This window comes from Ambystoma mexicanum, chromosome 1p (genome assembly GCF_040938575.1).
Source record: "Ambystoma mexicanum isolate Mex_15411 chromosome 1p, UKY_AmexF1_1, whole genome shotgun sequence".
NCBI lineage: Eukaryota > Metazoa > Chordata > Amphibia > Caudata > Ambystomatidae > Ambystoma > Ambystoma mexicanum.
Genome location: NC_090921.1, coordinates 1,364,175,785 through 1,364,247,873, shown reverse-complemented (window position 1 = coordinate 1,364,247,873; position 72,089 = coordinate 1,364,175,785).

The following is a 72,089-nucleotide window of genomic DNA, read 5'->3' as shown; positions in this document are numbered from 1 at the left end:
ATACAAGTTAAAGCTAGCGAACATTGCATGGTTCGAATGTTTGTTTGTTTGTTTGTTTGTTTGTTTTATTATTTATAATGCGCAGATGTACCCAAGGGTATCAGAGCGCAGCATTTACAAGAATATGCAAAGCTTAGTTACAGCTACAAATAGTACAAGTAGACAATGGGGACATATACAGGCAATATATACAATATATACAGGAGTACAAGTGGACACACGTAGTTACAATGGGAGCTGATGGCATGAAGGGATAGCCTTGAGACTTAGCTATCCCGGTGGTCCTTGGATTTCAACCATGAGACTACCTTGGAACGGAAATTCAGGTATGGCATATCTACTCTGAGGTTGGGCGGCAAGGAATTCTATAGTTTGGCTGCTTTTACTGAGAAGCTGTTGCCTCCTATGGTGGCAAGTTTGAAGTTTGGGACAGAGAGGCAGTTTTTGTATGCCGTTCTGAGGGGTCTCGAAGAAGCTTGTCTATGGAATCTGTTAATCAGGTAGATCGGGGGGGCATTGTTAAGAGATTTGTAGGTAAGTGATGCCGTTTTAAGTAGGATTTTATCTCTGGTAGAGAGCCAGTTGTTCTGTTGGCTAAAACCTGAGATGTGCTTGCTTCTAGAGATGCCTAGGGCTGCTCTCAGGGCATTATTCTGGAGGGTTTGTAGTTTTCTGGTGGTGGCCTTAGAAGTTCCCAGGTAAAGGGTGTTACAATAATCAAGGCGAAATAATATAAGGGCTCTAGCAAGTGTGAGGCAACTAATGTCTGACAGAAAAGGTTTGACTGTGCGGATTAATTTGCACGTGAATGCAGATGAGGATGCCAAGGAGCTCAGTTGTCTTTTGAAGGAGAAGTTAGAATCCAAATAGAATCCCAGTGTTTTGACCTCCTGTCCAACTTTGATGTTGTTCCCATCTATCATGAAGGAGTTGTAGGCCGGGCTGAGTTTCATTAAACTGGATGTGGTACCCAGGATGATGATCTCCGTTTTCTCATCATTCAGGCATAGTCTGTGAGTGGCCATCCATGCCTGAATGATGATATATACCCTATTTAACAAGGCCAAATCCTTTCCATAATCTCCAGAAAGCGAAAGGAGGACCTGGGTATCATCTGCGTAATTAGTGTAGGTGATACCGAGATGATCCAAATCATCGAAAAGGGGCTTGGTAAATATGTTGTACCGTGTGGGGGAGATGCAGGAGCCCTGTGGGACACCACAAGTGATGGGTATGGGGTCTGCAGCAGCAGTAGGCGAAAAGACCCTCATAGTTCTTCCGTTGAGGAATGAGGTAATCCAGGTAATGACTTATGGAGAGAAATGAGCTGCTGTGTGGAGGTGTGAGCATAAGTTGGAATGGTCGACCAAATCAAAGGCTGCCGATAAGCCAAGGAGGAGGAGTAGGGCAGCTTGCCCCTTGTCCCTAAGTGTATCAATCTGGGCTTTCAGGTCAATGAGTGCAGTTTCAGTCCCGTGTTGAGGATGGAACCCTGATTATCTGGATCCTAAGAGGTGGTGTTCTTCCAGGTGCTTCTGTATTTGTACATAAGCAACCTTGTCTAGGATTTTTAGTAGGAAGGGAACAGTTGTTATGGGTCGGTAATTTGTAGGTATGGCTGGGTGGAGAGTTGTTTTTTTTAGTAATGGAAGTACCCAGGACTGTTTTAGGTTGGTGGGGATGGAGCCGGTGGTGAAGGAGGCATTGATCAGTTTAGTGATGAAACGGCAGAGGTCACGAGCGGCATCTTTAATGATCTGTGCTGTGCATAGATCTCCCTGGCAATTGGATGGTTTCAAGGACAGGATAATTTTTCCTACATCAAGAGTATTGACTTTAGAGAATTTGAAACGTATGGGATCTTTGGCCGTGAACTTGTCCGGGGTTTTGGAGGGGGGAGTGTCTATTAATGTAGCCTTTTTGCTAGAGATTTTGCTTTGAAGGGTCACAATCTTATTTGCCAAGGCATTTTGAATGTCTGAGCACCAGTTTTTATCTTTGGTGCAGTTATCAGGCGGTAGTATGGGGGTTTCTACTTCTTTAAGTATAGAGAAGAGTTCTTTCATATTAGATTTAGCTTGGGATATGCGAGAGTCAAAGGAGGTTCGTTTGGCCAGGTAGATTTCTTTTTTGTACAGTGCAGCTAGTTTGGAGAGTTTAAGTTTGTTTGCGGCTGAAGGGGATTTTTTCCAGGTGGCCTCGCAGTTTCTTTTTTGCTGCCTTATGTTTTTGAGGAATGGTGTGTACCATTTGTTAAGGTGCGTTTTAGGTTTGCTAGGTCTGAGTTTAAGTGGGGCGATGAGGTCCAACGAGGTAGTCATGACCTTGTTATATTCTTCAACCAGGATCTCTAGTTCCAGGTTATCGGGGAGTGAGTTGAGTGTGGGGAGTAGATTCGGGATGAGTCTTTCTAGTGTAATGTTCTTCTTGTTTCTGGTGAGAGTAGGAGGGGTCATAGTGATGGGCAAGGGTGGGGGTCTGTCAGTAGACAACAAGAATGATACCAGGGAGTGGTCGGTCCAGACTAGTGGTGAAATATTTGTGATATTCGCTCGGCAATCATGGTCGGCCACCCAGTCAAGTATTCTACCTTTCGAGTGAGTGGGTGCCATACTTCTTTGCGCAAAGCCTAGTTCAGTGAGGGTGTTAACTATGGTGCTGGCTGTTTGATCTGCCGGGTCATTGTAGCCCAAGTTAAAGTCTCCCAGGGTGAGAACTTGGGATGAGCTTTTGAGATTGCTGGATAGAATGGCGTTGAGGTCTTCATCAAAAGTGCCAATGGGGCCTGGCAGGCGGTAGATCAAGTGGATATTGAGGGTTTAGATATTAGTGAGTGGGACTTTAACTGATAGTGTTTCGCATGAGAGGACATTAGTGGAAATTGCTAGTCTCATGGACAGACTACATTTGTGTATGATGGCGACACCCCCTCCTCTGGAATTGGGGCGATCTTGCCTCAGGATAGAGTAGTTATCTGCGACTGCTAGCTTTTTCTTTATAACTTCCTCATGATACACTGATTGCGACAATGATCGATTAATACCAGTACTCCAATTCTTGTGTTTCCTTATGTTACACCAGCAAAACTTTCTAATGACACACGAAGTGTTATTTTGGTGAGAAGATATGCATTCTTTGCACTTTCAAGCACAATGATTTTGCTTCAGCATGTTGTTACATTGTGAACGCTGATGGGATGCTCCTTATTAATGGTACCGCCAAAGTGCAGATTGGTCCCTGTCGGTCGTCCAACATAACAGTTCTACAGTAAGCACCATTTATACGTATTGGCCAATGTTGACTGAAGAATCCATTTCGACGGTAGCTGGAAACGATGGCACAGGCAGAAGGGTACAATATATCTGTGTAGAAAACAGAATATAAATATATTTTAGTAGCTGTTCTCTAATCGAATATAACAAGTTACTGTATAATTCAGAACCAGATGAAACCTAATCATAAACACAAACCACACATAATGAACACACACATGAGAACATGGGGGAGTATTTAAGACCATGACGTGCATGAACGGTTAGCGCTGTGAAGTAGCTATAGCTCCAAATGGGACGGAGGCCCAGATGCAGAAAATAAGGGCAAAGATAGTAACATTTTATTTTGAACCACAGACAGATGGCATTATAATGGAACTGGGAAGATTATTGATTGAAAAGCAAACCAACTGCCAAAGGAGAAGGTCCAGCCACAACCCTCCCCCCGGCTCCTACTTTATGGTGCACAAGGATGCAACAGTGACAGCACACCAGGTATTCCATGGGACAAAGCGGTTTAGATACCACTAGGCTGCTTACAGGTTGTGATTGCAGGTCGTCGATGAATAATCAAACCTCTATTCACTCCTCTTTAAACTATACACAAATATCAATCATTACTAGACAGATAAACAAACCACGAGTTATGCACTTGGCTTTTTATAGTGCGCGGTATACATATAATTCAACATAACATAACGTACTGTGGCCATTATTTTGGTCATATCGCACATTTGCACGTCGCTGAATTAGTTATTGTGCATACAGCACACATGCCATTTTTTATGGCACAAATTTTATGTATAGTTAAACTTAGATAATGTCAGGAAGTTGCATTTATTTATTTTCATTTATTACATTTAATTACACGGCCAAACCCATTGGTATCACTGCGTACAAGCATCTTATCAATGGATATTACATCTTGGGTTGCAAGAATTAGGTTACATATAGTCATGCTTCTCTTACATCTTATTCATACATCTTGATCTTAGGTTACAGGCAAAGTGGTTCTATTACATAGTACAATCAAAATAGTTGGATTTTGCTAGTTTAGTATTTGATAAATAGCCAGGGTTTTAGTTGTTTCTTAAACTTCTGGAAGGAGCTTTCATTGGTAAGGTGGTTGGGGAGCGAGTTCCAGATGCTTGGGGCTGCTATGGGAAGCTAGTGTTGCCTGCTCTAGTAGTGGTGAAGCGTGGTATGTGAAGAAGTACATTGTCTCTTGATCCGAGGAGGGAACTAGTTGTAATTTTGCGGGAAATGCTGTGATTGAGGTAGGTAAGGGCTGTGTTGGAGATGCATTTGTGGGTGATAGTGAGTGTTTTGTGTATGATTCTTGCTTGTACTGGTAGCCAATGGGCATCTCTTCTGTGTTGAGAGATATGGTGAGGTGGTTAAGACAAATTAATTGATTGGAATATATAATATTCAGAACCTGTCTAATTCTTTGGTATAATTTGTGGTATATCTCTTGAGAGTGGCGATCAAGGCGGTACGTGTGTGACCTCTGCCGTGTTTTTCCACAACAGATAGTCCAGAGTGATAGATTCTGATCACAGTGTGTATTTCAAATATGGAGGCAATATCTGAACGGGCTACTGGGGCATTTAGCCGCACCTACCCTTGTGAATGGGACGCAATGAGGTCCTATCAGCTCGGCCCTGTCACGCTGAATTCAATTTTACGTGAATATCACGTGACCGCATGTGAGATCACGTGGTCCATATATCCATGGAACCAATTCTTCCACAGAGGCTTGTTTAATCATTGCCGTGGGTGATGAACGCTACGCACTGGACACGGCGGTAAGCAGGGTTCATTGGTTTCCCATTTTGAGGGCTGCCTTAGCCGTACTCGGAATTGGTAATCTGATTGAAACGGGGAGGGCTGTTGTGAGTAACTAAGCATCGCCGCTTGATGCTCATTTAACTACAGAAACGCTTGTATGTGTTAACACGGCGAACGCCTTATATTATGGGATAGTGACCAAGCCCTTGTTGTTTCGCTGTGTACAATATAGATATCTGATGTCGCAAGAGACAGATTGAATTACAAGTGGTCGTGACCTCTGGTCCCCCATTGAGACGTGAAAGAACTTGACACAGTCTCATTACACTTCCCGCCATGGATGTGGTGTGTCGACCTGGATTAGGCCAGTCTTTTTAAAGCTTACATCATAGTTATCCTTTTCAATTGTGCACAGAGTGTATTGGTTATAGTCACGTGCTTATTGGGGTACGTGATGATGATGTTTTTTTCCCTCTCTTCTTCTTGTCTTGCCTGGGTGCCGGTCCATTCGGGATCGATAGCCTGATAAAACGGGCTGTATACTGCGTGGGGATTGACAGAGACCACTTGACACTTTCATCAAATTTTTCAAGTGTGACCATCCTCTACTAAGAAGAAATGTGCTGTTGTTGACTGGAAACATTGGCGAGTTGTGAGTTTTTATACAATCTATGTACCTACTGTATATCGCCCGTGTTGAGGGGTAAATGCACTAGCCTTTGGTATCACTTAGTGCCTGTCTCCCTGCTACATGTGGTTGTGTATCTATACAACCGCACTCCATTGGAGTATCCGCGGGGTGCGGATGTATTTCAGATACTGCATTTGACCACGGGTTAATTGTCACCACGACTAAATGATACCCATGACTGCACCTTTTTGTGACCCTTGCAGAGATGCTGTTCTCTGAATTGCTATGCCATGATATTTTTTCACGGTGGAACAATCTTGACCCTGGATGTCCTGATATGTCACGCGGTGTCTGTGGTGGTGGTGTCTTGTTAGGATTGAACCAATTCACATGGTCTCCTAGTCATTGTACCGGTTCAGTATAAGTGATTCCTCTGGTGGTGAAGGAGGTAACGGGGTATTGATTGTCCCCTCTCTGCATACCGCTCATTAATGGTGCAGTGGTAGCATAGATCAATCGGTAGACTTGTGCATTTAGCCCGATTGATTGTGTTTTTGTGTTCATATTTATAGGTGAGTTCCTGATGTTGTCTACATGCCTATACTCCCACTCATATTCCCTTGAAAACGCCAGACCTACTTGCCCTTGAAGAATTTCTGCTGAGTGATATTAGCACAGAAAGAAACATGTTGGGTTGGTGAATCTGATGCGGTCTTTGGCAGCTTTGTTAATCACTGTATTGAGCATTATTAGTATCATATTACACATTTTGTGGTCGCTTATCTGTGAGGATCTTGCTGTTCTTATTTGTAATGAACAGATATTGTATTTTAGAATGTTGTTTTGTATTTGAGATATAGATGTTATAAGTGAATTAAATCATTTGTGATGTTAGGTTGTCTGATTGAGTGTGAATGAGGTATGTCTGGCGTATGGTTTTACGTGGGATAATATGATAATACTGTGTCAAATCAGCTAAGTCATTTATTCCTCTAACCGGTTTAGAAGGGTACTGATATTGGCACAGTTGATGATTTTTAGAAAAATTAGATCATTTTATTGTGATGCTTTTTCTATATTTGAATACAAATGTTTAATTATTTCAATGTGTCCAGTGATTTGAATGGAATGCTTTCACCTCACTGATTTGTTATATATGGACACCTGACTCCTCATTGTGAGATGCTATGAGATAATGGCTGTATAGATGCATGTACTGTGTTAGAGCTTTCCACACAGAACCACTTGTTCTATGATCTCTGATGTTGAAGTAAATATAACGGTTCTGTCCAGGTTAGATCATACAACTGAGGTAAGCCTGGTATTCCCTGTAACTCCTGTTTGTTGTTGTTTTTGCACGGCTGTTGTCAGTGGGATTTTATTGTCGTCCTTTCCACTGAGGGACATCACGTTCAGTTGACACTGTGTTACATTTTGTGGACATCCTCAGGCTGGTTGGTGTTTGTGGTTGAACACCACAATAGTTTTTTAACAGTGTACTCTTCACCGGTGAAATCATGGCTGCTGGTAAAACCCGCAGCTATGATGAGAAATATGTGGCGGAATTACTTGCCAAGTCTTCACTGTTTTCCAATGATGGGGAAAGTTCCCCTTTGACTAACATTAGTGACTGGTATGAACTATTCCACCTTCGAAAGAGATCAATCCGTACCGAACTTCAAGGTACCATAATGTTGGAATATTCACACAATGGTGTTCTACCTCAAGGTCTAGTGGTCTGGAACGAACCGAGATTATTGCTGGACAATAAAGATTTTATTATTAGGTGGAGCTACATTGCCATCAAATGTGGAAGGGATTGGCTCATTCTCATAATGGACACAGCCAAGGAAATGTCAGTTAAACAACTTGAAGAATTAACGAAGTTGGAAGATGCCATCAAGAAACTCGTCCCCTTAGAAGTATATACTAAGAGATTGGATGAAATCACTAGGGATATGATTGATTTAAGGAATCCACTGTACGTGATCGCATTAGACGTTTGAAGACTGATATCACTGATTTCACTCACGAAAAAGCCTTCCGGCATACCCAGGAAGGGTATGTACCCGACCAACATTATGACGGGGCACACAAAACACAGCAGAAAAAGAATGTGAGATTTACTAATACATCGTACAGCTCACACAGTTCTGACGATGATACTTCGGCCCATAAACTAAGTGGAAGACAACAGAGATGGGGTCATGGCCGAGGTCGTGGCAATTCAAATAGACGCAGGTCTCAGAATTCCCGTCCGTTTCGAAGAGGCAGAGGACCCTATGCCGGTTTTTTAGATCCGGACCTGCACAATTGGGTCTATGAACCCCTAGTGACCAAATTGTCCACCTATAGGCCGTCAGACGTTGAGATGACAGTCCTAGAAAAAGGGTTTGGATTCGTTCGCACTGTTGCCTATGATCGGTTCATTTCGAGGGTTGAAATAGAAGGACTATTCAGGAAAATACACATGAGACCGTTTTTTTATGACAACCCATTTGACTCTGAAGAATCGAATAGTGGCCTCCACAATCAATCTTCTTTTTGTCCTCCGGGCACGAGCCATAGCCCTGAGTCCATTGTGTTTGAAAGACGGGTGTTGGCTGATTTGGAAGAATTAGAACGGACCCACTCTTCTCATGCATGTCAGGACTGTTCTGCTGCACAGATGAAAGCCTTCGAATCGCTTAAAAACAACAAATCAATAGTGATCTGAAGTGCTGACAAAGGTGGTGCGATCGTTCTTTTGAATCATGGAGACTATGTTAGTGAATGTCTAAGACAACTTTCAGACACCACATTTTAGAAACCCGTGGAGCAAGATCCCACGGCACGGCTCAAAAGCTTGATATCTCACAAAGTCGAGAAAGCTAAAGACAGACGCTGGATAACTCGGAAGGAAGCAGAGTATATAGTGAAACAGGACCCCTTTGTTTTACATTTTGCCCAAAGTCCATAAGACCTTAACGAATCCCCCTCGGAGACCGATAGTTTCGGGTATCAACTCTGTGTTGGAACCATTAGCCAAATTCGCCGACTCCTTCCTAAAAGGGTTTGTAAGCAAGATGACCTCTACATCCAAAATTTGATGGCCATTATCAATCTGATTGAGAATTTCCATTTCAATCCATGTGAAGATATCCTAGTTACTATGGATATTGTTTCAGTATATACTAAGATCCCCCAAACTGCTACTCTGGATGTTATAGAGGAACTGCTACTCACCAAGCGCGTTTCCGGCATGACACCTAATTCTTTCTTTCTATGGTATACCATGCTTTCTCTCACTGAGAATGACTTCCAGTTTGATGGAAGATTTTACCAACAGGTCCATGGGACCGCCATGGGGTCAGCTGTGGCTCCTTCACTGGCGAATCTATATGTAGACTTTGTTGAGCATATGATTGTCTATAGTGAAAATAACATCTTCAAACAACACATTACGGTGTAGAGGAGGTACATCGATGACATGCTACTGGTGTGGCACGGTGATGAAATAACTCTATTGGCCTTTTTTCAATGGCTGAATGGGGTTAATCCCTTTCTCAAATTCACAATGAACTACCACAGGGATCAGATAGATTTTTTAGATCTCACGATCATCTCTAATCCGTCCACTAACCGACTTGAGCTAAAACCATTCCATAAGGCCACTGACCGCAATTTGCTTCTCAGGTATAACAGTTTTCATCCCAAGGCTCTGAGAGACAATTTATCGTTTGGCCAATTTTTGAGGCTTAAATGGAATAGTAGCAATAAAGATGTTTTTGTGTCTGAGGCATCCACATTAAGTCACAATTTGATCCAACAAGGCTATCCAAATAAGATCGTTAGAAGATCTTTGAAGAGAGCATCTAATAATCACTGCGAAGCCTTGTTAGAATATAGGCCGAAATCCATTCCAGGCAGATATGACTCACTGATTTTTGTCAGCACTTTTAACCATCTATCTAATCAGGTGGTTAAGATTGTGAGAAAACACTGGATTATTCTAGTGCAGGCGAAAATACCAGTTGACGCTCCTCAATGCGCCTTTAGACGTGGACGTAATGTGAATGAACTGGTCAACAGGAATGATATTAGCAATAAAGATGACGCTCAGATTACTATCACTCAACAGTGGGGTATGCCCAAACTTAGAGGACATGCACCTTGTGGGGCGCGTGTCTGTTGCCAGTTTACGAGCCGCACCACTGAGGTCGAGATCGGGTTACCGAGACCATGGGAACAAAGAACGTTTTCCAATTGCATCTCCAGCAATGTGGTATTTGCCATATGGTGTCCTTGCCCCAAATTATATATTGGGAAAATGGAACGGAAAATCAAGATCCGTATTAATGAGCACAGGAGTTGCATCAGAACGAGGAACGGCTCCCATGGTAGGTGACTTTATCATGCGTGACCACAGTTGTAATGACCTGAGGTGGACTGTGCTCAAAAAGATTCCAGTTACGAACAATATTTCTGCAGATATTCTCGATATATATTTCTCGAGGGAGAAGATGAAACTTATTTTCTTGAGCAGAAGTCACTTGCTGGGCCTGAACGAATTAATTGATTGGAATATATAATATTCAGAACCTGTCAAATTTTTGGTATAATTTGTGGTATATCTCTTGAGAGTGGCGATCAAGGCGGTATGTGTGTAACCTCTGCCGTGTTTTTCCACAACAGATAGTACAGAGTGATAGATTCTGATCACAGTGTGTATTTCAAATCTGGAAGCAATATCTTAACGGGCTACTGGGGCATTTAGCCGCACCTACCCGTGTGAATGGGACGCAATGAGGTCCTATCAGCTCGACCCTGTCACGCTGAATTCAATGTTATGTGAATATCACATGACCGCATGTGAGATCACGTGGTCCATATATCCATGGAACCAAAGCTTCCACAGCGGCTTGTTTAATCATTGCCGCGGGTGATGAACGCTACGCAATGGACACGGCGGTAAGCAGTTTTCATTGGTTTCCCAGTTTGAGGGCTGCCTTAGCCGTACTCAGAATTGGTAATCTGATTGAAACGGGGAGGGCTGTTGCGAGTAACTAAGCATCGCCGCATGATGCTCATTTAACTACAGAAACGCTTGTATGTGTTAACACGGCAAACTCCTTATATTATGGGATAGTGACAAGCCCTTGTTGTTTCTCTGTGTACAATATAGATATCTGATGTCGCAAGAGACAGATTGAATTACAAGTGGTTGTGACCTCTGGTGTCCCCCATTGAGACATGAAAGAACTTGACACAATCTCATTACACTTCCCGCCATGGATGTGGTGTGCCGACCTGGATTAGGTAAGTCTTTTTACTGCTTACATCATAGTTGTACTTTTCAATTGTGCACAGAGTGTATTGGGTATAGTCACATGCTCATTGGGGTACGTGATGATGACTTTTTTTCCCTCTCTTCTTCTTGTCTTGCATGGGTGCCGGTCCATTCGGGATCGATAGCCTGATAAAATGGGCTCTATACTGCTTGGGGATTGACAGAGACCACTTGACACTTTCATCAAATTTTTCAAGTATGACCATCCTCTACTAAGAAGAAACGTGCCATTGTTGACTGGAAACATTGACGAGTTGTGAGTTTTTATACGATCTATGTACCTACTGTGTTTCGCCCGTGTTGAGGGGTAAATGCACTAGCCTTGGTTATGGTTTAGTGCCTGTCTCCCTGCTACACGTGGTTGTGTATCTATACAACTGCACTCTATTGGAGTATCCGCGGGGTGCAGATGTATTTCAGATACTGCATGTGACCACGGGTAAATTGTCACCACGACTTTGTGCATGACTGCACCTTTTTGTGACCCTTGCAGAGATCGTGTTCTCTGAATTGCTATGCCATGATATTTTATCATGGTGGAACAATCTTGACCCTGGATGTCCTGATATGTCACGCGGTGCCTGTGGTGGTAGTGTCTTGTTAGGATTGAACCAATTCACATGGTGTCCTAGTCATTGTACCGGTTCGGTATAAGTGATTCCTCTGGTGGTGAAGGAGGTAACGCGGTATTGATTGTCCCCTCTCTGCATTCCGCTCATTTAATGGTGCGGTGGTTGCATAGATCAATCGGTAGACTTGTGCATTTAGCCCGATTGATTGTGTTTTTGTGTTCATATTTATAGGTGAGCTCCTGATGTTGTCTACATGCCTATACTCCCACCACATTCCCTTGAAAACGCCGGGCCTACTTTCCCCTGAAGAATTTCTGCTGAGTGATATTAGCACAGACAGAAACATGTTGGGTTGGGGAATCCGATGCATCGTTGGCAGCTTTGTTAATCACTGTATTGAGCGTTATTAGTATCATATTACACATTTTGTGGTCGCTTATCTGTGAGGATCTTGCTGTTCTTATTTGTAATGAACAGAGATTGTATTTTAGAATGTTCTTTTATATTTGAGATATAGATGTCATAAGTGAATGAAATAATTTGTGATGTTAGGTTGTTTGATTGAGTGTGAATGAGGTATGTCTGGTGTATGGTTTTTCGTGTGATAATATGATAATACTGTGTAAAATCAGCTAATTCCTCTAACTGTTTTAGAAGGGTACTGATATTGGCACAGTTGATGATTTTTAGAAAAATTAGATCATTTTATTGTGATGCTTTTTCTATATTTGAATAAAAATGTTTAATTATTTCAATGTGTCCAGTAGAATTGAATGCTTTCACCTCATTGATTTGTTATACATGGACCCCTTACTCCTCATTGTGAGATGCTATGAGATAATGGCTGTATAGATGCATGTACTGTGGTAGAGCTTTCCGCACAGAACCACTTGTTCTATGATCTCTGATGTTGAAGTAAACATAACGGTTCTGTCCAGGTTAGATCATAGAATTGAGGTAAGCCTGGTATCCCCTGTCACTCCTGTTTGTTGTTGAGAGATATGTTCTCTTCTGGTTATACCTAATGTTGCTCTAAGGGATTTATTTTGCAGGAGTTGTAGTTTGGTTAGATTTGATTTTGTTTTTGAGGTGCTTAGCAGTAGAACATTACAGAAGTCTAGTTTTGTGAGACTAACTGCTCTGGCTAATGTCAAGGAGTTTTCAGTGGAAAGGAGTGGTCTGCTGAGCGTTATTAGCTTGGCTGTGTAGGCCGTGGAAGAGGCTAATGCGCTAATATGGTTTTTCATAGTGAGATTGGAGTCGAGATGAACTCCTAAGTTTTTAACTTTGTGTGAAATGGTGATGGGAGTGCCATCTATTAGGATGGAGGTGTAGTCAGGGGGGGAGTTTGCTGAGTTTGGCTGGGGAGACTACTATGGGGATATTAGGATTCTCTCGGTGTCACACTGAGTAACTGCTCCGAACAACTGATCGCACAAATGTAAACTAAATGTTCATGTGTCCACTTTCAATATAGTAAATGTTATCATTGTTTGAGGGTATTCGACACCTTGTGTCCTTCGAGCATTTGCTGAGTTTAGCTCAAGGCTGAATAAGAATAGCAGCCTGTTTTCAATGATTGAAGCCAGAGACGGGTAGGTTTCAATATTTTGTGAAATAATCTATGTATTTATTTATTTGTACATTTACAGAGCACATAAAGTCCTGAGGCCTCTGGGGGATTAACCTAAAGATATGGTTACATGTTTGCTTGCTGTGGATGTGAGTTCCAGTAGTACCACAGTTTGGTTGCACAAAGTTACACATGGATTGGCATGAAGAGAGTCCATTGATTATCATGTTACATGTTGGTAAACTGTGGTCGTGGGTTACAAGCATATCACAGACTTGCATATGAGTTAGAAACAGTATAGCATGAAACAGGTACGTGGATTACAACATTGATTGCATAGACGGTTTAGCGGTAGTGGCAGGTAATTCCTGGGGAGGATAGTGGTGCTTCTTGGGCAAAGAGCACATTTTTAAGACCTTTGCGGAATGACCAAAATGGCACTGTTTGGCTGTGATTATTGGGGAGCTGCAGCCCCCAGCTTTTTGCAGTTTGAATCTTGGGATGGTGAGAAAGTGTGAGTAGGCTGACCGAGTAGGTTTGCTGAACTGGGCTTTGGCGAATTGGTTGGCAAGATAGGCTTTGGCACCTTTGTACTGGCATTTATGTATTAGAGATAAGACTTTAAACTTCATGCAATCGTGTACTGGTAACCAATGGAGGTTTGCACTTGACTGTGGATATGTGATCTTTTAGGGGATGTTGAGGGCGGCTCTGATTACGTTGTTTTGAGTTATTAGTATCTTTTTGATGTTTCTGGAATTGGAGCCAGCAAAGAGTGTTTTGCAATAGTCAATTCTCAATAAAATGAGGGCTCTTGCTAGGGTGGTGCTGTTGTGTGTCGTTAGGAACATTCTGCTAGCTGTGATTAGTTTGGCCGTGTAGGCTGATGATGAGACAATGGCATTGGCTTGTCTTGTAAGAGATAAGGAGGAGTCCAAGTAGACTCCTAACGTTTTTACTTCCTTAGTCACAGTGATCGATATTGAACAGTGTGTAAGCTTGGGGTAATGAGTTTAGTCTAGAGGGGTTACCGATGATAAGTAATTTGTTTTTTTCTTCATTTAGACAGAGCTCGTGTTGAGCCATCCAGGCTTGAATCATGAGGTAAATGCTGTTAAGTAGTTTAGTGTCTGTGTCAAAGTTACCTGAAATAAGTAAGAGGATTTGAGCATCGTCAGCATAGTTACTGTATGGGACTCATAGTTGGTCAAACAGGTCAACAAGTGGCTTAGTGAATACATTGTAGAGGGTCGGAGAGACACAAGATCCTTGTGGTACTCTGCATGTGACTGCAACCGGTTGAGCTGCTGCTGTGGATGTGAAGACTCTTGTGGTGCAGTCAGCCAGGAAGGATTTGATCCATTTGATGGCATTAGTTGAGAAGTGGGCTGCATGTTCCAAATGTTAACATAGGATATTGTGGTTATCAAGGTCGAATGCAACTGACAAATCTAGGAGGAGCAGAATAGCCTAGTCTCGTTTATCCTTGATCTGATCCATTTGTATTTTAAGATCCAGAAGGGCCGTTTCAGTCCCATGGCTTGGGGGGAAGCCTGATTGACATAGGCCCAAGAGGATATGGGTTTCCAGGTATTTTTTAATTTGAAGGTACGCAACTCTGTCGAGGAATTTCAAAAGAAGCGGCTCTGTTGTGATTGGTCTGTAGTTGGTTGGGATGTTTGGGTCTAGGGTCGTTTTTTTCAGCAGTGGGAGCACCCATGCTTCTTTCAAGTTTCCAGGTACGATGCAGTCACCAAGAGAGTTCTAGATTAGGGTTGTTAGGAACGTTGCAAGTTTTTCACTGCAATCTTTGATGAGGGTTGCCAGCCAGATCTCGCCTTGGCATCTAGATGGTTTTAGTCCATTGATGATTTTAAGTGTTTCCGCAGTAGGGATAGGGGTGAATTTGAATCTCGGGGTAGGGTTACTGTGTGGAGGATGTATGTCAGGTGGTGAATTGACAGGTGCAAACTTGAAAGATTTGTCCTTGATTTTCTTATGAAGAGAGGCAACTTTGTCAGATAGGGCCTTTTGAATGTTAGAGCACCAGATGAGGTCCTTGATGCAGTGGTCTGGTGTGGTGGTAGGTGATTCTAGCTCCCGAAGAATGGTAAAGAGCTCTTTGGTGTCAGAATTGGCATTCTTGATTCTTGTGTTATACGTATTACCCTTGGCAAGGATGGTAGCTACCTTATAGTCATTCGCTCGGGAATTAAAGATATTTTTGTTAAATATGTTTTTTTTTCTCCAATTACTCGCTGCTGTTCTTTTGGCTGAGCGATGGTTCTGCAGGTTGACAGTGAACCAAGAATTGGAATGGGTATTTGCAAAGGCCAAGGGGGGGCCACTGTGTCGATAGCATTTTGCAAAGTTTGGCTATAGAGCATTACTAAGGAGGCAGGGTTAGAGGAGATATTGATGATTGAGGTGATTGGGTGTAGAAGGGGCAGCATGCTGTGTGGTGTGATATTCTTCTGGTTTGCATGAGCTGCTGGAGTGGGTTGTAGTGGAGCGTTAGCCTTGGAGGTGAATCTAATGTTAAATTGGATGATGTGGTCTGAGCACGGGCATGTTGTGTTGGTAAGGATGTCGGTAAGGCAATTCAGGTAAGCCAGCAAGTCTAAGGTGCATCCTTTGTCGTGTGTAGGGCTCATGATCCTAAAGGTAAAGCCGTGTGCTTCGATAGTGTTAGCAATATTGGTAGCTTGGCTATCTGATGGGTCATTTAGGCCTAGGTTGAAGTCACCTAGAAGGATAATTTTTGAAGCGGTTTGGTATTGGTCGTGAGGAGAGTAGCTATATCTTCTTCGAAGGATAACAATGTGCCAGGCAGTCTATAAACCTAGTGGATGGTGAGGGTAGATATAAGTTAGAGTAAACGTTTTAATGAAATCAGTTCCCATGACGGGAATGGTGGGGTGCTGATTGTCCTAATCTGGTAGGTGTTTTTAGTGATGAGGGCAATTCCCCCTCCGGTGGAGCTAGTCCTGTCTTTCCTAAGGATGGAATGTTCTTCGGGAATGGCCAAGGATAGGACAGGGCCAGCTGCTGCGTGGAGCCAGGTTTCGGTGATAGCTAGGAAGTCGAAGTCTAGCATGATGATAAGGTCAGCTATGTCTAGGGCATGTGCCAAAAGATATCTAGCGTTGATAAGAGCGCCCTTAATATTGGATAATGACAAGGTCTGTTGGTTGTTCAGCAGGTTGAGTTTATTTAGTTTGCTCTTTTTTTCTATGTCCTTCGGGATTTGGATGAGGCGGGAGGCAAGGCAATTGTTTCTGAGTTTGAGGGGGCATGGACGGTGTGTGCCATAATAGTTGGCATGGGATGTTTGTGTTTAGGCTCTATGTAGTCCAATGTTTTCTGTGCACTTGAGGTTCTGTGTATGTTTAGCGAGGCCTTGAGGCATGGGAAAGGCAGTCTTGGGGAGAATGTGGGAAGAGGTGATGCCTCAAGAGTCAGGGAGCACCAGCACCATCTGTAGTGGGTTTTTTGCTTTGCTTATCAGGTCGAGTGGGTATTTGTTTAGTTCTCCTGTGTGTGGCATGATGACCTGAATTGGCATGTTGGTGATTGGTTTCAGACTATTTTAGGTGTTGCTGCAGTAGCCAGAGTTAAGGCAGTGACACATCAATGTATGCTTTAGCAAGGTCAGGGCAGTAACAACATCTAGGTTCACTTTTTGAAGTTGGGTACTGACGCATTTGCGTTCACTTAGTAAATTAGGCAGAATGCATTTAGGCTAGTTTTTGGAGAATTGGGCAAAAAACAGTTAAATTCATTTGAGCAAAGTTGGGCAAAACACAGTTAAATTCACTTCAGCTAAATTGGCAAAACACTGTTAAATTCACTTCAGTTAAATTGGGCAAAACACAGTTAAATGCACTTCAGCTAAATTGGGCAAAACACAGTTAAATTAACGTTGGCTGAATTGGCTGAATTGGGCATAATATAGGTAAATCCACTTTGGCTAAATTGGGCAGTGCCTGTCTATAATCACTTTGCAAGCATGGGATAGTAACACATTTGGATTCATTTTTCCGTGGTAACACTGTTGTGTATTTGTATAACAAGTGTAAGTTAGATTGCGAGAATGATGCAGTAGAGCATATAAGCATGTGTGTATGTGTGTTTGACTTTCAATGGTAGTACACATGCCACTGTACAGGCACAAGTAAAGAGGCTGTGCAATGTCATGTCAAGACTGTTTTGCCATGGGAGATTGTGAGTGGCAGGCAAAGGTAGCGAGAGCAAGGGTGAGCGAAAGCTGCTTAGGGAGGTCTGAGCAATGAATCCACACTGCTCACGCAAGCAGTGTGCACATTACTCGAGGCTGTTATCGGGCCCCAATGGTTCTTGGGCAAGTAGTTATTCATATGAGACAGTACGGCAATCAGGATGAACAAGCAGGCATTTAACATTACTGTTGGATGTGTAGAGTGCTTGCTGTGCATTGCAGTGCTCCGACAGGCTTGGGACAGGGGCCTTGAGCGTGGGCCTTTGGTGGGGCTGGCATTCGCCTGCCGGCTCCCGGACTGGCCTGCTTAAACAGGCAGCCAGCCAATCAACGTAGCCTCTTGCTGCAGTGGGGAAGCACTCCGGTGCAGATGGCACAGCGGCCATTTCAAAGGGGGTTTCTTTCCTTGTTTATGATAAGCAACACAGAGCATACAAAGAAGCGTAGGGACTGCTGCTCCTTTCACCAGTGCAAAGACATACACCAGATTGTGGCATGATGAAAGAGTGCTTTAACAAAGATATTTCTTTTCAAATAGTGGTTAATCCGCGTTTAGCCCAGGAGGGCTTACCTTATGGAGTGGTGCCAAGGCCATAGGGGGCATCAACCAAGTGTTTCCATGGTGGCCACAGGTAGCAGCTTCCACAGCTGCCACCAAAACAAAAATAACCAGACAAGATGTGTCAATGCGACTGTCTTTATTCCTCCCTTCCCACAGGCACCAGCCCACAAGCTTTCCTGGTGCATTCCATAGGGAGGTAGTAGTAGGCTTAGCATATTATTGTTCTTTTCACAATGTAACTTATGAGAGAACTGACCTTCACTCCGTGGAGAGATGAGCCCAGCTGACCCACGTGGGAATCGACAGATGGCTGACAAACAAACCAATTTAAGGCTGCAATCCCCCATGGAGCAGGATCATGTATACTGTTTTACCAATCAACAGTATGGGTTCAGCCCCTACATGTGATGTCATTACTGACGCTGTGGCCTATCAAAAGGCAACGACATACATTCTGGAGTCCGAACGTTCTCGTGTAGAAGAGACCTTTGCTGATATTTTTTGTATTCTGTACAATTAAATCTTGTTATCATTGCAAGCTATCTCTTGGCTTCTTTCCCTAGAGGGTTGTATTCATTCTGTTGTGAGCGTAACAGGGGACAGCCTTCAATTGCACGCCGTTTACCATAATTCATGCATGTCTGTTCCTACTTCCCTGCGCACCCGAGGCAGCCATCTCTACCTTGATGTGAGACAGGTGACATTGCGTGCCCATGCCAAATTAGTTACATTCATGCTCCGACTAGGCCTTGTGCAAATCGGGTAAGCAAGGAGGACCCTCTGGGTGTACAAGTGCTGGTGGAGGGTGTTGAGATGCATTTCTAAACTCTTACCTGATGTGGTGAAGTTTAGGAGGCCACCCTTGGTTTAGTGACACAGAGGACATTTCTGGACAAGCCAGATAAATCTAGGTAGCTTGGCATGCGGTCAAGACTAAGTCTCAGGAGGGGTGATAGTGATCGCAAGTCCACAATGAGCACTGACAGCATTGAACCACAAATGACACTTAGACAACTGTGTATTAAAGATATCTATACATTTATTGTCGACAGGACCAATAGATACAAGTAATCATTGGTTATGCAAAAACACTTTGAACACACAATACTCTACTATATAGCATGTATCCAATAAGCTTCACAATGCAAAAAAATTAGGAAAACAAAGCCACAACCTGTAAAGTGAAAGGGTTGCTTAACACGCGAGTCCTTCCCTAACTTTCTTGTCCAAAGTGGGTAGCAAAGGCTGTAAAAAGTCAATAAGGGACATGAGGCGATGAAGAATTGGTTCCCACTATTCGAGTAGGATGTGCCCTTGGCGGCAGATCACTTTTCAAAAGGTGAGAATAGCTGGGGAGCGCAGGCTAACCCAGCCGACATTGAATACCTTTATGGGTTATCCCTATGCAGGCCCTATGCATGGCGCTGGCTTCTCATTTCATCTCTAAAACCCATGACATCCTGTCCACCCTCTTGTTCTCTCCTCCTTCTCCCTCCACTCTTTCCTCTTCTTCTGGCCCCTCTGTGGCCACATATCCTTTCTCTTTCTCTTCCTTTCCTCTTTTCTCCCCTGCCTCTATAATATAATTTCTGTTATACCAGGGTAGTAGACCCTATACGTTGTACCGTGACGCTCAGCAAGAAATCACATAGTCTAATGAACTGGACAATACATTTTTTCTGATCTAGTGATACTCATATACTAGGCACAGTATAAGCCTATAACTTTTAGTCAGGAAAAGAGTTATTCTAGGAGTGTTGGACCCTGGGGTGTCATATTCAATCACAGTTTCCTTTCATTTCACAGACTAAGGGAAGCAATAACTCTAACTTATTTTAGGATAACAGTTAAACTCAAGGTAAGTAAAACCGATAATGTAAGCAACTGAAAGGCAGGTGTAAACTAAGACTCTTTTGTGTCTGTCTAAAACAGACCATGCAAAACAAAACCCACTGTTACACTGTATGATTGACCCAAGGGTATTCTATGTAGGTAAAACCTAAGGCAGACTTTATCTGGACAGACTAGTAGCAGTTCAGGGGAAGCAAAACCCAGTTGGGAGACACTTATACAATTATCCTTACAGGAATAATAAAGTGAAACCAACAAAATTACTTTTCTGGAAGAGGCACAACTAATTCACAGATGAGCAAAATTACCTTATATATACTTTCCAGAATAGCAGATCATTTCTAAGGTAAGTAAAGTAACCTTTTATATACTTTGTAGAAAGGTGAGAGCATGATTTCTTGTGATGTGAGGGCAGTTTGAATCCTATAGTGAAGTCTAGGTGGGCCTTTCACATCAGTTGAAGTGTTCAACAAATTACTCTCACTTGCCATTAATGGTAAGTTTGTCCATGTAACATGTATGTTACATTTGTTTATAGTGAGAAATGGGATACTCAGTATCACCCCAGCACTCCACTAAAGGTTGGAGGTGCTGGTCTCACTTAATAAAATATAAAAGGAATCCAAAGATACTTTCTACCCTTCTGGAACTGTAGTTTTGTCGAGGTTAGCCAGAGAAAGTTAAAAGTGGAGCACCTAGGGCAACCTAGAATCAACAGGCACTTATGTCAAAAAGTGGACAAAGAGGATACATTTGAAAAACAATATGGACACTATGGAAAGCTATGGAGAGCCCAATAAATCACACCCATAAAAGGACTAAAATATGCTGTGAGTGTGTAAAAAGGTTCCCACTCAAAGGGTATAAGAACAAAATAATGCACAAAGTACTGGGGTTGACACAGGTCAAGAAGATTTATCATTACTATGAAAATCTTACCTACCATAGCCCATTGGTGCAGGTGCCATGGATTGAATGTGTGCATAGGGTTTGGGTCTAGCAGAGGGGTTGACAGACACCAAGCCTCAGTGTACCTTCCACAGATGGTAAATATCCATTTGCATAGCAGTCTTTCTCCCACCCAAATGATGGGCAGTGCAGCACTGATATGCTAGGGCAACAATTCTCTTCTGAAAAATGTTACCAATAGCAACCACAGACATGTGTCTTCTTGATAGAGGATCAGCAATATAAATGAAGGAAAGGTAAAAGATATACATTAATGCTTCATAAAACAGATTATATCGGTGTAAGTAGATACTTTGTAATACAGTATCTAGCATTGAAATTGCAAGTGTGGTAGCTTTCAATATATTCTGTACAAAGTCCAAATATTGGGGAACATATCTAAAATGTTATTGTGACCAGATTTTGAAGACCGCAACAAATCATTTAAATCTGGAAGTCAACCTTTCAACAAGTTCAGATTTTGGAGGCCAAGGCTCGTTTGAAATGTTTTGTGGCATGGTATGTGTCCTAGGAACAAAATCAGGATCCATTCCATGAGTATGCATGGCCAACACAGTCAATGTCAGATCTTTCACAAATTCAAATTCCATTTCCAGGTATATTGGCTTTGCCAACCAAATGTTTGCCTAATTTGGTAAAGGCCATGAGGTAACGAAGCGTCCCTAATGTTCCTGCAGCTTTTGATTGTTCCCTCCCAATGTTCTCATTGTGCACAAGTACAGCCAGTCTTGTTCTGGATTTCATACCGTCTATGCCGAAATGCAACCTTTTGGGCCTGTACTTTAGGCACATATTATGGAAAACCTCCAAATCTCCAATATGACAGAATTCTGTGAGTCCCTTCAGGTCTCTTGAAAGTGCATTATCGCACACAATCTTCTCAAGTGCTTTGTGTGGAGGGGAACATGGCATCAACCATTCTTCTTGCATTCCTGCTCCTTCGATAAAGGTCCATGTGCACATTCGTGGAAATTTTGGTTTTCTTTACATGAGTGTACGTTGGAACAGCGGTGCATCAATGAACACCATTTTTCAAGTACTATCTATAAAGATCCATCACAAGTTTTGGAGCTCCACCAAAGATGGTTGCTGATAGACTGACACCACTTTCAAATATTTTATGAACCCTTTTTTTTAACCAGCATCTGTAGTTTTTTTTGTGGAATGATTTGGCAATGTGCATACATCAAATTGATGCCAGATGTGTGGAAACTGCTCTTGCAGGACCGTGGCTATTGAAACGGGCCTGTCAGTGGCTATCAGGTATATTTGAATTCCCCTGGATTCCAGATATTCGATGGATTTGATGAAACCATGTTTCTCCATGGCCACAGACAATGTACATTCAGACACATGCACGATCACCGAACTCAATTTATTTACTCTCCATTTCTTAAAAGTGGTATGTGCAGTACTTAGCGGAAAATCTTGGACTGTCACACTGTCAGTCGCCAGCATAGCCTGAAATGTTTGCCAGAAAATGTACTGTCCATTGACATCTGTTCCATTTTCCAGGCATGACTAATAGCGGGTAATAACGATTGCCTTTGATATTTGTAGTACTGGGTTTTAGCAAGGAACTCAAGTCCCACAAATTGACAGAAACTGGAAATCTTACTGAAAGTCGATCCGCTGAGCAGTAAAGCTGCTGAACATAGTAGATTTTCAGCAGGCACTTTGTCGAGCATCAGTTGAGCAGACCTTGAAAATGTATTATGGAAGTGAACACAGCTGGAATGGATTTTCAGGTTGTTGCCTTGTAATACACGAGACACATTCACCAATAGCTCCCCACATATGTTACCTCTTGATGTATGGACACATTTCAGCATTTGTACAATCTCTCGCAGACAGCTGTCGAATACAATGTATTTATGCTCCTTTAATAGCCAATTTTCCTGCAGTACTATGTTTTTGGACTCGACAGTGATGGACAATTCCCCCAAACTAAGCAAACTGATGTTGAGATCTTGAGCAAATTCATCAGTCAATTGCACTAAAGCTTGAGCCTCTGTTAGTCCACGCTGTGATATTTCCACATGAATTGGAAGAACAGGTAACATTGAATGTTTCTTGGGTAGAACATTCTTAGAGGGTGTAGATTGTGTCAAAGGGTCTGCGAACAATTGCAATGTATCTTCATTGTCTTCAGTTTCATCTGTTTGAGTTTGCACAATGTAGCAATTGTCCATGGTAACCTTGCACGGTTCGTGGGTGAAATTCCATTCATTTTCCGGCCACTGGACATACGTATCATGAGTCTGAACATTGACTGGAACATGCTGCACCTCAAATAGTAGTTGCTCCATTGTGAAATCAGTTTGGCAAGCAACATTTTTGGTTTCAGTTGTTGTCTGAGGCCTTCTCTTTGCCGACATCAAGCAAAAAAGAACAGCGTTTTTATATGGTATAAATCAAGCAAATTTCATTTCTGCGCAAACAAACATTTGTACATATCTACAAACAGAACCAATTTGAAGGACTTGAAAACATTACAACATTATACAAATGTATTCCTAATGCAATGTGATGCCCAATTGTATTTCATAATAGGTTATGTACACCACTGGTCAATGTGCCTCTTCAAATTCCACATCTTCAGTGCATTCTTTGAATAAAAGAATGTTTAAAAAATAAAATGTCAATCGTACTGGAAATTAAAATCCTTCATTGCACAGAGTACTTGCACACAAAGTAGTATATAATGATTACGTACCATATACTATAAGATTTGTTGTTACAACACAAATAGAACAGTCGTATGAACATACCCTCGAAAAAAGTGTACGTGATTTGGACATTATATACATTTCAGATTTCACCTGATAACCTTCTGAGAGGACACATGGACTTGATCTGAGATCACCCTGCAAAACACAGTGATTGTAATGTTGTCTTCAAAAGTAGTTTGCTTTGCAATGTTTGCTTTGTAATCTATGCTGCATTATTGAGGAAGTGTAATGTTGCAACCAAAAACAGAAAAGTTTGAAACAGTGTAAGGTTACATGCATTTCAATCTCAAAGTATATCCTTTGTAGGATTTACTTTCATTCTAGCAAGGTAACTGCAAGTACGCATACCTCATGCTCTGGACCTGTTGCAAATGAGGAAGTGATTGTAGTCCAAGTTCTAGTATCCCCCCTATAACACAATACTTGTTTTAATACGGATGAAAAAGTGAAATGGAACTGAGATAATGGTAGATACAAAGAGACACACATCATTTTCTATATGTTGAAATACCAAGCATAATACATGCACAGAGTTAATTTGCATACAAAGGACTAGTACAATAGAATTACTTGATAGGCGAGTGAGGTTGATGTTGACTCTGGGAAAGCAATTGATGCAGAATTTTGCTCCTTCATTTTCAGTACATTGTCAGAAAACAGTACAATGGAAAAGGTAAATTAGTATGAGAAATGTGGCCACATTCAACAATGTAAAACATTATTTTATGCATGACGGTAGGGCTCAACATTGGGATGCTAGATGTGTTGGTGGTTTCATCACTTGTGAGGGTCTGTGCATCCAACAGTGTGCTCTACATAAAGAAGGATATGTCAACCAACACATTTCGAAACAATGTGTGACTTTAAAAGGGCACTATGGTAGTTTTGACTAAGGGTCACAATTCACTTTTTTATTAGAGACTCCAGAAAGCAGGGATAGATGAAGTATACTAAAGTAAAACATTTTCAAATTCTTTGGAATCTGGTAATTATGGAAACTTGAGTAATACAACTTTGATGTAAAAAACACTGAACTCTCTAACCCGTTCATAAAATAACCTTTTCAATACACTACTTTAAATAAAAAAAGAGATCATAGAGAATACTTACTTATGCAGAACATTGTTCTATATACCAACAACATAACAAATTCATTGTCTAGTAATCACCTGAGGCCAGCGTGTGCCAAAATTGAGTCAGAATTGCATTTGGAAGCATTTTACGAAGAATTCTGGGTTGACGCTTTTTGTGTACTTTGAATGTTCGTACATGTTGTCGGTAAATTGCAGGCTGCAGAGGCAGAATCTATTGGTCCTCACATCGTCCAAGACAGCCTGGGCTCTACTTTCAATCTCGTCCACTGGAAAACATCAATTTGTAATCCATCTTCTTATTAAATCATTATCCTTCAGGAATGTATGCAGGACTTTGCCCTGAGTTTTGGCATGGCTCATAGAAGGGTTGTATACGAATTGTTCGTTTTACAACTGTTCGAATGACAATTGACCTTTTCACAATTGACCGAATTGTGAAGGTCAATTGTACCATATATGTGGGGGGAACCCCCCACAAACCCTACCCAATGCCAAACCCCCCAACACCTCGATATATATATATATATATAAATATATATATTACCAAACCGATATATATATATATATATATATTCGGTCAATTGTGAAAAGGTCAATTGTGACCCTTTAAATTCGGTCAATTGTTCATTCGAACAGTTGTAAACGAACAATTTGGGTAATAACCATAGAAGGGCAACTGATAATGATACATGAAGGCATTGTTAAAAAGTCCATCTGTATAAAAAAAATATATAACAAATAATACTGTATGAATGTGAATAAAGGAATTACAACACAGCTTTGTCTGCAAAGTTTGTTTTAAATAAAGAAAGAAAACCTATGTTACCTGGTCGAATGAATATGGTGATAGAATTGATTGATATACCGCAAATCGTAACGAATAAACTTTCAAGAATCAAAATAAAACATGCTTGCAAACATGGACCACAAAATATTCCATTCTATTACAATGCATAGTGATGCAATGTGCTATTTAACAAGATCAAACTACATGAAACAATTGATAATGGTGAAGTCTTTGAGATAAATGAACATTACAATACTGGGTACATTAGGTAGAAATCGATAGAAACTTTCAGAGCAGTGATCGATGAAAATAGAGAAGTAAATAGACGACCTACCCTTACCTGGATGAACAAATGAGCCAATTCAGCAAGCAGAAGAGCAAGTAGTCATGGAACAGGTATCCAGGCAACAGGTAGCTTGATGACGATATACCTTGTAGATCTCAGAGATGTTCTCCTGGTAAATTTCAAGGTGTTTATAAATACTTGGAAAAGTGGGTGTGTATGTGAATGTGTGACATGTTTGTTGACACCCCCTCAGCCTCGATGCTAATGTTTCACATCTGTCCTACCCACCAACCCTGGCCCCTTGCGAGCGCACAGGCATATTCTTGCTCGTACAGCATATAGGGCAATAGGGCCAGGGTTGAAACACAAATGCAAAATGCTTGTGTGGATCTTTTCTTGTTAATGGAAGTGGCCTACTTTTGATGGCCATCTGTGCCAGTTTGATGAGTTACTTCAATAAGCAGCTAGTAGTAGTGAACACTGTTGCAGAATATATATTATTTTAAAGGCACAATTTGCATAATATTTTCATCAAAATACTCAACCTTTGGGTTATATTAAAACAGTGCCCAGAAAGGAGCGACTTCAAACTGTGTGCCAGGTTTTCATCGGTGCCTGAGACAATCTTATGGCCCAGTATGAGCCTGTTCATAGGTGCCAACTGCCATTGATTATAGGGAGGAGTATAGATGGGGACGACCTGATTGCAAAAGGCCCGGAACACTGGTGAATGGACAAAAACGTTTATTAAATGCAGGGACGGTGTCTTGAAGAGGGGAGTTAGGAGACACTGGGTCTGGCCTGGCCATGTGGACAACGAATATCATGTGCCTGGAAGGAAGCTTCCAGCAAGCAAAAGAAAGCTCACCAGTCAAGAAGTAGGTCCCTAGCATATGGACCACAGAGCCCACAATGGGGCAGTCGGTCAGCTAAGGAGGGCCAGTTCATGTTGCATGGTCCAAGTGCACAAAAAGTACAGAACTATCATAATGATTGACACCTGTTGATTTGTGAGGAACACAGTAATCTTGTTTGGTTTTTTATTGTTATGTGTAATAAAAGCCACAAAATTGTATTGCCAACACAAAAACAAAATGGCAAACTGCCATCGATACTGGGGAGAGAGGGGGTTGGGTACACTTGAACAGGGGAGTCTGCAGACACAGGGTCTGGAAAGGCCATGTTAATAATGGTCCCTGTGCAACATTACCCTTTGAGATGCACATGGTGTTTGGCAATTTGAGTGTTCCCACCCAACCAGCCCCTTGAGAGCGCACAGCCATAGGTGTGAACTGCCATTGATACTGGAGGTGGGATGGATGGGCATGAGGTGAGCGCAATGGCACGGAACACTGCTGAAGGGAAACAAATGTATGCTAATTGCAGGGGCGGGACCTTGAAGAGGGGACACTGAAGACACTGGGTCTGGGTGAGGTTATGTGAACAATGGTCCCTGTGTGAAAAAACCCTTTGAGGTGCACATGGTGTTTGGCAATTTGAGTGTTCCGACCCACCCGGCCCCCGTAGGGGCCCACGGTCATAGGTGTGAACTGCCATTGATACTGGAGGGGGGATGGATGGGCATGAGGAGACCGCAAATGGTCAGGAACACTGCTGAAGGGACAGAAACGTACGTCAATTGCTGGTGCGGGGTCTTGATGAGGGGAGTCTGGAGGATCCCTTGGAGTTGTACATGGTGTTTGGTAACTTGAGCATTCCCACCCACCCATTGCTGGAGGGGGGGATACTGGAGGGGGGATGGATGGGGATGAGGTGAGCGCAAAAGCACACCAACCATCCTTGTATGACCCTCATAGACAATTGGGTGTGTTCTTGACTCACTGAAAAATTCAAACAACTATTTGTATATGCTCATTTGTATTTTATTTAGTTTGGTGATGTTGATGACACAAACAAACAACAAATTATATACTTGTGGTTGCAGCATAATGTGTGAAAATCCCCTGTACTGTCTGTTATCACTGGGGAATTTTGCACAAATAGCTCAAACGTCTCAGTAGTCAAAATGACATCAGATCTAGAGTGAACGTACTCGTTACTTGGATTGAGATGGCAAACTATTGTGCAAAGTTTGTGCATAAGCACCATCATAATCCTCAGCACGGACCTGAAGTCAAGCAGCTTGGTAACGCATAGCAGGGGTGTGTCTTCTTCAGCTATGTAGGCCAAGCATCCAGAGTTTTCTTGGCAGCAGCAGTTCTCCAAACCGGTTGGCATTACCTTGCAACAATTGCATTTACACCCGGTGGAAACGTCTTCCATGTGACTAGGCTCCGGCTAATGCTCCTGCAATTCATCTTCCCCATCATTTCTGCATCTTTCTCTTTCCATTAGTTCCTCCTCGGAATACTCAGGCTTGTACTGGTGAGGCTGTATTGTTGCCATTATATGCCAAATATTTAAATAAAATGCAAGTAACGATGGAAATCAGTTCTGCTAGTGGAAGTACCTGTTCTCAGGGCCTTTATACTAGGAAGTTAGCTGAACGGAGCAGGAATGAGTCACGGGCGATCTAAACAAAATATAATTAAATGATTGAAAAAGCAACTCCAATGTTGTCTGATGAGAAGGGGTCTTTTTATACTTGTTGAGGAAAGAGGCGTCCTGGTATTTCCATGGAGACACGTCAATAGCTTGCGCACAGAGAATGTTGACAGAAGACGTCCATTGTCGTTGTGAAAAGGGCCGTACACGTGTAGTGTGTCAGCTTCAGGGGCGGGCGATCTGTATTCTTGCCGCAAGGGCACTTGAACTCAGGGCGATGCCACAATGGATAAGATTAGCACAAAATGGAAGCGCCAAACCTGTTGTTTTCGCATGTGTAAAAGTGAGGAAAACTAAGGTCAGATTCATAGGAAAAATGTTTAAGATTTATTACAGTATGCTTAAAAATGCATGCCCGAACGATCGGGACACTACAATTTTTTAGCAAACTTCCCCTTTAAAACTGACGGGGCCCACTAATTAAGGAGAGCGAAATGAGGGATGAAGTGTTTGACCAGACCCTGTGCTGTCCCCAGACAAAGAGGAGCCATGTTTCCAATAAAAGCAGATTTATCGAAATGACACCAAATGTGTATTTAACCTTAATAGTGGGTGGAGGGCAAATGGTGTAGACCCTTAGCAGATCTAACTGAATATTAATTTAATTAACTTGAAAATAGATTGATACAGGGGGAGCTCGGAAGAGTTTGAAGCCTCCACACTATTTCCTAGCTGGAAGCTAACTTAAAGTCACGTACAGTAATTGGGGGGCTTTTTTTTTCCTGTCAACGCCAGACTTCTCTAATGAACTGGGGCGTCCTTACCACTAAACAAAATCCTCAACTGTTACCACTTACCAAACCTTGCCTTTACACAAAAGGTGTTTTTGTCCCAAAACGAAATTCCTAATTGTTACCGCTCCTTAAACCTTTGGCCTCATTATGACTATGTCGGTCCAGAAACTGCAGTGCCAGTAAGCCTGCCGGCACCGGTGTTTCCAGAATGGCACAGCATACTCTGTGGGCGGGTGACCTGACGGGCGGAACGGCACCCGCCCGCAGAGTTTAATGGTGCTGGTGCTTCCATTTTCCCCCTTCCCTTTGAGTCCGATGGGACCCAATGGGAATTACAAAATTATTGATGCCTGACTTCCCTGGCCGCCGGACTCGGAATAGCCTAGTGGCACCGGGAAGTCAGGCGCTGGTAATTCATTATGTGTCCAGCAGGAACCTGCCAGTTTTACCGGCGTGGTTACCGCCAGTCCCGTAATGAGGCCCCTTGCCTTGAACCAAAGGGGTGTCCTTTCCACAAAACAAAATTCCTAAACTGTCCCCACTCCCTGGAACTGACCTTTAAAGAGAGGGCTGCTGCATATAACCGATACCTGGGTTTTGGTGGTCGGGAGAGAAGTGATTTGCAAAGTGAAACAAAGTGTAATTGTCCATTGAAAAAATACAATCTTTTCTGAGAGTGAGTAAGGGACCCTGGGAGCAGAACGATTTTGTATTGATTTTGGAGGTGAAGAAAGGAAGGATTAATCAATCAAAATTATTTTCAAAAGTCTGTGTGATTTCAGAACTGCTAACATTTTCAAGTGTGCAGGGAAGTGTGCAGGGAAGTGATACATACAAAGGGGTGCATGCTTAATTTGTATGTTTGTGTTAATGAAAACTGTTCAGTTGTTTTAAATCTAAATCTTATCAAGTAATATTACCTGTTTATTACAAAAAGGAAAAGCTGTGTTTTCTACAAAGCTTTGGTTTGTGCCACAGAGAAGGTGGCTTGTGCAACCATTAAAGTAAATTATCAATTGAAAATATACTTTAAATAAATATATAATCTCTCTATATCCTGACCTGGTTCTTGGCTCATTGTTGGCACAGAGGGAAGGATCAACGTGGCTCTATAGGAGCCATAAATTGGGCTAGCTGAGCCCACAATCAATGATTTATTGTGAGCTATCTTAATTGAGCGGGACTTCCTGTGTTTAGAGTGGTCTTCCAATATATCGTTACAACATCAAGGTCAGTGAATACTTTCCAGGCTTCAGTAGAGAACTCTATATCATATACAGTGTAGTGTCAAAAAAAAGTCCCATACTTTTGTTGCCTCTGGTTCAGAAGTACACAAAACCGGTTCCAGGTAGATAACAGCCTATTCTATATTCTCAGTAAGAGTTGTTCCATATTAGTGCAGTCCCATTTCAATCTCTTGCAATCGTTGCCAAAGGTCACTGGGGCACTCAAAATACCATATCATTTCTTCTGGGAACAAAGCCAGGATCCTACTCCCTCCAGTGCCAGTATCTCTGCCAACACGCTACCATCCGGCCATTCTTGAATGCTCCAAGATTCTGGAAGAAAACTAAACCAGAATTGAATTGAGGACAGAAACCCCATGCCACATAAAATGTTGGTGTCCATATTACATTCTCCTGCGATTCGAAGGTCTTGTGAATGAAGATTCTTTTTCACTCCAATGGCTACCTATTTGGCATCATTCCACTGGTGTTGTATTTTTAAAGAAAGGTGATTTTTCTGACTATATACTAAATCAGCCCTCGGAAGGGATTGTGCTTTATGTGTTTGATCTGTCAGGACTTCAAACGTACCTAAAGCTCAACGCAAAACGTTGCAATTCCATTCTTTATTTGTTCTCATTGGTTTGTGACAGATCGTGTGCGATGACCTGTATTAATGGTCTCTCAAAGCTTCATCACCTAAGCATCCATTTTGTATTTCCTGAATAAATACAATCAAAGCCGTTTATAATGGATACAAGTCTGAAAAAAAAGTATAATAAAGAACCATGAAAGATAAACACTTAAACACAGTTTTCTCTGCCCTCAAATTCTAACAATGAATGGAAATATCAATTTGCTTTGACAGAAAAACATCACGACGTATGTTTTATCCTTGAGCTTTAGGTACTGTGCCATTGATCAATAGAGTAAAATGCCAAACTCCGTCAAGGCCACAGCGTGTGATTGCACGAGCTGTCTCAGCCGATTGGAGCTTCTCCGTTATATCCGAAGGACCTTAGAAATATCCTAACGTGGACGAGTTCAAACCAACACACGTCTCCCAGGCGAATGAAGGAGCAGCATGAACCTCACTCAGGGCTACTCAATCATTGATGCCCGACTGGCGAAGAGACCGCTCTAGGGCAAGATGTAGACGTGAACTGTGTTCTAGGCCCCTCCTAGGTCTATAGCTTACAGGTGACGCTGCATGGTTGATCAGAGTGGGCCATCTACCAGTCTTTGATGCTGTAAATTTGTCTCCCAGGCCTCCCTTGGAAACATCATGGATATCCACCCCTGGTTCCTAAATCCATGTTCTATTGAGTTTTTGAAGCTCACTCACTCTGGCTGGTGGAGCAGAATCGATGGTGTGTATGCGTTACTGTGAGCATGCCTTTGCATGCCCCAAGCCTGATACCCTCTTGCCCATTATCGTTTTGCAAGCTCTTGAACTCTCATTGGAATGTATTTCTCTTTTACTGCGAATTTTATTTTGGTCAACTGGGTTTACAAACGTTTAAATGCATGATTCTATTCCATCTTTTAAAAATGTATTCACAATAGTTTCAAGGTTCGCAATGTTTCTGTCCTTTTACAGGTTGAAATGTGAGCAAATGTGCATAGAAGCAAATATGCAGACACATATGTGTGTGGTTTAACTATAGGTTGAAATGGTACATCGAACCCTCTTTGTCCAGCAAATCGCAGAGTTGTCTCCGATGTGCACTGGGCGTGAATAAGAAACTACATAAGCCGTGGACACCTTTATAACACTTTTGAAGCACTGCAGTTACTGAATGTAGCAAGCATACAAAATCATCCCGAATCAGGTTTCTCTCTTTCCCTATCTTATGTATCTGTTACCCCAGCAACCACCCCCCACAGGCATGCACACACACGCACAGATGCATACACAACCACACAGCCTTCAAATATACTGTATGAACTGAACGACTTGTTCTAAGAAGAAAACAGAAACTGAGCGCACGATAAAAAACAAGATGTAAAGCAGAAAATAATGTGTGCCACGGCAAATAGCAATAGTATTACAGTTCTTGATTGATTGAGAATTGTACTCACTACGGTTGTCTTCAATCCTTGTAGAAGTAATCCTTAGGTAGATGTAGTGATATGAATGCTTCCCGCAAATATGTCCAGTGGGCTCTGTGCACCCCAGGTGCAGCACCCTCGGGAAACCCTTGTGGGGAAGAAAACCCGGCAGGCCCCGGAGTGATGGTTGTATTTGCTGCGAGGAAAGGCGTGTGGGAATATCGTCTGTGGCAGTTGATGATAGTGTCTTTCTCCGTGAGGCAGTTGTTCCTGTGAATGCTGTTCGTACTGCTAAGAAGTCCAAGAATGCTGTCTTGGATGAAAAGACCGCAGCCTGGTGTGGTAAGAGGAGCTGCGGCTGTAGCGAGTGACAAGGCTGTAAGGAGCAGCGGGTGCCGCGGAACACGGAAGGCTCCTGCAGTGCAGTAAAAGAGGGCTGTGAGTCAGTGAGTGAAAGCAGGAAGGCAAAGGATGGAAAGGTTAGATTCCAGAATGGAGAGAAGGAAAGGAACGGAACTAAAGGATAACAAAACTAATAGCGGAAGGAAGAGACAGTTAGAAAAGGTTAGATACGCTTCCAAACCGAAGGAACCGGAACATGGATCAGAGCAGAAAACGGAAAAAGAGAGAGGCAGAATGGAGCGTAGAAAGGAGAGATGCCCGCTAAGGATGTAGCAAGGATTAATTCAGTGCTGAGGCAAAGCAACAGGCAATGAAAGCGTGGCGCGAAGTTGTGACACACCTACCTGTTCCTCTTCAGTGATAATATAGGAACTGGAGGAAGCGGACGCCGCCATCTTGAGAAAAGACTAGACCTGCACACGTGTTCCTTGGAAATGGAGCCGAGTAGGCGCCATCTTGGTTTCCTTTTCAGGTAGTGAGGGTGGTGTTTCTTCCAATCCATCCAGAAGGACCTTGAGGGCCATCTAACAATTAGGCACAAACGTATCAAATGTATTAGCTTTGAGCAAAAATGCACGTTAGACACGCATTGCAGGATATGTCATGTCTGTCATTGTGCCTGTGGCAAGAATAGCTCAGAAGCTCATTGTGCCAGATAATAAAATACCACCATAGATGCTAGAAAGCGTGCTGTTTAAATATTCCAAACTTTTGTCAACAATATCAGGTTGCGTTCAAATAGTTATGAGTGATGTCAAAAATATGATAGCTCTGCTTTATGTGCCTGCTGCCAGGAGTACTGCTCAAAAAGTGTTCGGTGACACACGAACATGACTAGATGCTGCTCAAATGTGACAGCGTTTCTGAACAGTAATGGGAGAGCTAAGCTCAAAGTGACCAGCTTGCCTAGTCGTTGAATAAGGCCGGGACTGCTGATAAAATGGTGATGCTTCTCAAATATGCCTGGCTTGCTCATTTTACCGCAAATTTTTTAACGAAAAAACCCATCACATTTTTTTGCGGGGGGGTTACATAATTATATATATGAGATGTGGGTGTTTGGGAATAATTAAAACTGAAAGGGAATGCAGTGTTGGGCGGGGGTCCCCCCAAAAAAATGTAAAAAAATATTTGATGTTTTTTTTCGTTAAAAATGACATGGAAACGATGAAACTGTCTTCACTCAATGGGCCTCATCACGAGTTGGGCGGTAACGCCGGCGCTAATAGCGCTGGTGTTATTAGCCCTACTGCCAAACCCACCGCCGCTATTACACAGGTTTTGCGGAACGGGAATCCACATTCCCCATTGAGCCCATTCGGGAATTCCCCATTCCCCATTGGGCTCAATGGGCAAATTTCATGTTTTACCGCTGGCGGATTTCCCGTCGGCAGTAAACGCACTGAAAATCACACTGAAAATCGGCAAAATCTTGGCGGATTTCCCCCCTGCTCAGATTTGGTGGACCCTTAAATCCGGTGGTAACATTGCTACCGCCAGAATTAAGGGCTACCACCAAACTTGTGATGAGGCCCAATCTGTTTTAATTCCCCTGGGAAATGTTATTCAGCAGGAAACACAACCTCACATAGCACCTTGAATTTGTTTTTACCATCAATGATTAGCTACCTCAAACACATGATTTTAAACTATCAAAATGTGTTCTGTGGGGCCCATTTTAAAAAGTATTGAATTAAAAAAATGTCCATTATTTTTGATTGTTTACATTGCAAGCAATGGGGGCACTGGAATTTATGTTTTTACAAATAAAATAGGGCTGACTAACATTTTCTAATTGTTCTTATTGGAAGTAATATTACTTGGCTATTGTTTTCATTCTGAACAGCATTTGTTCAACAAATGGCAGGCATGCTTGGGATCCGAATGGACCTAGTAAATGCTAGCACATAGATGCACTTCTTTGAGAATATGTTTATATTGCAAAATTAATATAGATAACAATATCTAACATTCTACAGAATGATATATTGATGGTATCTCTGGTATCTAGGTAGGTTCTCTAGATGAATTGCTTTGTTTGCAATATTTCAAAAAGGTGCATCTGAGAATTAAAGTTACAATTGATAGTAACCAGACTAAGTTGAATTTTCCTGATGTGGAGCTACATTTTTGTAATATATTTTTGGGGAAGTACAGTGTATATGCTAAGTTTACTGATAGGTTTATTTAAGATTAGATCACAGGTTTTCATCCGTACAGCACAATAAAAGGACTTCCATGTAGTCAATGTCTAAGATACAAGAACATTTAAGAACCTGGTCAATTAAAGTATATGGATGAAGAATGTGTTTTAAAATTTAAAGCACAGCATTACACAGAGGATGGGCCTCATTACAAGCATGGGGGTCCGGGAACTAAGGTACCGGTAAGCATGCCGGTACCCTAGTTCCCGGACCGCCATACTACGTGCTGTGCTCGCAGGTGCCGTTTCGAGCAGAGCACGTCGGATGCATCGGCACAACTCTGTATGTGCCGGTGCATCCGACCTCCCCATCCCCATTAAGCCCTCTGGGGCAGAATGGGGATCGGGAGGCCCTTGATTCCGGCACCCGCAAATGGGCAATTACCGGGTCCGCCGAGCTCAGCATGACCCGGTTCTTGCCCATTTGCGGGTGCTGGAAAAAATGCAACTCTGGCGGCAACCGTGCCCTTAATAAGGGCACGGCTGCCGCCAGAGTTGTAATGGGGCCTGATGGATTGTTTCTGGATCTTTTAAAAGTGGAATCAATGCGCTAGGAAACAGTTGCTCAAACCTAAACAACAATAGCGGCTCAAAGGGTGGTTCTTGTTATAACATACTCCATTCAGAGTTACAGAGTGAAATCAAGTATTAGGTATAATTGGAACATTTTTCAACATGATCAGAAATTAAAGGGTATATTTACAGAACCGCTTACATTTGCATACAGAAAGAGTCCATTACTTAGAACTATTGGTGAGAATAAAGCAAAATGATTCACAAGTGGTTTATTAAGGGTGGTAGAATTGGCACTTTACCTAGCCAGAACTGTCAACATTGAGGCAAGTTCATTAGAGTAGTGAAAATCTATCATCCATATATCAGACAAATTATTACATGTAATCCCCACTACATTTTATTTATGGGATTAGATGCCAGTGTGGAATTCACTCTGTGAGGATGAACACATAAAAGGCAAACGTTAGATGGACTGAGCAGAAGTCTTATGTGAGGACAGGCCACATGGAGTCATCCATGGCATCTCATCTTTTAGAACTTAGACATAATAGCACATATGTCTAAGATACAATTATGAAAAGATAGCACTTTTTGATATTTTATTGAAAATGTTGAAAAAGATTTTGCATTTAACACAAAAGAAGGCTGTACTTAACAACAAGGCACATAATTCGGTATATGAAATGCTTATTAAATGGTTCCACGTGTGAGGCAGAAAGATAAAATATATATCTTATCGATCTTAGTTCATTTGAAAGAAACATATTAAAACAACATAGAAAGTACAGTTACATTTAGAGCTTAAAGGGGTTGTTCAGTCCGAAATGTTATTGGCCCAATGAATCGGGAATGTATTGAGAGCATACATCCATCGTTCTTAAAAAAATTCCAATGCAACTTACCTGACTTTAACACAAGGAAAAATGATGGCTCGGGTACCGCCATCTTGTGCTATTCTTTTAAGTTGATCTATCATCCTAAGTTCAAGTGCCCTTGCGGCATTGATTCGTTTCGCCAGCCCTTAACGCTTACATCACTAGATGCTCACGCCCCATTTCACAACACCAATACACGTTTCATGTCAATGTCCTCTGTGCAGAATCTATTGATGTGTCTCAATGGAAATGCAAGAGGCCTTGTTTCTCAAAGTGTAAACAAACCCTTTCTGAGCACACAACATTGGAATTTCTCTTACCTTTGTGTCAATGTATTTCATTTCAAGCTTCCCTGACTTGTTTCTGCTCTGTTCAGCTCCCTGCCAATTACGACACACTGAGAACAGGTACCTATACGGCCTAAAATCAATTAACCCAGTAGTCGCTTTTCATTTATTATATTATGCACAGAGGCCTTTACCAAACCATATTTAAACATGTGTCTGTGAGAATATTCACAGTTTGTGATTATTAATCTTACCTTTCTATGGTGTGTTTTTGTGACATTGGCTGTTTCTTTGCTTGTCTTTAACATTCAATGTCAATGGGAAGCCTCTTTTCTTTGCTTTACACAAACAAAAGTTTTTTTCTTTGGCTTTCTGTTCATTCTGTGATTCTTCACTATTCAGGAACTATGACAACAATTCAGCCCTACATGTACGAGCCCGAATACTTAAAGGAGGAGATACTTGAAAAAGAAAAAAGTCGAGACGATTGGAATCAGATGAAAGTCATGGTGATCAGTCACCGGAGCCTGAACCCAGTCGCATGGAACACTTTTCCTCGTGGTGTACCTGCCACCATTGTGAGCTTTCGCATACTCTGTTGGAGAACTGCGGTTGCAGAGAAAACTGTGGCTGCTTGGCCTACATTGCCAAAGGTGACACACCACCGCTATGAATTACGGAGCTGCTGAACTTTAGGGCCACCTGCCTTACAAAATCCATGCTGCGAATGATGATGGTCCTTATGCATGAACTTTGAGCTACAGTTCGCCCTTGTAATCCAAGTAACGAGTAAATTCACTCTATGTATGTTATTTGCTTGACAATAGAGACGGGTAACATAATATGTTGTTCCCCTACACCAATTTAAGTTTGATGAATCACTGATGCGAGAATGTTTCTGTAAATTGAATAATGTACTAATTTTAAAATGAAGCCACAGTGTTCCACTTTAGATTTATCGTCTGAACATTTACTTTTTTCACTTTGCTGTATCTCCCAAACTTGTTTTTCTTTAATGTGCGTTCAGGTGTGCAACTGATCCGTACTTTAAATCACAAGTACTGTCAATACATTGTATGAAAAGGTTCTTTTTAAATCAAAACAATGCTGCACATTTTACAAGATAGTGCAAATAAAATAAATTCAATTATTGGGTACATGCCAGTAAGCTATGTCTGCATCTATTACACAGGTGGTACAGGCTTCTGGAATATCGCATGTTTACATGGTGGATTCATGGAAGACTAGGATTTCGTGTCTGAATAGTAATACCTGCCTGTGTGGTGTGTGGTTTGAGCCATTCGTGATGAATTCCCCAGTGACAGCGGACAATACCTTGGATTTATACAGCCAGTACCTCGACCGCAGCAGTATAACTTGTAGTGTCATTGACATCCACCTTACCTAACTAAATATAAAACTTAAAAATAATTCAAGCTGAACATTTGTGGGGCATTTCTTGCAATTCCACTACACGTCGAAACATTTAAGAGTATCGTAAAATATTGATTTGCAATAACACGTGTATTGGCCTAACGCGCTTGCCTCATCCTCATCCATCCCCATCCAGTATCAATGGCAGTTCGCACCTGTGACCGTGCAGTCGCAAGGGGACTGGGTGTATGTGAAGGCTCAAGGTGCCGAACACCATGTACACTTCCAAGGCATTTTCTGCTTTGTGAGCATTGTCCACAGGGCCACCGCAGACCCTATGTCTCCAGACTCTGCTATGAAGCCCCATGACCGGCAATCGACATATGTATGTGTTCCTTGAACATTACTCTGTGCCTATCACACTCGCCCCATCATCTTCCATCCCCACTCCAGTATCAATGGCAGTTTGCACCACTGACCATGTGCTCGCAAGGGGGCTGGGTGGATGGAAAGGCTCAAGCTGCTGAACACCATGTGCACCTCAAAGTCATCTTCCGCACTGTGATCATTCTCCACATGGCCACCGCAGACCTGATGTCTCCAGACTCCCCTTTGAAGACCCTGTCCCTGTAATTACATATGTGTGTGTCCCCTGAACATTGCTCTGTGCCAATTGTGCTATCCCCATAATCTTCCATCCCCACTCCAGTATCAATGGCACTTCACAACTGTGAACATGTGCTCGCAAGGGGCCTAGGTGGGTGGTAAGGCTCAAGGTGCTGAACACCATGTACACCTCAAAGGAATCTTCTGCACTGCGACCATTGTCCACATGGGCAACACAGACCCGATGTCTCCAAACTCTGCTTTGAAGCCCTCTTTTCGGCAATCAACATATGTATGTGTGCCTTGAATATTGTTCTGGCCTATCACATTTGCCCCATCCTCTTCCACCCCCCTCCAATATCAATGGCAGTTCGCACCACAGACCATGTCCTCGCAAGGGGGCTTGGTGGATGGGAAGGCTCAAGGTGCTGAACACCATGTACACCGCAAAGGCATCTTCCGCAGTGCGACCATTGTCCACATGGCCACCGTAGACCTGGTGTCTCCAGGATCTCCTTTGAAGACCCCGTCCCTGCAATCAACATATATAAATTGAACATTGCTCTGGGCCTATTGCGCTTGCCCCATCCTCATCCATCCCTCCTCCAGTATCAAAGACAGTTTGCACCTGTGACTGTGTGCTCGCAAGGGGACTGGGTGGACGGGAAGGCTCAAGGTGCAGAACATCATGCACACCTCAAAGGCATCTTCCAATCTGCGACCATTGTCCACATGGCCACTGCAGACTCTGTGTCTCCAGACTCCCCTTTGAAGACCCTGCCCCTGCAATCAACATATATATGTGTTCCTTGAACATTGCTCCAGGTCTATGGTGCTCGCCCCATCCTCGTCCATCCCACTTCCAAGATCAATGGTAGTTTGCACCTGTGACCATGCGCTCGCAAAGGGGCTGGGTGGATTTGAAGGCGCAAGGTGCCGAACACCATGTACACCTCAAAGTCATCTTCCACACTGTGATCATTGCCCACATGGTCACCGTAGACGCAGTGTCTCCAGACTCAGCTTTGAAGCCCCCTGACCTGCAATCAACATATGTATGTGTTCCTTGAACATTGCTCCAGGCCTAAGGCGCTCACCCAATCCTCATCCATCCTACCTCCAGTATCAATGGCAGTTTGCACCTGTGACCATGCGATCGCAAGGCTGCTGGGTGGACGGGATGGCTCAAGGTGCCGAACACCATGTGCAACTCAATAGAATTTTCCGCACTGTGACCATTGTCCACATGGCCCCGCAGACCCATTGTCTCCAGACTCCCCTTTGAAGACCCTGTCCCTGCAATCCACACATGTATATGTCCCTTGAACATTTCTCCAGGCCTATGGCACTCGCCCCATCCTCATCCATCCCAACTCCAGTATCAATGGCAGTTCACACCTGTGACTGTGCGCTCGTAAGGGGGCTGTGTGGTTGGGAAGGCTAAGGGTGCCAAACACCATGTATACCTCAAAGTCATCTTCCACACCGTGACCATTGTCCACATGGCCACCGCAGATCCAGTGTCTCCAAACTCCCCTTTGAAGACCCCGTCCCTGCAAACAACATGTGTATGTGTTCCTTGAACATTGCCCCATTCTCATTTATCCCCCCTCCAGTTTTAATGGCAATTCGCACCTGTGACCATGGGCTTGCAAGGGGACTGGGTGGGTGGGAAGGCTCAAGGTGCTAAAGACCATGTACACCTAAAAGGAATCTTCCACGCTGCGACCATTGTCCACATGGCCACCGCACACTCAGTGTCGCCAGACTCCCCTTTGAAGCCATCTGCCCTGCAACCAAGATATGTATGTATCCCGTGAGCATTACTCCGGACCTAACCTGCTCACCTGATCCTCATTTATCCGCCTCCAGTATTAATGACAGTTTGTGTTTGTTAGCTCCCACCAGACTTCTATGACAATGTTTGACCGTCTCAATCCCGACAGTGAAGCCCCCTTCGAGCGCACGCCCACAGGTGCGAACTCAGACATTCACATACACACCAACTTCAGTAAGCCTTTATGAAGACTTTTGAAGTTACTGAGAAAACATATTTGAAATCGACAATGGATATCAGCATCCCTACACTTCTTACCTTGCTCGCTGAGTCGACTTATCTGTTGTTCCAAGTAACGGTTAGTAAACTTTTTGTGTAGTTTTCAGTATTATCAATGTTCTCCACTAGGACAATTTCTATTGCTCTATACTCCAAAGTGTACCCTATTCTCACTTTATTTTATTTAAAAAGTCTACACCATTATCAACCAGCCTACGAATCTCTGTAATTAGCACATAACATTAGAGAGTTTTGTTTTTCAACATAATTTTTAGTAGTGCATGGATTCAATGTGCTTTCGGTGCCATTTTCTATAAAGTCAATTTATTTTTATTATTAGAGGAATGTGATGTTTGGTTTACTCACAGTGAAACTTTTGTAATACTTTTTTCTATATTTCTTTAAAAGATTTTAAGGGCAATTGAACAGTTCCTTCTTGTATAATTTACGGTTGCAGTAACACCAGCTATGCTAAAAGTGATAGTACAGTCCTTTATGTGTTTCCAAAGGATTTAAATTTAATAAGAAAATAGCTCTTGAACTGCGTATTTACAGTGTCCGAAATGTATAGTAGAGCCGAGGATGTCTTGGATGACATGAGTGGCAATCGATTGCACTTCTTAGAAGATATTTATGAGCAATCACAGTACACTAAAAAAGCACTGCCCCATAGTACTTTGAGAACTACTGCCCAATGCAGTTCTTTTTTTTGAAAATTGTTTATTGGTTTTTCGATAACATGTAACAAACAGCGCATCGGCAGAGCAATGTAGTATGTGTGATAACAAAACATCAACCTTAACATTCCCTCCCCACCCACTCCACCCCCCGAGACCGCAGTTAAAACCTCAGTCCTCAATAGGCTCACGTGCCGAGCAGGGGCTGCCAGGACTGTTCGGTGTGCTGTCCGGTGTCGCTGGACGGAGAAGTGGCTCTGTCAGCTCTACCCAGCGGAGAAGATCTGCACTGGAGTCTAGTTTTTGTACCTGGATTGCCATTTCCCAAGCCGCAGTCTCCGCGGCAATCCATCTCTTGAGGTCGTACCACCAAAGGGCCTCGCTAGGACCCTGTACGCTCTTCCAGCCCATGGCTATGCGCCTTTTCGCTGTTATGTAAATCAAGTCTAGGAGTCTATTTAGGGGCTTATTCTTGCTGCTTCGCCTGTATGTCCCCAATATGCAAGCTGCAGGTTCATGAGTTTCCACTTCAATCCCGGCTGACGCCACCCTCTCTTTCACCTGGGCCCAAAACCTCAGGACCGCGGGACAGCTCCAGAACATATGGGTCATTCCTGCCCGCGGCGCGTGGCACTTGGGACATGTCTGTGGCGAGGCCCCTTTGAACTTTGATATGGCGTCAGGCGTAAGGTAGGCTCTGTTTGTGATGTATAGCTGTATTAATTGGAGGCGAGCATTCCTGGAGGTCTTTTTATGGTAGTGGGTTATTTTCTCCCATGTGTTGTCCTCAAATACAAGGCCCATTTCACACTCCCATCTCCTTTTGCATTTTAGTTCGTTCGTTGTCGTTGCCAGTAATAGGGCTTCGTATATTCTGGAGGTTTCGTGGCCTCCCTCGGCAGTGTCTAGCAGTGTTTCGATGGTTTCGTTCTCAGTGAATTGATTGTCTGCCTCAGGCCATCTTTTCCTTAAGGCCAGTGTTACTGCCCTGCGGAGCAAGAACTGCCCGCTGGGCAGGCCCGTCAACTCGCAGAGGTCGGGGAATGTCAAAAGTTCATGTTCGTGCATGAGGTCGCCCAGTACTGCCACACCGTAAGGCTTCCACACCGAGCGAGTTTCAGTGTGCCCCCTAGAGGGTTTCGCCATGACTGCAGCGATGGGGATCTGTGGGGAGTATGGGTCCTTCAACCCCACAGCTTTGCAGGCCCACTTCCAGAGCTGAGTTCCTAGCTTGGCCAGGTATGGGTGACGTTGTGGAGCCCCTTTCTCGACCCACAACAAGTCTCGAAGTAGCAGTCGCGGCAGAGCCGGTTGGAGAAGTCTAGTGTCCGTGGTGGTTTCATCTGCCATCCAGTCCGTTACGTGCTTCAGTTGGCTGGCCAGGTAATATAGTTTGAAATTAGGGACTTTCAGTCCGCCCTTCTCCTAGGGCCTCTGAAGGATGTCAAGCGCCACCCTGTGCCTGCCTCCCTGCCACAGGAATCCTCTGCAGAGATTGTTCAGGTCTCTGAAAAAGGCTGAGGGGATGTTGTAGGGGACATTGGTAAAGCAGTGCAGTAGGCGTGGGAGCGCTACCATTTTGAGGAGTCCTGCCCTTCCTGCCACAGAGAGAGGGAGTTTCCCCCAGAAAGCCATGGAGTTAGTGAGTGCATCCCTTGCTCTGACTGTGTTGAGAATATGTTCAGTATCCGGGCTACGGTGTATGGTAATACCCAAGTATTTGAAGGAAGTCACCTGCCACTGGAGAGCCAGTGTGGGCAGGGATCCATACTCATTGCTATATAGTGCTGCGAGGGGGTAGAGACACGACTTGTCTTTGTTTATCTGGATGCCTGTATGTTTTTGGAAGCAGTCTAGTGTCTCCAAGATGTAGGGCAGGAGGTGCTCAGGGTTATGTAGGTAGAGAAGAGTGTCATCCGCGTACATGGAGATGAGGTGTGTCACTCCATCTAGTATGATGCCTCCCCCACCGTATTCCTGCCGGATGTACGCGGCCACTGGCTCTACAGCAATGATGTATAGCATGGGTGATAAGGGACATCCCTGTCGTGTGCCTCTGTGGAGGGGCCATTTGTCAGAGTACGTCTTGTTGGTGCGCACTCTGGCCACGGGGTGGGTGTAAAGCAATTGGGTCCATTTAAGGAAAGCGGGTCCAATGCCCATCCTGACCATGGTGGCGTATAACCATTCCCAATTAAACGAATCAGGCCTTGGTGGCGTCAAGTGATGCCACCGCGTATTTCTGGGTATCTCGCTCAGTGCAGTATATGATGTGGTGCAACCTGCGTAAGTTTTCAGTGATAGAGCGCCCGGGTACATAGCCAGTTTGGTCATGGTGAATTAGCAGGGGGATCACTCTGCGTAGTCTATTGGCGAGGAGTGCCGACAGTATTTTGCAGTCGACATTAAGCATAGAGAGAGGTCTATATGAACCGCAATCTGTCCCATCTTTGCCGGGATTCAGCAAGGGGATGATTATTGCTTCCCTCATGGAGTCAGGGAGTGTGCTGCGTTCAAAAGCCTCGTTGTATACTTGTGCTAGCAGTGGGGCAAGGGTCTCCTCATATGTCTTATATAATTCCCCAGGAAGGCCATCCATGCCTGGCGCTTTCCCAGAGGGTAATGATCTAATGATTGCCTTGACTTCGTCTGGGGTAATCGGGTCTTCTAAGGCTACGGCCAACTGTGGGTCTAGCTTGGGTAACTCTATGCAGTCTAGGGCGTCCTCGATCCCGGTATCCGGCGAGGGCGGGGTTTTGGAGTATAAGTCCTGGTAGTACTCAGAGAAGACTGTGTTAATTTCTGCCTGGGTGTGCACCGTAGTGCCATCTGATCTACGAATGTGGCAGATGGGGGTCCTAGGGGTTTCCCTCTTGTACAGCCAGGCCAAGAGTTTGCCAGGCTTGTCTCCCAGGGCGTGTGTCCTTTCAGTGTGTTTGGCGTAGCTTAGTTTCCCCAGGGACTCCCAGTGCGACAGACAGGCCTGTCTCTGCGTTATTATTTCCCTTACATGCTCAGGAGTCGGATCTGCCTTGTTCTCCAGCTCCCCCAGCTTCCTTTCTGCTTCCGCCAGAGCATTCATAATGGCCCTTTGTGCCCCCCCTACTGCAGCCAGCATGTCCCCTCTCATAACCACCTTGTACGCCTCCCATGCGGTGCTGATGCATTCTACACTGCCTAGGTTGTTTAGCCAGTATTCATCTGTGCTGTCTTGTACGTGGTCCCTGAAGGCTGCGTCCAGCAGTGCCTCTGCTCGCAGTCTCCACGTGGGAACCGGGGGTCTGGGCGGGTACACCTCCCAGGTGACTGACAAGGGCGAGTGGTCTGATAATACTCTGGGTAAATACTGTGCCTCGCTGAAAGTGGCTTGATGCTCCTGACTGACCAGCATGTAGTCTAACCTAGTGTGGACGCTATGTGGCGGGGAGAAGAAGGAGTACTCTCGTCTCTCCGGACTCAGTTCCCTCCACAGATCGCAAAGTGACAACTGAGAAATCAGTTTGGATAGTATCTTGGCTGGGGGGGACGGGCGGGAGTGTTTGGTGTCAGACCTATCTTTGAGAGGGTCTAAGGTGCAGTTGTGGTCCCCACCCCATACCATGGTGCTATTTACGTAGGGGCCTAGTCTAGAGTACAGGGAGTGGAAGAAAGTCGTGGCTTCATGGTTAGGTGTGTAAGTGCTAATCAGGCATAGGTCTCTTCCCTTCATGGTACCCTGCACCAGTGCCATCCTGCCCTCGTCATCCGTCTTGGTGTCTGTAACTTTAAAGGGGACTGTCGGGTTAATCCATACCAGAACCCCTCTAGCATATGAGGAGTAGGAGGATCCCACCAAGGTCCCCCGCCAAGTTTTGGCTAGCGCTGTCAGTTTTGCCTCTGTTAGGTGTGTCTCCTGAAGCATGGCGATCCCTACCTTGCAGCGTCGCAGGTATGCCTGGATCCTTCGTTGTTTCACATAGCTATTCATGCCTCTGACGTTCCACGTCATCACTTTTATTCTCTCAGCCATAGTCATGGTGGTGTTCTCTCTCCTGCCCCGGTCCTGGTCGAGGTCCCGTTAGAGGTGCTGTAGTAGTTGGTGGGGTCCGGTGGGGTCCGAGCCTTCAATGCCCTCCGGTAATCCGAGCAGCCGGATGTTGTTCCGGCGGGCCCTTCCTTTGGCCTCCTCCACCCTGTCCTCCAAATTCTTGACCGTTTGCTGGAGGCCTTCCATGTCGTGCAGAAGCTGGGTATTCGCTTCAGTATTCTCGCGTACTTGGGTCTCGAGCGCGTCAGTTCTACCAGCCAAGAAGTGGACGTCCTGGCGAAGGAGTCCCAGATCTATGGCCACAGCGTCAATTTTATTCACCATAGTTGTTTGGATTAACGTGATGGCCTCCAAGAGTTGGGAGTTGGTGGGTTCAGACGTCACTGGTGTGGGGCTTATGTCTTTACCGGCAGTTGCCATGGTTGGGCACTCAGGGCTGGGGGGCTCAGGGGCTGTGTAAGCGTCCAGGGTGGTCTGCCGCTGCTTGGACCTGCCCCCCCTCCCCGTAGACTTATCCAAGCTGGACATCCTCCCAGCTCAGCGGGTATCAAGCGCTGCAATCGGGTGCCCCGGCCAGGGTACTTTAGTCGTGGCCCCTGTAGAAATTGCCAACTTACGGTTCTCCCAGCACACTTAGGGCTATAGTCCGTGCTCTGGGCCCTCCAGCGGGGTGTCAAGCGCTCCGGCGCCGGTCCCCCAGGTCCTCCAGGCTCCACGAGGTGCAGTAGGTCTGCGTTTTGCTTCGTCAGGCAGAGTACGGTAGAGAGGTACGACCCGCTGGGTGTAGGTTGGTAGGCCCCCAGTGGTAGTTCGCAGGAAGTCTTTCCCCAGGTTTGCACAATCGCGGGCCGTGCTGTGCAGCTAGGCCCCCACACGCTCCGCCAGGCAGGGGCCGTTCTCCAGCCTGTGGTTGCGGCTCCCCACGGTCCTCAGTAAAAAAAGGGGGGGGCAAGGGCTCCTCTTGATTACCTGCCCGCTCCGAGTGTCGCGGTCGCAGCAACCCACTTCCAGGGCGCAGGGAGCTGGGGCCGTGGTGTAATTCGGGCGGGGCGGATGGCGTACGCGGCTCCCGTAGTAGCGCCAACCGGGGGCAGCGCGAGGCGGCCAGCGTTCGCACTCGATATAGTGCGCGATCCCCAGGCCCCGCTTCCGGCACTCCCTTCCCCTCGCGGGAGGGTCCGGCCGGTCCTCAATCACCTTCGATCCCCGCAGCGGGGCCGGCAGGCACCCTCGGCCGCTCCGGTCGCCTTCTCGTCCTCGAGCCCGGAGCACTCCCAGGCTTATCGTAGTGGTTGCTTCCGAGGGGCCAGCAGGGGCACTACCCACACCTGCTCCACTCGGCAGCGTAGGGCGGCCTTCTCCTGGAATGCTAGGCTGACGCCGGGCTCTTCGGGCTCAGCAAATGGAGGCCGCCATCTTGGCTACCCGCTCCGTCAGGTACGCGGTCTTCCCAACGCGGCTCCCGGGCTTCCACCCTCGTATGTAGGGAGTCCAGGAGGCTCCCGCCGCAGCCAGCAGCTCTCTGGGTGGTTTGCAGGCACTAAAGACGGCTTAAATGCTAGATAACAGCTTATCAATGGCTCATCGTGCGGAGCTTGCCACGCCCCCCCCCTGCCCAATGCAGTTGTAACTGAATTACGGCACATGCTAACTCAATGTGAGTAGTGGATGCTAAATTTCTAAATGTATTTTATCATTTTCTAGGTTCACATGTATAATGATCTTTGAAGTGAACACTCATATGGAAATAGTCAGAGGGCAGGTACAATAAATAACAGCTTTCAGTTTTCGGGAATAATTGATATTTCATTGCATGTCTTTCCTTCTTGACACACTCTTCTTTTCTTTGGTTTATACATTTCTAACTTTAGATTACATTGTCAGATACTCAAATAGCTCAGAGCAATGGGAGCCTTACTAAACACACACTCCCATCGCGTCTTTTAAAAATTATGTCATCTTGTTGGGTAAACTACCATATCTGTCTTTATGTAGACCGCACGGATGGAAGTACAGACCGTTACTATGGAGGAAACTACAGACGCATTCAACATCCTAATGGTGAGACCAAGCGACTTGCACACAACTTACTTTTTTTTGTTTTTGATGTTGTCTAAGTTACAATACCAATGTACATTTTCTAACAAACAATGTTCTGACTATTTGCATTGATTAAAGGACCAGGACGCTATATTGAACACTATTCCGGAGTCAAGAGTGACCTCATTCACCTTTCAACTAATTTTTTTAGAATATTCCTCAGATGCAACTACACAAAATATGTATTTGTTCAAGTTCCACCTAAAACGTATCGATTATTGTTATGTATAATGTCAACTTTTAGGCTTTTTTGTCAATACCGTCCTTTTTAATGTAATTCCTTTGGATTTTGCTTTTAAATCTTTCTTATTTCACTTACCATTAAATAGGAGGAGCCTGGAACTTCGACAACGTACTATTCTTCTACTGTAACCCGTCCGGAGTATGCGGTAAGAGAAGTAAAAATGTATTGATTTATAATAATGGTTATAGATCAACAATATGTTTTTTACATTTAAGTTGTCATTTTTGGGGGGTGATTTGCAATACTGTCAGCAAATTGGTAAGCATTACATAAACAACCTTGATGTATTTCCCTCAGAAACACATCCAACAATGAAAGTAAACCTTCACAAAAATGTACTTTGTCACCGAATCACATAGACCCTTTCACCATATTAATTTTGTTTGTTATAGTTCATAAACGTTAACTGCTTAGCGAAAACAATGGAATAAGTGAAACAAACTATTATTACAACGCATTAAAGGTGATAGAATTTAATCAATATGTTTGCCAGGGTTAATTCAAACCGATTCCCTGCGACATCTCTGAAGGCTATAAGGTACAGTTTTCAGGTATGTCTTTTTAAAATGCTACACATACACACATTGGGCCTCTCTATGTTATTATTAATTTTAAAATGTTAATGAGAGTATTCAATTATATTTTTTTAATAGTTTAACTCATATTGCAAGGTTGACAATCATTAAAACCACTTTCTCAAGATGTACTAATATTTAATAAGTTTGAATTGCTTCTGTAGTGACATTTTGTTATATTTCGATATAGGATAAATGATTCTTTAGGTGAAAGAGCACATTTCAAAGTTTTCACAATTTCAAAATGTTGTTTTTCAGCTTGGTCTGGTGGTCGGCAAATGCAATTTGACAATTTCAAGGAAAATCTGCAAAACAAGGCTACATAACATAAAAGTTTTAAAAAAAATAATTTGTTTAGGACTAACTCTTAAATCAGAGGCCTAGGATGAAGAGGAGCATAAAGACTCTGACAATTACACTAACCACTCATGTTGGATACCACACAGACGTGAGTCGCAGCTACATGTTGAGGCTCAGCATGGTTCAAGCAAGATTCAGTGTCGTGATGCAGCAGCCCAGTGGCTGGAATTTGAATTAAATGTCAGCAGTGACCTATGGAAAGTATGCCTCGATCATTGCTACACCAGACAACCACACCCAAAAGAGAAAGACAACACAGCAGATATTTCAGAATTGCTTGCAGAACTGCCCACACAATCAACACCCTACGAACAAATTATTTCTAGGAACCTGATAATGTTCCCTGTTTCCCCAATACATGTGGATATATTGGAACTATCACACACAGAAATAACTGAAGCATCTTTGCCACTAATTGACGATTGTGCTCTTCCCAGTGTTGAGGATTTATCCACCTCAATGGAATAGCAATACACTGTACCTCTGGACGATTGGCTACTAAAGGAATCAAAATACATTGGGCCTCATTACACGGTAGGCGGTAAGGGTTTACCGGTACCGGTATTTTACCGGTACCGGTAAATCCTTACCGCCTTACTACGAGGTCCATTTGTGGGTTGGGGAATTTAACACCTGCTTTTTGCAGGCGTTAAAAATCCAACCCGCAAAGGGACCAGGGTGCTAATTACGGTACCGCAATTTGCGGTACCGTAATTAGCGCCTTCCCCATTCCCATTATGCCCTATGGGGCAAAAATGGGAATGGGGAAGGGCAATGGAGGAAGGAGGAATTACCGCCTTCCCAACCTTGGAATAGGGCGGTAATTCCCCTTTCCTCCAAGGCGGTACCGGTAAATTACCGGCATGAACCATGGCGTTAATAGCACCATGGTTTACCGCCTACCGTGTAATGAGGCCCATTGTATTTGACTTCTGCCTGATCGAGATCATGAAAATGGCTAAATGTGATCATAAATTACATGGGAGGATTTGTGGGGAACCATTGGTGGAGTTTACTCATGTAGTAAAAGACACCAATGTGCAGATCAAGGCTAGTTGTGTACACCACAGTAACTCATGTTCATGGTCTACTCAACCTATTCTTGGAAAAGTGCCTGCTGGAAATGTACTCAGCTGCATTGTTGTTTAATGGATCAACGTTCAGTACACTTTCAAGTTTTTCTAACTTTGTGCTACTCCAGTTCATTTAAACACCCTAATGCTACAAATATCATAAGGATTTCTTGTTCCCCGCTATTGGCCAAGCATGGACACTCAAATAGTTGTCCAAGGACAATGTTCTCTTTGGCAAAAGGCTCTGGCTTGATGGTGATGGATAGTGTGACAGTCCTGGTTTTTCTGCTAAATACTGCACTTACCACTTCCAAGACATGGAAAGCAAAACAATAGTGAGTTCAGTGGTTGTGCAAGGAACTGAATGCACATCTTCTGTTTCTATGGAAAATATGGTTCCATCAAATCCATTCAACCTCTGCAAACGAGAGGAATGCACATAGACCTGATAGCCACTGACAGGCACATTTCAATTGCCAAGGTCATGTGAGGGCAGTTCCCAGACATAAATCCCATACATAAATCATCAATATGATGTATGGTATGTGGCAAAATCCATTTAAAAAAAAAAAAACAGCTAGGGGGCACTGTTGCGCTAGACGGAGCATGGCGGCCTAGTGAGGAGCTCTGTGCTGGGCAACGACATCCATCCTAATTTATACCTCTGTGCGATTAACTTTGGAAAGAGAAGACTGGGGGCCTCCTCCACCAGACCCCCCACCTCTGCCGCTGGAGTGCTGACCCGATACTCCCACCAGATTCAGAGATATTTTAATTTTCTAGCAGACCGGGAGGCAGCATCGTCCAGATCCACCTGTGACAACCAGCAGAGCACACCCTCCTTGCCAGGAGTCCCCGAGGCATAGCAGCCTATTGTGGGGGAGGGGCGGAGACCTGCAGCCTGCGCCCGCTGGTGACGAAGAGAGCAATTACTCACCGCCGATCCCAAGAGGCCACTATTATTCTTCCCCTGGCTTTTCACCACCTTAAGCTGAGCCCCCCCCCCCCGCTGCTAATTCTGACATGGCGTCCCGTGAGCCTCACCCTGGGTGGGAGCCCACGCTGTTTAGGACTGATTGACGTGACCCAGGGGCATTTTCTGCACATCTGAGGTGGGGCGCGCACAGCCCCCCGTGGCCTACACACTCTGCATACTAGAAGACCTGGCCCCCTTGCCTGCACACTGTGGCCCTGGCTCCCCTGGGCGCTGAGGACGATGACTCCCGTCACACACGGTGAGTCCCTATATTGATACGTGCCGTGCCCATTGGTGACTCCGGACCATCCCCTGCGCTGGTGCTGCCGTGAAGGACAGCAGCCCCCCCAACCCCCCCGCGTTTGTCTGCTTCAGTGTCCCGGCGCGGCAGCGGCTGGCTCCTCTCCCTCCCCTTGCTGAACACTGAGCCTTACCCAGCATAGCCGCGTTGGGCATCAGAGGACACGCGCTCCTATACCTGGGGACAGATCGGAGTGGTAGGAGTGGGGGACCTCCACTCCTCCCCCGCTACGTGGGAAAACACAAGTCATCCGACCATTGCAGGGCTGGACTGGCCTCATTGACATAGTCAATTTTACTGCGACCTACGCTTTATCTTGCTGCTCAACTCCAGCTGTCAATCTGAGTCACATATGAGCTGTGAGAAACTCCCAGTTATATAGGTTGGCTCTGTACCCCCTCTCAGATCTACTCTGGTCCGGGCCCGGGCGGATGGCCTGGGCACCCTCCTGCAAAATTCAAGCCTTAACACCTGTTTCTTCATGTTACTCTGGTTGCCATATTACCATCTCTCCACCACACCTACATACACTGCATATTTAGCTATGTCCACAAACACACTGTCTAAACGGTCATCATCCTAGCACCCAGGGACGGCACGCACACCCAACTGTGTGTGCCCTTCCATCTATAAGAACTGCACTCTAATTGGCAATTCCTGATACAAACCTGTGTGGGCCGGGCACCGTGACACCCACTCTTACACCGGAGCCCCCAGGTCAGACTCCTCACCTGGATTGAATGAACTAAACTTTCAGTATCCCTACGTAACTTACTGGAGGCTACTCTAGCACCTATGACTGTCCCAAGTCCGGGCCCTGTACTTAAGTCAAGCTTAAAACTCAGCAATACACCTTGACCCTTGGGTTCACTACCTATTTGCCACAGACCACGTTTCTGTTCTGGAGACACAGCCCGGACTGGACGCGCACCCAATGGATACTCTTAGGCTGCCCCCACCCAGAATGCTCTCTGCTTGAGGATCCATTCGGAATCATGATCAAGGGGAGTGGAGGGCAAGAAACTGAGATCTATCAATATGTTCACAAGAGTCCCAGCCAAATCATCCAAACCCAATCTTGAACCTGCTCCTGCCAAGTACACACCTCCGGACCCCGCAGAATCTCAAAAGATGTTTGAATTCATGCGAGAGGGGTTCACCACCTTACACTCTAAGCTTGATTACATGAATGGGACAAAATAATTGATTAAGGCTCACATGGAAAAAACGGATGACCGGGTTACGGAAGTCGAGTCCAAGGTGGGTACTGTGGAGGATGACATAACCTTCCTCCGCACTGAGATCACCACCTTGGCCGGCAGGTCTCGGAGGTTGATAAAAAAAATGAGGATCTCGAGTCCCGCTCGAGACGCAACAATCTTCGCATTATCAGCTTTCCAGAGGACAGAATAGAGGTTCCCATGGAAGACTTCATTGAACACACCTTGTTCCAACTGCTGGACTCTCTTAAGTTGTCCCCACAATTTACTATAGAGCTGGCTCACCGCGCCCTTACAGCAAAACCTAAATCTGGCGCACCCCCACGTCCCATCATCGCAAGAGTGCTGAACTACCACGACTGGGATACACTGTTAAGGGTGGCAAGAGCCAAAGGGGAACGCTTACTGGGCTCAGCCAGGAACCATCTATACCCTGATTTCTTGATCTCAGTCCAACAGGAACGCAAAACCTTCATGGCAGCCAAGAGGAGACTACGTGAGTTGGGAGTCAAATACGCTATGCTCTACCCAGCTAAGCTTCGGATTGAACACTTGAACCAGGTGTTCTTCTTCACTATCCCTGAAGAGGCTTCTAAATGTATAGACAAACATTTCCTCGGATGAGCATACCCTCTTTATTGGCAGTACTGACACTGTAATATGCATTGTATTATGGGCACCCCGACCCAGAGCGCCCCTGTATACTCGTTTGTGGATAATTCTCTGTTCTCATCACTAAGCTGGTTACGTTTTTTGCCAATTCAGCGTTCGACCCTCATGTTGACTTTTTTCCTCTAGTCTCGTTCACAAGTTGCATTGGTACCATGTTTATCCTTATTATGTCCCCAGTAAGGAAGCAATTCCCCCCGCCCGGCACACAAGCCCTCAGGCACTGACTCCACTATGTTCGGCTTTCTTTTTGTTTTGGGTTGTTGGAAGTTGGGTTTTCACTCCTCTAGTTGGGAGAGGGCTGTGGGTGGGGAGGAGGGCAGATATGACAAAAAATGCTTGACATGCAGGGTGGGGCGGGAGCAGAGGCTAATTTTACAGTGTACGCAACTCATTGACAGTAGTCTGACCAGATAGCTACTATTCTCCATGATTCCAGTTTACCCTGATGGATGACCATGATTTAGTCTGCATGAGCTGGAACGTGAAAAGGCTTGGTAACCACAAGAAAATGCAAAATTTGCAGTTACAGGTGGAACGCCACAGGGTCAAGATCCTTTTTTTTACAAGAGACTCATGCTAGTTGTAAGGGGTGCACCAGTTTTGCCAAAAGCTGGGGTCCCCAGAGGTACCACACAAGCTACTCCACCCAAAACAGGGGGGCCATGACACTGATTCATAGGAGCATTAAGTTCCAACATATCATGTCCCACATCAACCCATTGGGGCGCTACGTCCTGCTCTACGGCAGACTGCAGATCTAAGAGGTTGTTCTTCTCAATGTGTATGGACCCAACACCGATTACCCTGAATTCTACATGCTCCTGGTCTCCCTACTTGCTAGTTTTCTTCTTGTCCCAATAATTGCAGGGTGGGGATCTCAACACGATCCTTGATGTTGAATGGGATCGATCAGGTTCTCGCCCCCATCAACTTTCCAACACAGTTAAAGTGATTTTGACTGCCATGTCCCAACTAAACCTATCGGATGCATGGAGGCTCATATAACCCGACTCTCGTATGCACTCATTTTACTCCACGGTACATGATTCACATTCCAGGATAGACAGGTGGCTCACCTCGGACATACTCATTAGGAACATCACACACATGTTAATCCTCCCCCGGACATACTCTGACCATTCCCCGGTGATAATCTCCCTCGATTGGGACCCCACCCAGGGTAAACCCCATCATGGAGAATGAAACTGCATTCCCTATCGGACATAGCATTCAACATAGATCTGCAATCAGCTATAGACGAGTACTTCACACTCAATACCGGATCAGTCCGCACGCAGGGTACCCTCTGGGAATCGTTTAAGAACTACATTAGGGGCATTGCCATCTCCAAAGAATCTGGGATCCTTGGGATGAGCCGAAGGGACATATCTAAGAGTGAATCCGAACTCTCCTCCCTCAAGACCCAATATGCTCAAATGCACTCTACTGAAATCCTTTCTAATATTGGTACATAATTAGACACATTCTGTATGCACGCTGAGCGAGAGCCGGAATTCATAGACACGCCTGGTCTCTCATGGAGGTATGGAGAAAGTGAGTGGCCTGGCCGTGTTTTAGCCAGACTACTCCGCCAGGAAACTGGCTCCCCAAGTATCCCGGCTATAGAGAAGTCTGATGGATCCTTGGCCATCCTCCCACAGGACATGAATGCTGAATTCTCAGCCTTCTATGAATCCCTGCATTACAATGTAGATGTCGCTCCTGCCCCTGAGGTGGATGCCTTCTTAGATTGCCTTCCCCTATCTGTCTTCTCCAATGATACTCGTAGTGATCTTGATACAACAATCACGGCTGAGGAAATATCAGAAGCTATTGACTCCCTGGCTTCGGGTAAGGCCCCTGGTTCTGACGCTTCCCCCCGATAAAATTTTATAAGCAATTCAAGTCGAGGTTGATCCCCCAACTTTTGACTCTCTGGGAGGAGTCCTGTGAGGTGGGAATGCTACCACTCTCCCTCCGCGAGGCCATTATAACAGTCCTACTCAAACCGGGAAAGCGCCATACCCAAAGTGGATCATATCACCCTCTTTCCCTCAGTATTTGTGACATAAAGATCTACGCTAAGGTTCTATCCCTGCGTTTGACCCCTTACATGTCCCCCATTATTCTTCCCGATCAGTCGGGATTCATCCCTGGGGGATCCACGAGTCTTAATCTATGACGACTGTTTAACATCATTAGCAGAATCAACCCCAACACTCAGGCAGTAGCGGCTTCCCTTGACATGCAAAAATCTTTCGACTCTGTCTCATGGGATTATCTCTGGCTGATACTTGCCAAATGTAACTTTGTACCCCGTTTTCTGTAATGGGTTAAATTATTATATTCGGAAACGATAGCTAGAGTCTGCACGGAGGACAGATGTTCACTACCCTTCCGCATCACCTTAGGCACGAGACAGTGTTGCCCCTTCTCCCCCTTGATCTTTGCCATAGCCATTGAGCCTCTAGCAGATAGTATACGACAGGTCCACTCGCACCGTGGTTTGAGATTGTTGGGTACACCGGACATAATCTCCTTATACGCTGATGACTCCTTACTATTTATTTGCTCGCCGGAACACAATCTCGCCCCAATCCTTGAGGATGTGATCCACTTTGGCCGGATATCTGGACTTAAAGTAAACTGCTCCAAATCCACACTTTTTCCTCTTACTGACATCACTCTCCCCCTCCTGACCTCATGGGATTTGTCTGGGCACAATCTGAGATTACCTACCTTGGGGCAGTCGTTGCCCGAAAACCCAAATTAGTATTCGAGTCCAATTTCCAGAACTACTTAATCGCACTCACTAAGAAATGTTCCGGGTGGGCTAAGCTCCCAATCTCTCTAGCCGGCAGGGTTGGTATCTTAAAAATGATTGTGCTTCCTCGACTCCTTTACCGCTTCATTAACCTCCCCATGTGGCCCGGCAGAGAATTCTTCCAATCTCTGAATCGCACGGTTAACTCATTTCTATGGCACTTCGACGCGTTCCGCCTTAAATTAGACGTTTCTGGCTTTATCTAAAATATGGGTGCTGTCTAACGTGCCTCGCCCCTTCCACGGCTCTCTTCCTCTTTGCAATTTCCTCTCGGGGGCCCCCTCCAATCCACCTCCTGTACCCCACCTCTGGGCAGAGTCAGGGTTGGAATCCATCCGCGATGTTTTTAATCAAGACAACTTTCTGGAGTGGGCGGATTTACCCGAGGCCATGCAAAGGAGGTCATCCGTATTGCTCCAATACGCAGGCCTCTGCTGCTTCCTTAAGAGGAGCTACCCGAGTTTTCCCACCATTCCCCCTGATGATCCTATTCTCACTGAACTCATGGACACCAACACTTCTAGGGGGAAGATCTCCTGACTATATACTCTACTACAATCTAAGTCCATTCCACCCTTTGGTAAACTTAAACGCTCTTGGGCAGAGGACCTAGAGACTGACATTACTGATCAACGCTGGAAACGTATGTGTGCTCGCACCCACGAAGTGTCCTTTAATTTGTGCTTCAAACTTATTCCATTCAAAATCTTACACAGGTTTCACTACACTCCTCTCAGGTTGCACCGCATATTGCCAGATCACTCCCTAAGGTGCCCCAGGTGCGGCTCCGGGGAAGCGACTTACATCCATATGCTCTGGTCATGCCCATCCCTTACCCAATTCTGGGGGGACGTCTGCTCCACAATGTCTAACATCCTGGATCACATTATCACCCCTTCCCCACTGAGTTGTCTATTCCATGACCTTCCCGGTCTTGGCCGAGACTCCAGGAGACTAGCGGGTCTCTGCATGCTTCTCGCAACTTGATGCATCCTATTATGCTGGCTGAGGCCCCATGTCCTCCCACATTCACAGTGGCTTGCTGCCGTAACCTGGGCCTCAGACTCCGAGGAGGCCTGGGTGGCTCAGCTACCCCCAACATCGCAGCCCAGATGTATCTGGTGCCCATTCCATTCTTACCTCTCCTCTATATCGACCAGTGATGTTGAGGGGTCATCAGCGTCTGCCTCTCCCATCAGCAACCATACCTGAATTATGTACTAATTGTTGTTTATTTATTTGTTTACTAAGTAACCAGGCGCAATGTATTCTATGCATGGACGTTGTTGCTGTTCACCAACTGTTGGTACTGATACTGTGATTGTTGAATGTAGCCTCTTGCCCGCCCTTCTCTGTAATGTCAAGTGCTTTAAATAAAGTTTTTAAAAAAAGAAAAAAATACAGCTGCTGGAAAAAAAGGCCACAGAAAACATTTTAAATTGGTCACAGTCTGTAAGAACCACTTTTGGTGAGCTCAAAAACTTGCCAAGATACTGTTGATATTCTGCTTGAAAATGGTGTTCAGTGATGCACCACTGTTCTAGCGTACACTCTTGGCAAGAAAACAAACATTGACATGAATGCACACATGGACCATTGAGCAAGGAGCAGGAGCATAAGCAAAGGTGGTTGGTGCCATGCTCCCCGCCTCACACAGCACTTGAGAAGATTGTTTTCAACAAAACGCTTCCAAGAGGCAGACCAAGGGGATCACAGAATTCTACCACACGGGAGATTTGGAGGAGTTCCACAATATGTGCCTAAAGTACAGGCCGAAAAGGTTACATTGTTGCATAGACAGTAGGAAGGCTAGAACAAGACTGTCTGTTCTTGAACACAATAAGGACATTGGAAGGGAACAAGCAAAAACTGCAGGAATGTTTGGGAATCCTTGTTACAACAAGGAGTTTACCAAAAGAAGCAGACAGTGGGCCTCATTCCGACTCAGGCGTTAAGGGGTTTACGGCGCCGTAAACGGCGCCGACCCTTAACGCCCGATTACAAGGTTCCCTTTGCGGGATGGCTGTTTAACGCCTGCTTTTTGCAGGCATTAAAAGCCATGCCGCAAAGGGACCTTGGCGATAATTACGGCACCGTAATTTACGGTGCCGTAATTATCGCCTTTCCCCATTCCCATTATGACCTATGGGGCAAAAATGGGAATGGGGAAGGGGCCATTGGTGAATAGGGAATTACCGCCCCACTCACCTTGGAATGGGGCGGTAATTCAGCCATCCACCATGGCGGAATTGCAACCTTAGCGGCATGGACCATGGTGCTAATAGCACCATGGTCCTCTGCCAAGGTTGTAATGAGGCACAGTGGGTGGCAAAGCCAATCTACCAGCAGACGGATTTTAAATTCATGAAAGATCTGACATTGAATGTGCTTACCCTGCAAACTCATTGAATTGATCCAGATTTTGTTTCTATGGACCAGACTATGCCACGTAATATTGCAAAAGAGGTTTGATCTCCCAAACTTAAACTTTTGCGAAGGGTGACTTTCAGATTTAAATGATGTGTGGGTCTCTTTACAATGTTTAACAAAGGCAGTTTCAAGTTTTTGCACAGTGCCTGACAGGCTGTTATCATTGTACAAAAAATAAAATAGTATGTGACTTCAGGTGTAATTGATAAACGTGCTTTTTAATTAATTACTTTTTGCGAAGTAATGTCACTAAATAGGTATAACAATGTCTACTTTGTGTTGCTTTTCCTATTTTTATCCATCAAAATAAATGATTTATTTTTCAACAATAAATGCCAGTCTGATTATTTCAAGTATTCCACTCAAGTAATGTACTCTGTCTCAATGCCTGCAAGACTGAGATTCTTTCTATTAGGAATGCTGTTCGTTCTTTCCTCAATTCACTCTGCACCCCCCCTGGGCTCTCCGCCCTCCCCTTCCACTCAAGCCCAAAACCTTGGAGTCATCTTCTACTCCTCTCTCTCTTTGTTTTCTCACATCCTGGACCTTGCCAGGAAGACAATATTCACCTTCAACTCCCTTTTCTCACTTTTACCAAGAAGATCAATGTGTCTAGAGCTCTCGTATGCTCTAGGCTGTACTATTGCAACAGCCTCTTCCTTAATATACCTGCTTCCTCTCTCAGCCCACTCCAGCTAATCCAAAATAGGGCTGCAAGACGTTTCCTTGGCCTCAAGACCAGGGACCTCATATCACACCTTGGCTCTTCAACCTTTACTCCCCTGGCCCAACTCATATTTTCATTCTCTCCTAACTTTCAGTGTTATGTGGCTGCCACTCAGATCTCTTTCAATCTCTGTGCTGCTTCTTCTCTCTCACTTATTCCTGACTGTCTATCTGCGATTCGGGAATGGTGTGCATCCAAGAATATCTAATTGGGACCCCTGATCCTGCTTTTCCTCTTTTACTCCAGCCGCCCTCCTTGGACCCTCTAGCTGGACCTTCCGGCGAGGCAAAACACCTTGGTGTCATCTTTAACTCCACCCTCTCCTTCTCTCCTCACATTATGGATGTCTCTAAGAATTCCCACTACCTATACACCTCCTCAGAGGTATTCATCCTTTTCTCACTTTCCCCTAGAAGCTCACTGTCTCCAGAGTCCTATTTCTCTCTGGGCTGGACTATTGCAACAGCCTCTTTCTAAATCTTCCTACCTCTACTCTTCCGCCTCTTCAATTTATCCAGAATTTATCCAGAATAGGATTGCAAGAATTGTACTTGGCCTCAACCCAAGCGATTGTATCTCTCCAGCCCTGAAATCTCTCCATTGGCTCCTGATGGCTACAAGAATCAAGTTCAAGACCCTCGGCATTGTCCACAAGACTTTCTGGGGCCATGGACCACACTACATCAAACTCTCTCTTCCTAAGCACTTTCCTTTTCGAGCCCTCAGCTCATTCACCTCCAACTCTCTGAAGGTCAGATGCTTCTCCAGGCCGAGAGTGGGGGGTAGATCTCTCTCCTTGGCTGGTACCTCCCTCTGGAACAGCCTCCCTGCCTCTCTCAAACTTGAGCAGGACCACCTCAGGTTCCGGACGCAACAGAAGACCTGCATTTATACTTCTGATTTCTCCCTCTCTCCTGCTGATGTTCTTGTTATGCTGCACTAACTTGTTACCTAGACACCCTATGAACCTTATGGGGACCAGTCTCCCGCATGACCAGTAGCCCAATACAGTGCCTCCGGGCCTACTGTGCACTATGGATTGTATCTGCAACCTTACAGTTCCTTGCCAACTTGCTCTTACTTAGAGCCAGCCACCCTGGCGGCACTCACTCAAGCTTGCTTATTACACTCTCCCCTTCCCTCCCCATTCCCCTTGCACTTGCACGATCTGAATGACAATAGGCCTAGTAAGATTGTTTGTTCTGTTCCCCTTTGTTCTCCCCTTCCTTGTCTTGTCACGCCTAGAAACATGTCATGATGCCCGCTCCCGGGGAGCCGGTTCAAGCCCTGCATCCCCGAAAGCGGACATCCAGTCCCCAAGGAAGGACCCAGCAACCCCATATAGGGGCCCTTTGGACAGTGTCCTGGCGCCTATGGCGCCAGGCTCATAAAAGACATCAGTCCTGGCGCCATAGGCGCCAGGCTCATTATGGGAGTGCTTGGGTGCACTTACCTGATGCAGACCATGCTGCAGGATCCCGGCCTCCTTGAGGCCTGAAAGGAACTACTTTACCTGTGGGACTAATTTACCATCCGGGCGTGGTCGGGGAAGGATACATACCTGATTGGAGGAAGGATACATACCTGGAACTTCTTCCAAGGCTATTTAAACCCCACCCGAACAGCCACACGTGCTTCGCGTTGTTCTGCATCTAGCAGCTGGACGCTCACCGTGTCTGCTCCTGCATCCTGACTTCTGCCACGCCTGCCAGCATCCTGGATCACCTGCAAAGGAAGAGAAGAAGAGAACAGAAGAAGGAAAAGTCCTTACCTGCTAAAACCGCATCCCGGAGACATCTCGCCGACAATCCTGAAAAGGAAGACTTTTATTTAAAAGCTCATCGCGTCGATCACTGCAGCGCCGCATTCCACTCACCTTTACAGGACGCCTCCATGTTCAGCAGCGATCATCCGGATTCGCAGTCACGCCCCAGCGCCTAGGGAGAAAAAGACCAGAACAAAAAGTGAGAGAGAGAAAGGAATAAGGAAAGCTAAATCTCCATGTTAAGACTTACCTGTTGATTCATTTCCTCTCCATTTCGGGTCCGCGTCGCATCCTGGCATTTCCGGACCCCGGCCTCTAAGGGGAAAAAGAGACATCAGCGTTAATGAGCGAATGAAAAGATATTACCAAAAAACGCTCATTAAAGACTTACCTGATTTCTACAAGGATTTCACCTCTCATCTCGGGTCAGTGCCTGTTCCCCGGCATTCCGTACCCCGGCCCCTATGGGGAAAAAGACACTAGCATTAGTACATTAATGCATGGACACAAGGGGAACCTCTTATCAAAAAACTTACCTAGAAGCCAAGCAAGTTTGGTTCTCACCAATCCAAAAATCCAGTGAAGTAACTGGATACCAACACCCCCTGCATCAGAAGCAGGATGGAGAGCTCGTCCTTCCAGACCCTAAAGTGAGACGCTACGAGGAATCACAGAAGGGTTTCGAGGAGAGTGAGAGGGGAAAGTGGGAGGCCGATTGCATTACCCCGCAGACAGTTAATCCCCTATTTTCGCCTACAGAAGGATACTTCTGCGAGCCAGACAAGCCAGATTTGGGGGCCCGGTCCAGTCCGTCTTCCGAACCCTGCGCATCACCTTAGAAGAGGTCACAGCAGCGCGAACCAGGCCAGCGCCTCGGAGGGAGTCAGGTGAGCGTTACAGAACGCAAAGCCATCCTACAAATTCCCACCCAGGCGCTATGGAAAGTTCTGAGACTGATCAGTTGGCCCAATTACTGGGGGAATTACGGGCCGAAGTACATGCCGCTCGTCAAGAGACTAATGCCCTCAGGAGGGAATTAATAATATCAAACGAAAGAACTGATGACCTGGCCAGACAGCTTTTGCATGGTCAAGCTGGGCAAACTCCTCTACCCGGTTCCGGAGGGAACCCCGCTCCTGTGGTTTCCAGTAACCCTGTGCAGATTAATCTACCTGGAAACATGCCGCTGGCCCCACCCGAACGCTTTGCTGGTGACCCCAAACGATTCACTGTATTCATGAATCAGTGTCGTTTGCACTTCCTATGCAGACCTGGGGCCTTCCCTAATGATCAGACCAAGGTAGCCTTTGTATTGTCATATCTCAGCGGCTGCGCTGCCGATTGGTCAGTTCCACTGGTTACTGAAGATGACCCGATTCTCCGTGATTTTCAAAGGTTTCAAGCAAGCATGGAAAGGTTATTTGCTCGACAATCTCAGAGGCAGGCTCTGGATGACGAACTTCTATCCCTGCGACAGGGCAATCAGGACCTCCTATCCTATATTGCATCCTTTAATAGAATAATTGTGGAAACGGGATGGCCAGAGGATAAAAGAGTCACGTTGTTTTATCGAGGCCTACGCGGAGAACTTAAAGATGTCTTGGCCCAAGTTGTAAATCCGCCCCAAGAATGCACAGAGTATATAGACTTAGTGGTCCAATTGGATTACAGACTTCAAAACAGAAAAGCAGATCGGTCCAGGTTTGAGACCCGGGTGTTGGTCAAGACCCATGCTAATCCCAAGGGAGTTGATGTCTCTGAGCCTATGCAAATTGGAGGGGTTAAAGGACCCTTAACTCAAAAGGAATGTGAAAGGAGGCAGCAGTTAAAATTATGTGTTTATTGTGGGAATTCTGGACACTTTCTACAAGATTGCCCGGCATAACCGCCCCGAAAGGCGGTAGGAGCCGCTGATAAAAACCATGAAGACTCTGTTTCGGGAAACGACTCCGCCCGACAAGTGTAGGGGTCCGCTTGCCGAGCTTGAAAACTAACTCTCAGACCTCGCATTTCATGGTGCCAATGGTTCTCGTAGATCCAGAACAGCCTAAGCGGTTGCATGCAATAAAGGCATACATCGATAGTGGGGCTATTGGAAACTATGTGGATCATGAATTGGTCTCTAGGATTAACATCCCTCTCCGTCCTAAAACCAGCAAAGATGTCATCACCACAGTCGATGGAACTGAAATTGCCTCTGGACCGGTAACACATTCCACTACTGAGGTGACTCTTATTGGTCCCGACGGCCATCCGGAGGGTGTTGTGTTTGATGTAATCAAGGCTCCACAGTTTCAGGTTATTCTTGGAATCCCTTGGTTAGAGACACATAATCCTCGAATTGATTGGCGAGCTAAGAGAATAACCTTCCCGGAATGTACACAGACCTGCTACCCAGAAAGCCTGAAGATTAATCTAGCATCTGTAACCTCTGCCTCCATGCAACTACCTCCGGAATACCAAGACTTTCAGGGCGTCTTCCAAAAGGAACAGGCCAACACGTTACCTCCTCACAGATCGTACGATTGCCAAATCGATCTGGTGCCCGGTGCACAACCCCCTTGTAGCAGGATTTATGCCCTTACCGAACCTGAGAATCTGCATTTGAGACAATATTTGGATCTATACCTAGCTAATGGTTTTATTCGCCCGTCAAAGTCCCCGGCATCCTCGGCTTTGTTCTTCGTGCCCAAAAAAGAAGGCGACCTTAGAACTTGTATCGATTACCGCGCATTGAACCAGATAACGGTTAAAAACCATATCCTCTGCCTCTGATCCCTGAACTCCTTGACCAGGTGAAGGATGCTTGCATATACACCAAGTTAGATCTCCGGAGGGCTTATCATCTGGTAAGAGTTAAAGAAGGCGACGAATGGAAAACTGCCTTCCGTGCTAAATACGGATTATTCGAGTACCAGGTGATGCCTTTCGGATTGTGTAACGCTCCGGCTGCCTTCCAATACTTCATGAATGATGTCCTTCAGGAACTCATCGATTTTTGTGTTGTCGTATATATCGATGACATTCTGGTGTACTCCTCTTCGGAATCTGATCACAGAAAACACGTCAGGGCAGTACTTGAAAAACTGCGCCAACACAAACTATTTGCTAAATTGGAGAAATGTGTTTTCCATACCACAGAAGTCGAGTTTCTAGGTTTCATCCTGACACCCAAAGGAGTTCGAATGGACTCAAGAAAAGTGGATGCCATCCTCAAATGGCCATCACCTAACTCTGTAAAAGGGGTTCAAAGCATGCTCGGCTTTGCCAATTTCTATCGCAGGTTTATCCCAGAATTTTCACGCGTGGTACAACCCATTACTGCACTCTTGAGGAAAAATAAACGTTTTGAATGGTCTGAAGAAGCCGAGCAGGCCTTTCAGGATTTAAAAGCTAAGTTTACCTCCGCACCTATATTGAAACACCCGCGTCCAGATCTCCCTTATGTCATCGAGACTGACGCATCCAGCCTAGCCATGGGAGCTGTCCTGTCCCAAAGAGATCCCGAAACCAACCAACTGCATCCCGTAGCATTTTGGTCCAGAAAATTCTCGGCACCCGAGGTTAATTATGCAATCACTGACAAAGAACTGTTAGCCATTAAGTCCGCTTTTAAAGCCTGGCGGCATTATCTGCTTGGCGCTCGACATACCATCACAGTGATCATTGATCACCGGAATTTACAGTATTTGAAAACCGCCAAGGCTCAGTCATCACGGCAGCTCCGATGGGCTTTGTTTTTCGCTGAATTTGATTTCGTGATTACCTATCGACCTGGCTGCAAGAATGGCAAAGCAGACGCCTTATCCCGAATAGGAATGGGAGAATCTGATACAAACTCAGAACCAGTACCAATAATTCCCGAACAGAGGATTCTAGGCATGACTTTGTTACAGACGCTTGAAGACATTCAAGCCAGAGTGAAACAACTCCTGGACCTTACAACCTTACAGGATTGGATACAAAAGGGATCAGACTTTACCATAGATAATGGTTTACCTTACTTCCAAGGACGCTTATTCCTGCCACATAAGGAATTACACAAACTAGTTATTTCCGGTTATCATGATACATTACTAGAGGGACACCCCGGTATTGCCAAGACAGAGGAAAAGGTGAAACGACAATTTTGGTGGCCCTCTTGGCGAAAAGATGTTAAATCTTTTGTGATGTCCTGTGGTGTTTGCGCCCAAAATAAAAGTCAAAAGAAAAGACCAGCCGGTCTCCTTCAACCTCTAGACATACCGCCAGCACCCTGGCACACCCTATCAATGGATTTTATTACGGACCTGCCTCCTTGTTCGGGGTACAATACTATTCTGGTAATTGTGGATTTGTTTTCCAAAATGGCTCACTTTATTCCTTTGAAAGGTTTACCTTCAGCTTCTGTCCTAGCCAAAGAATTCCTTGAAAATATTGTTCGGCTACATGGATTACCATCTATACTAATCTCTGACCGGGGAAGCCAATTCATTTCCCACTTCTGGCGCAAATGTTGTCAAATGGCGCAGATCGACGTAAGATTATCGACCAGTCACCACCCTCAGACCGATGGTCAGACCAAGAGGACAAATCAGACCCTTGAGCAGTACTTACGGTGTATGTTACAGCAATCTGAAAGCAACTGGAAAGACATTCTTTGGATAGCCGAATATGCATATAATAATTCGGTACACTCTGGAACTGGCCACAGTCCTTTTTATACTTTGTTTGGGCATCACTCTCGAACCTCAAACCTTGACTCACCTCAGAACCTCGGAATGCCTGCAGTAGAACATCTGCATTCTACAATTACCCAAGCCTTTAAAGAGGCAACTATGCATTTACAACAAGCCAAGAGAAAATACAAGGAGAATGCTGATCTACATCGGAGTGAAGCACCTCCGTATCAGATTGGGGATCAAGTGTGGTTAGCTACCAGACATTTACCACTCAAAGGGCCTCGAACGTTTAACCCAAAATATCTGGGACCATATTCTATTACGGCAATAATTAACCCAGTAGCTGTTAAACTTGATTTACCAGCTAGTATGCGAATTCACCCTGTTTTTCATGTGTCACTTCTGAAACCAGTGGTACCCGGAACCCGACTACTCAAACCTCCAGAACCTATTCTAATAGATGGGGAGCCCGAATTCGAAGTGAAGAACATTTTAGACTCAAAAATGTTTAGGTCAAAACTGTTCTACCTAATTGATTGGAAGGGGTACGGACCTCAGGAGATGTCGTGGGAACTCAGCGACCATGTGCATGCACCTCGATTAGTCAGGAAATTTCACTGACTCTTCCCAGACAAACCAAAACCCCCGGAGGGAACAACCTTGGGAGGGGCCTTGGGGGGGAGTGCTGGCATGATGCCCGCTCCCGGGGAGCCGGTTCAAGCCCTGCGTCCCCGAAAGCAGACATCCAGTCCCCAAGGAAGGACCCAGCAACCCCATATAGGGGCCCTTTGGACAGTGTCCTGGCGCCTATGGCGCCAGGCTCATAAAAGACATCAGTCCTGGCGCCATAGGCGCCAGGCTCATTATGGGAGTGCTCGGGTGCACTTACCTGATGCAGACCATGCTGCAGGATCCCGGCCTCCTTGAGGCCTGAAAGGAACTACTTTACCTGTGGGACTAATTTACCATCCGGGGGTGGTCGGGGAAGGATACATACCTGATTGGAGGAAGGATACATACCTGGAACTTCTTCCAAGGCTATTTAAACCCCACCCGAACAGCCACACGTGCTTCAAGTTGTTCTGCATCTAGCAGCTGGACGCTCACCATGTCTGCTCCTGCATCCTGACTTCTGCCACGCCTGCCAGCATCCTGGATCACCTGCAAAGGAAGAGAAGAAGAGAACAGAAGAAGGAAAAGTCCTTACCTGATAAAACCGCATCCCGGAGACATCTCGCCGACAATCCTGAAAAGGAAGACTTTTATTTAAAAGCTCATCGCGTCGATCGCGGCAGCGCCGCATTCCACTCACCTTTACAGGACGCCTCCATGTTCAGCAGCGATCATCCGGATTCGCAGTCACGCCCCAGCGCCTAGGGAGAAAAAGACCAGAACAAAAGGTGAGAGAGAGAAGGGAATAAGGAAAGCTAAATCTCCATGTTAAGACTTACCTGTTGATTCATTCCCTCTCCATTTCGGGTCCGCGCCGCATCCTGGCATTTCCGGACCCCGGCCCCTAAGGGGAAAAAGAGACATCAGCGTTAATGAGCGAATGAAAAGATATTACCAAAAAACGCTCATTAAAGACTTACCTGATTTCTACAAGGATTTGACCTCTCATCTCGGGTCGGTGCCTGTTCCCCGGCATTCCGTACCCCGGCCCCTATGGGGAAAAGACACTAGCATTAGTACATTAATGCATGGACACAAGGGGAACCTCTTATCAAAAAACTTACCTGGAAGCCAAGCAAGTTTGGTTCTCACCAATCCAAAAATCCAGTGAAGTAACTGGATACCAACGCGCCCCTGCATCAGAAGCAGGATGGAGAGCTCGTCCTTCCAGACCCTAAGGTGAGACGCTACGAGGAATCACAGAAGGGTTTCGAGAAGGGTGAGAGGGGAAAGTGGGAGGCCGATTGCATTACCCCGCAGACAGTTAATCCCCTATTTTCGCCTACAGAAGGATACGTCTGTGAGCCAGACAAGCCAGATTTGGGGGCCCGGTCCAGTCCGTCTTCCGAACCCTGCGCATCACCTTAGAAGAGGTCACAGCAGCGCGAACCAGGCCAGCGCCTCCGTGGGAGTCAGGTGAGCGTTACAAAACACCTGTTTACAGGCTTGTCATAAATGACTTATCACATCATTCATTGTTGTTTTCTTCCCTGGCTCCCACCATTTTTTGGTCTTGTGGTGACTTCAAACACCATTTATTTGATGTAGCAGCTTCACAAATAACCAATATAAATCAATAAAGTAAGTAAAGTCTGAACACACTGGAAATTGTGAACCATGATAAGTGGCTGAAGATAGCAGTAGAACAAAAGGTTTATGTGCCACAGTGTTAGCCAACATTGAAATAATGGTCAAAGTTATATGTATTGCCAATATATATATATTGCCAATGTGCATTATGTACATGCACCTGTGGCCTTTGCACATTTACATCTTACTGTGGAGGCCCACATCTGGAGGACAACCAGGCATGCCTGCATCAATGCAGACATTGGTATGATTGTGGGAATAGATCTACACAGAAGCTAGTAAGCCTCTACTGACATCTGCCTCCTTCTTGAAGACTTTGATCTCAAGGTCCTCGCTCTCACCAAGACATGGTTTAATGCCAGCACTGTCACTGCTTTTGACACACTCCTCAATGATGTCTACAAGATCCTCTCCAAGCCTCGGCCCAACTGATCTGGTGGTGAAGTAGCCGTAATCTCCCTTGAGTTGGTCCCTACCTCTCTCATACCCACCTAGCGCTATTCCTCCCTTGAAAGTCTTGTCTGCAAGCTGGGTGTCCCTCTGACTCTCTCCCCCTTGCCACTATCTTCCTTTCTGTATGGGATGACTTCACACCCTCTCCTGTGACTTCTGCCTCCAAACTACTCCTTCTGGTTGACTTCAACATACACGTTGACTCCACTGTTCATGCCTCTACACTCTTCTGTGATCCCTGTACCTCTCTCTTCCTCACTATTATCCCTTCAGGCCCCAGCCATTGTGCTGGACAAACTCTGATGCCTGCGTGGTTGCTTCAATGATCAAATTCAAGACCTTTTGCATCATCCAAAAGGCTGTCTGGGGTGTGGGAACACACTACCTGCAGCTCTTTCTCAAAACATACTCTCCTTCACGATACCTTTGATCCTCTCGCTCCAAATCTCCGCTGCGCAAATGCTTCTCCAAGCATAGAGCTTTGGGCTGATCAATATTGACGCACAGGGAAATCTGTGTCTATGTGCACAGCGCCTCAGATCTTCTTTGAAAGAAAATGTAAATGTAGTGGGAAAAGGCTGTGTTGATGCCATTAAAATAGAAGTAAATATTGTCATATGTGGTTTACATGACATATTTAATTGTTTTTCAGTACACTGATCGCCACTAATATTGTTCATTTTTGTGGCATGTGTTACCAAAAACCAAACTGACTCAGGCACGCTATGAACGCTAGATGAAGGGTCCCATTGTTACGTTTTCTTGAATCCACCGCACTAAGAATTTGAAGGACCAAATGTGTCAAAAATCCACAAAGAAATTATAATATTCACTAAATTGAAAGATTACGCTGGAAAGTAAAGTTTCTATTTCAGAAAAATGTCTTTTGACGTGGTTGGTCCTGCGTCACATAGGAAGAATAGAATCTCAAAACACAATGTAAGCAGGATTCTAAATAATATTTATGCAAGTGTGGCTGGAAAGTGTGCAGTGTGCTACATGATAAACGTTGTGACGGATACATGTTCAATTTGATGCAAAGAATGGACATTGGGGATCATTACAAGTCGGGCGGTAAGGGATACAGGGCACTGGTAAGGAGACCAGTGCTGGTAATCCCTTACCGCCCGATTCCGAGGTCCCTTGGAGGGAACCGTAAAGAATGTGTGGTCGGACCACATGTACTTTACGGGACCCGTTAAGGGACCTTGGAGCTTATAAAGGGCCCACAATAAGCAGTGTTGTTATTATGCCTTCCCCCTTCCCATTGAGCCCTATGGGGGCTCAAATGGGAATGGGGAATGGCTTTTGGAATGGGGATTTACCGGGTCCGCCTAGGGAGGAATGTCCCGGTAAGTCCCCCCTCCACCAGACCGGGCCTGGACGCTAATAGTGCCATGGCTACCTCCAAACTCGGAATGAGGCCCATTGTATTTGTTAATTGTAACTTACATTTATAGCCAACATAAGAATGTACTGTGCATACTCATTTATAAAATGGATGCTGAAATATGCTTTTGCATTCTCGATTTTACATAGTTATATGATCACAATGTTTGCCTGTCATGGTTACAGCCAACCGGCTGATGATTGCCAGAAAACTATCTGTCCTTTCCCGGTTTCAGTAGCAAGGAGCAACATGGCAGTCTATAGGTTGTAGCAATGTGCGGATGAGAAAGTGTTGCATTTATTCCAATTTTTAAGCACTAATTTCTCCTCTGAAATGGAGCGCCATGTAGGTAGATTAATCGCCTGTCATGGAAGATAACTTTCTGTGAAGAACGCAAATACTTGGATTAATCGATCGATGATCGGATTTGGCATGATAAGATCACCATTCACAGTTACACCAACAATCAGAACAGTGCAAAGTTCTCTAGCTATGAACAGTGTTCTATAAAGTTAACCAAGTGTTTGTGAACTTAAAGAACTATTTTCAGCTTTATGTCAAAATGAAACCTACTTGTTTTGCTCCTGACTATTTCTGTTTTCTTCAAATTAAAATGTTTCTATCAATTTTACAAAAAGAAACAAAAGTTTGGCGTTTGCTGAGGATGTGTGATTTCAAGTTACTGGTTCTGCGTTAGATAACGTTATGACATTGTTGATGACATTTGGCTACGCTGTACACTAACGTCATTGAAATAGGTGGAGCTCATCATGAGCATTTAGTGTTGTCAGCGTTAGGGCCGGTCAAACCAAATCAGTGCCGCGTGGGCACTTGACCTTAGGGTGATAGATCAACGAATAAGAATAGCACAAGATGGCGGAACCCGGGCCGTTGTTTTCGCATGTGTTAAAGTGAGCAAAAGTCAGGAAAGTTGCATTGGAACTTTTTTTTAACAACGATCAATGTATGCTGTGAAATACATGCCCGATCCATTGAGCCAATAACATTTCTGACCAAACGACCCCTTTAATAACATAGACACATAGAGAAAATGTATCACTGTGATTTTGACTTTATTCTTTAATTTCTTTAATGTAACATCAGCTGATTAGTAATTAATGAATGTTTGTAAAACATCAGACTTTTGAGCTCTCATTTTAAACATTTATTTGTCATTTATTTCTAACACAATTTGCTATTTACTTTGAAGTGTACATTCCAAAATCATTTGGCAAGTCAATGCTATTTCCAGGTATGTAATGTGTTTATGCTGCATCTTAAATTTCTGGTTTTGGGCAGATTAGCGTGCAACAATGTTCTTCCTAAATATCTATAAATAATGGGATACTGCATAACTGAATTTCCAAGGAGTAACAATTTTCCAAACAGTGCAACATTTCTTTCATTGTTTTTCATACAAAGAAATCATAGTGCTTATCTTCCGGAAATGGATATATAATTCTATAAAATCAAAGAGAATTCAAATATAGTGTTCCTAGACTTAACTCTCGCTGTTAGTACACTTATCTTTCACAAATAGTTGAATCTCGGTTAAAATATGAATGAAATAGAAAGTGCTAGTCTCATTCCTTTAATGTTCCTACTTGTACATTTTTCCAAGCCTGGGGCGCATTGTCAGGAAAGGTGTTTGGGGCAGGCAAGTGCGCTTCGGGCGCTTCGGGAGCTTCGGGCGCTTTGGGCGCTTCGGGCGCTTAAGGTCTTAACTGTGTAGACCTGGATGGGTGGAAACTACATTGCCCAGAAGGACTGATGTTGCCTTTGCTTGCCTGCTCAGCTGCGCATGATTAAGGCAAAGTTAACAGCCACGCCCGCCCGTGCCTGGTGTGGGTTATTGAGAGTTGGCACAGGCGGACGCAGCGTTTTTCAAGAAGGGTGGGGGAGCGGGATGAGGTGGCAAAATACGGACCAGAGAGCAACTACCTGTGCCCTGGGGTGGTACCTGGGAAGGGTGCTTCCACTTCGCTTGGTTCCTTCATGTCCAGGCAGTCCCGTGGGGCTTACGCAACAAAAGATAAGTGAACAACAGTTGCACTCATGACATTAGTTCTTTGTTTTTTGAAAACACTACCTTATGTCTCGGAACTGCATTATGGGGAATGGCACTACAGGGTCCCTTCGGGCCATAAATATATATAACTTGGGAAAAAACGTTGCAAAGGACATAGCTGAAGTAGGCTAGGTTTCTGCAAGATTAAGGGTATGTGTGCTAGTTAACACACACTCTTCCAAGGGGCATGAAGAGACTATCTCAGGAGCCGAGTGGCTAATCTGTCATGGTATATGTATGTCTTATGTTTGCTTCGCTTTGCCTAATTAGGCGATGAGACATGTATATTCAATGGGAGAATTCCCTTGTTTTTTTCATACTGCTAGCTAAGTGCTTTATGTTGTTGCAGTACACCCTTATGTTTTCTTGTTATGTGTTATGTCTCAAGCAGGGGTACAGGAAATCAGTGTAGAGCTTAAGGTGTGATATGGCATGATGTTAAGGGAGTTCAGGAGTACAGGCAGGGTCCAGGTTATGTCAGGTTAGTCTAGGTTTTGGTCTCAAAATGTATGTTTGAATGTTCTTACGTATACCTCCCTGCACCCATCCAATCTCATTCAACCTCAACCTCTTCCCGGTTTCCCTAAACTCCCCTTCCTTATCCACAACCTCTCCCTAATCCCTCTTCCTAACATTGGCTGCCACGTGGTTACCTGTGACTTCAGACATCAGGCACCGGTTCCAACCACAGTGGAAAGGTTG